Source organism: Cajanus cajan, chromosome 10, assembly GCF_000230855.2.
Source record: "Cajanus cajan strain Asha chromosome 10, NIPB_CcT2T_4, whole genome shotgun sequence".
NCBI classification, from domain to species: Eukaryota; Viridiplantae; Streptophyta; class Magnoliopsida; order Fabales; family Fabaceae; genus Cajanus; species Cajanus cajan.
The window spans coordinates 4,166,353-4,238,441 of NC_138526.1; the positions used below are offsets into that span (position 1 = coordinate 4,166,353).

At 36.7% G+C, this 72,089-nt stretch overlaps 4 protein-coding genes across 5 annotated transcripts; 3 read left to right on the forward strand and 1 right to left on the reverse strand.

Moving 5' to 3' along the window:
* Positions 1-510: 510 nt before the first annotated feature.
* On the forward strand, positions 511-5,322 carry LOC109792494 (serine/threonine-protein kinase RHS3). The gene is made up of 4 exons (XM_020351906.3): positions 511-906; positions 1,432-1,509; positions 1,993-2,765; positions 4,170-5,322. The coding sequence occupies exons 2-4, from the start codon at positions 1,465-1,467 to the stop codon at positions 5,050-5,052; spliced, it is 1,701 nt and encodes a 566-aa protein (XP_020207495.1). The 5' UTR covers positions 511-906; positions 1,432-1,464; the 3' UTR covers positions 5,053-5,322.
* Positions 5,323-5,366: 44 nt separating this feature from the next.
* Positions 5,367-10,179, reverse strand: LOC109792495 (isocitrate dehydrogenase [NADP]). 2 transcript variants are annotated; one of them, XM_083065214.1, is made up of 16 exons: positions 10,052-10,179; positions 9,741-9,867; positions 9,316-9,359; positions 9,109-9,218; positions 8,138-8,175; positions 7,932-8,009; positions 7,784-7,837; positions 7,593-7,694; positions 7,332-7,423; positions 7,128-7,231; positions 6,957-7,025; positions 6,764-6,879; positions 6,611-6,645; positions 6,341-6,483; positions 5,717-5,839; positions 5,367-5,614 (listed from the first exon to the last, which is right to left on the reverse strand). In XM_083065214.1, exons 2-16 carry the CDS (start codon positions 9,787-9,789, stop codon positions 5,521-5,523), a joined length of 1,251 nt encoding a protein of 416 aa, XP_082921340.1. In that variant the 5' UTR covers positions 9,790-9,867; positions 10,052-10,179; the 3' UTR covers positions 5,367-5,520. The 2 variants fall into 2 exon arrangements, with proteins under 2 accessions (XP_082921340.1, XP_082921339.1); XM_083065213.1 differs by having other exon boundaries at positions 9,968-10,148.
* A 14,093-nt stretch (positions 10,180-24,272) lies between these two features.
* LOC109792492 (Acid phosphatase/vanadium-dependent haloperoxidase-related protein) lies at positions 24,273-27,951 on the forward strand. Its single transcript, XM_020351904.3, has 5 exons — positions 24,273-24,572; positions 24,737-24,871; positions 25,002-25,039; positions 25,231-25,297; positions 27,536-27,951. Exons 1-5 carry the CDS (start codon positions 24,387-24,389, stop codon positions 27,884-27,886), a joined length of 777 nt encoding a protein of 258 aa, XP_020207493.1. The 5' UTR covers positions 24,273-24,386; the 3' UTR covers positions 27,887-27,951.
* Positions 27,952-28,952: 1,001 nt separating this feature from the next.
* Positions 28,953-29,514, forward strand: LOC109792496 (seed maturation protein). Its single transcript, XM_020351910.3, has one exon. It carries the CDS (start codon positions 29,005-29,007, stop codon positions 29,236-29,238), a length of 234 nt encoding a protein of 77 aa, XP_020207499.1. The 5' UTR covers positions 28,953-29,004; the 3' UTR covers positions 29,239-29,514.
* Positions 29,515-72,089: the final 42,575 nt, after the last annotated feature.

Below are 72,089 nucleotides of genomic sequence, written 5' to 3' on the forward strand. Positions count from 1 at the left end.
TATCTAATGTCTTGAAAACATAAAAATAAAAAAAAATAAATAAATAAAAATCGATACTTATTACTTACTATACAAAGCAAGAGGATTAATAGAGAAATATTTTAGGACAATTTAGAATTATTCGAGTAATAATTTCAATATATAATAATTAAAATTTATTACACCATATAATTTATAAAAAAAAAAAATTCTTTTGATAGCCTATAATTTATAAATGTTCAACAACATTACATGATTTCTTTTATTTTCTAATAATCACCACTTTTCCCAGGTAATATCATAACAGGGCATAGTGATAACAAAATCTTATGAAAAGAAAATAAACATGAAAAATATGATAATGTTACGTGGGAGCTATGCAACGGTGGTGACAACATAATCTTATGTTGATGTCAATTTATGGACACTTTAGGAGAGGTTGGCAGTTAAACCGCCATTTCAATTTCACAGAGAATATAACGCCTATCCATTCTTTTTCATAGCTATGACCATTTCCTCCCACTCTCTCTCTCTCCATCATTCTATTCTTTGAAGCAATCAATTTAATAAAAATCACATTGATTTTCATATAGTTTTTGATTTGCCCATTTTTCTATATATAAATTTTGGTATTTTCCTAATTGTGGTTATATTATTGCTATCTTCTACCTCTTGTTCCACAATTTCCTCCCAAGATATCCTAGTGTTTTTGATGATGGGTGGTGGTCCAATCAAGAACCACCTCATTTTCAATACCCTCATGTCATTTCCTGCCTAAACCAATAACCTTCCCCTTTTCTCCCAATCATTTTTCTCTCTTCTTGAAAGCAAATCTGTTATATTCACTTTTCAATGCTTCTGAAATATTGGTGTTAGCTTTTGATAACCGGAGGAGTTATCAGGATTCATGCCATTTCTGACTTTCAGGTTTGTCCTGTGCATTCCCTGAATTCCCTTTTCTGATGTCACGTCAATCTTCACTATATGTACCATAATGGGTTGTTCATGTGCAATTGTGATCTGTATTAATAATGATGATTTGGTTTCTAATCATTAAAAAATTAAAAATATCATTTTTCCTGCATTCTGACTTTGACCATGTCCTATGGTCTGCATCACATTCCATTACGTGGATACCATGAATTTAGTTCTTGGTTCTTTATGCTCTTGACGTTCATATCATTGCATCGTGCATGTTGTTCAACAATAATGTCCCCCATTTCCCTATTAACTTGTACATATTCTCTCACAAACAATTTGTGGTTACATGATTTCCCATTATTGAGTACTTTTAGTTTCTTATGTTATGGAAAGACCTACTACAACTTCATATATCGAATGTAATTTTGTTTGAATCTTTACATCATGTGGATTTGTCTCTAGTACAATATACATCTCCATATAACTAATTTTCATTTGTGTGTGTTTTGTCCCTCTCTCTCTCTTTTGCAGGAATTCCTCTTGAGGAGTGTTATTGTGTTGCCAATGATGACATCAAAGCCTGACAAGAAGATGCCTGATTTAACTGAGGTAAGAGTTTCTTCATGGCTGTTCATTTCTACAAATCCCCATAATTACCAACCAAAAGCAACCACAATGCATCCAAGGCTCAGTGTTTGGCCTCAAGATGTTTTGGGTTTCTGTGACAAGATGATCGCAATTGTGGTTACATCGGCCATATTTGTCTGGAATTTCTCGCAATATCAACAAATACAGCAAGGTCCCCATAATTTTTAACCACCGTACATCAAAGGTTTCGTAAAACAGTTCATGATTTTGGCCACAATATTAAGAATTTTTAGGTGTCTGTGAAGACACCACAACCGCAATTGTGGTTACATCAGCCACATTTATCTGTAATTTCCCACATTATCAAAGAACACAACTAAATCCAGATCACAACTACAATTTAAAACCTTGAATGCATCCATGATTTCTGGAGAACATAAAAACATGACAAAACTATTCATGACTGAGAATTCACCAAATATTATGTTACATCCATGACCACAGATGAACCACAATTCCTCAGATGAGTCACACCCCACTAGTGCTTACAGCAGCTGTCCAACTTCAGGCAACAACTCACCAACTCATCCCACCAAAAACATGGACCAAGCAGCACCAAAAGAAGGCTTAGGAAGTGAAACTGGACACCTGGACCCGCAGGTTTCCAAGCCTGATGCAAAGTTGGAAGGCAAATCAAGACCCCAGAAGCTAATGCCACCAAACAGGAACATATCTGACTCCAACACTCTGCACCAAAGTCCAAGCACAATGAAGTCAAACTCCAATTTTGACCACCATGCAAAGGGATTGCCTACTCCTACCCGCAGTGCTCCAGGGAGTGGCACAAGCTCTCGCTGTGACAGCTTAGAGAGCACAAGTGCACCAATTAGACCACACACTGGGGGTGATGTGAGGTGGGAAGGCATCAACATGGTTTCAAGGGGTGGCCCTATGAATCTGAGCCACTTCAGGCTCCTAAAACGCATTGGTTATGGAGACATTGGAAGTGTGTACCTTGTGGAACTGAAAGGGACTAGGACCTACTTTGCAATGAAGGTGATGGACAAGGCTGCTCTCATAAGCAGGAATAAGCTGCTGAGGGCACAGACAGAAAGGGAGATTCTTGGACTCCTTGATCACCCCTTCCTCCCCACTTTGTATTCTTACTTTGAAACTGATAAGTTTTACTGTTTGGTCATGGAGTTTTGTAGTGGGGGGGATCTTCATTCTCTTAGACAGAAGCAACCTAACAAGTGTTTCACTGAAGAAGCTGCAAGGTTAGTGCAACCTCATCTAGATTCTATATTTAATTTTCAGATATTATGGGAGTAATATTTTTTACACTCAGCAACCAACAAAAATAACAATTTATTATCAGAAGATGGTGTTTTATATTGTTAATATATTTTAATTAAATTTAAATTCTAATAATAAAAGTTCTATCACTAAAAATGTCACAGAACATTTTTTCTTCAAGTTTTATTTTTAAATTCTTTTAATTTATTATTTTATTTACTTTTCATTTATATATATTTTTTCTGGCCTTTTATATTTTTACTTTTTAAATATTTTATATTTTACAGGATTTTTTAATTTTCAAGCAAAATAGAAATAAGAAATAAGAAATACAAAAAAAATTAAGTGAAAAATATTATTAAATATATATCTTAAATAGAGAAAAATAAAAATATGCATTAATATAATACCCATTGAATACTATATTTTGTCTTAGTTGTAAATATATCCTTATACTTACTAATAGAATTTTTTTTTAATAATATTGTTTTAAATTAATTTTACATGTTTAAATAATAATAGTGTGTAAATTTTGTTTATTGTGGATAATATTAGTATAAAGTCAGTTCAAAGACTTACAAGTTTCAATTAAAAATATTTAAATATTTATTTAGTGGAATTTAGTTTTTTATGTTTTATTAGTTATACATTTAAATTTCTACACTAATCATATTAACAAAGAAAGATATTTTTTTATAAATACATAGGATTTTAAATAGAGACATTGCTTAGTATAATATGAGCTATATTTTCAATTTATTTCCAATAGAAATGTATTATTTCATTGAGTAAAATAATTAAATCTTTATGAAACAATTAAAAAAGTAGTAAAACATTATATGTTTGTCCTCACATTTTCATAACTGAATTTAAATTTACAATCCGGGTGTAACTTAATTTATACAAAGGCAAATGTTCAAGTATTCTACCAGTGTTCTAGAGAGACTTGTTCAAAACTATTAAATGCACCCAATTAATTATTTTAATTACTTAAAAAAATTGTTATAATTTTGTGTTTTGATATAGTAGACACTATCTATTTCATTAAGGACAAAATTAAGGTAGTATTTCTTACAATTGTTGGTGTTGTTTTCTAATCAGAATTGAAGTTTTATCTTAGTATTATGCAAGTAGATTTAATGTAGGTCTCATTAATATACATTTATCATACTATTGAGACAAAACTCCAACTCTGATTAGAGAACAGCATCAATCACACTTAAGAAACTGTACCTAAGTTTTGTCATTTTGTTAAATACTTCTTACTTTTGTTTCTTGACCATGAACTCTCATTGGTATTTGCATGTTTAAACCATTTGATATCACTGCCGATTTCAGTGTGCAGATCAATTTAAGAACTCATATGCTCAATCATCTTGTAATAGGTTTTATGCAACAGAGGTTTTGTTAGCTCTGGAGTATCTGCACATGCTTGGCATTGTATACAGAGACTTAAAGCCAGAGAATCTTTTAGTCAGAGATGAAGGGCACATCATGCTCTCAGATTTTGATTTGTCCCTCCGCTGCTCCGTCTGTCCTACACTAGTCAAGTCTTCATCTGCCCACGCGAGCAACAATGGTGGTAGTGGTGGCAATGATTCTGGAGGTATACTAAACGATGACCAAGCAACGCAGAGCACTGCTCAAGCATCAAGTTTTTTCCCGCGGATTTTGCCTTCAAAGAAGAACCGCAAGGCAAAGTCAGATTTCGGCCTACTGGTCGGCGGGGCACGGCTGCCTGAACTGATGGCAGAGCCTACCAATGTGCGTTCAATGTCATTTGTGGGGACACATGAGTATCTTGCTCCTGAGATCATCAAAGGAGAGGGTCATGGTAGTGCAGTAGACTGGTGGACTTTTGGGATCTTCTTGTATGAACTGTTGCATGGAACAACCCCTTTTAAGGGTGCAGGGTATAAAGCCACACTCTTCAATGTTGTTGGACAGCCACTTAGGTTCCCAGAAACTCCCCAAGTCAGTGCTGTGGCTCGTGACCTTATTAGAGGGTTGTTGGTAAAAGAGCCTCAGAAGAGAATTGCATACAAAAGAGGTGCTACAGAGATAAAACAACACCCATTTTTTGAGGGAGTGAACTGGGCTCTAGTTAGAAGTGCCACCCCTCCCCACATACCAGATGCTATAGACTTCTCCAAGTATGCTAGCAAAGACACACCACCACCAGTGGACAAGAAGATGGCAGACATTGCCAATGATAAAAACAGCAAAAATGCTAATTCTGATTCTTACATGGATTTTGAGTATTTTTAGTAGTAAAAGTCATATATTCGGATAAGAATATACCTTTTTGACAAGAATATATTGTACAAAGTGTCACCTCCACCTCCTCTTTCTCTCAAGAAAACTGAAGATATCTCTGAGAAATATACATTGTAAACATACTTGTAAATTCTTTTTTCCCTATGTTTTTTTTTTGGCGATGTCTTTAATATTGTTGTAAGGGCATCCAAAGTAGCACTGTTGTTTGAAAAATTCAGTGTTTAGAATATGTTTTTTGACAATGAAAAGATGTTTGTGGTACATGACATGAGTTCTTAAAATGTTGGGTTCTAATGGCTGAAGTATAAAATTCAATCAGTGATGCATTAGAATTTTATTGATCTTGGAGGTAATATACTCTAAAAGGTTTAAATGAGAAGCAATAGAATTCCCCTCCATTATAAAAGAAAAATTAAATAGAAGGAACTGGAGAACATTTATTGGGCACATTCATCAACTTTACAGCTTTGACTGTGAAGATAATCTTGTTTGCAGCTCCTCGGCTACAGCATCTATGAACTCTTCAGTATTCAAATACTGGGATCTAGAAACCCTATACGTAAAAAAGAGCAAGCAGTTTTAGTTTTTGATGCATTAAAAGCAAAAGCAATAGCTAGTAGCATTCTGAAAGAAGAATCTCAGTGCCAGAAATTACTTAGGTCCATGAACAAGGAGCGCAAGATCCTTTGTCATCTTTCCCAATTCAACTGTTCTGATGCAAGCTGCTTCCAGTTTCTCTGTGAAGTCCAACAATCTAGCATTTCCATCCAACTTTGCCCTGTAACAATTAGGATGCATTTGGAAAACCTTACTTTTATGATATAGCTTTTCAATTATTTGGATAAGCTTTTAAAACCTTATATGGTGCCTTTCTTTTCAGATCTTTTCTTAAACTTATGTAAAAACTGAAAAACATCACAACAACTTCTTTTAGGTTTTTGTTGGATCTCTTTTTAAAAAATTTATATAACTGTAGAACTTCTAAACCTGTTTTTAATTATAAAGAAGTTTTTTTAATAAAAGCACAAACAAGAGCTCTTTTTCGAAAGCTCCATTTTTAACCAAGAGAGAGTCACTTTGCCTTTGATTCAAAAACCTTATCTAATTATTGTAAATTTTTTAGACATATTTTAATTAGAATAACACTTCTTAAAAAGCACAAACAACTGCCCTTACTTGGCCTTTTTCAGTATCATGAACTAAAATGGAAAAAGATCAATTTCTACAGATTCTAGCATGAAGAAAAATTAATCAGATGACTTTCAATTGCAATATTTACCTATGTGCAAGACCTCGCGACCAGGCAAAAATTGAAGCAATACTGTTTGTGCTGGTTTCACCTCCCTTCTGATGAACCCGATAATGACGGGTAACAGTGCCATGGGCTGCCTCTGCTTCAATGGTTTTCCCATCTGGGCAAACCTGTCACCAAATTTAGCTTCTTGAACATCCATGCTAGAGACGTGACCAAAGGATGAACAAAAAAAACAAATAAAGGGTATGCATGAAGAGAAAAGACAAACACTACAAAAGGCTAGAAAAGCAATACCAGTACTGATGTCATCAAACCGAGAGAACCAAATCCTGTTCAATGGAAACTATTATTATGAATTTCTAGAAACTTTGGCACATCCATGTGCTTAACCAAAGCAACAGAACAATCAATAACTAAAAGCATTGTCATAAGCATATGGATATCCACCTTGAGCTAAGAAGTCACTCTGCACATCGCCATCATAATTTTTGCAGGCCCACACATAACCTCCATCACTTTTAAGAGCATAAGCAACCATATCATCTATAAGACGGTGTTCATACCTAAGAATAAAAAATAGGAATTAGCAATTTTTGCTGTGATAAAGGTTTCAATTAGCATGACAAGCAATTCAACTGACCATATCCCTGCAGCTTTGAACTTTTGACTCCATTGAGTTTCAAAAACCTCTTGGAAAATGTCCTTGAATCTTCACAAAAGCAAAGAGTTAAAAATGTGCTTGAGTTATTTCACTCAGAATTGAAGAGATATTAAATACAAAGAAAGATGAACAACAAATATACCAGCATACCTTCCATCATATTTCTTTAAAATGGTATTTTTAGTGCTAAGATAGAGAGGCCATTCTTTCTGGTATGCAACGTTCATTGAAGCCTCAGCAAAAGCTCGAATGGACTGTTTCCAGACCGAATACAACATAGTTTTATTATTGCCAAAGCAGTTAGAAATTCTTTCTGAGAAGAATAATAAAAGAAAACATCATGAAGATGCAAACCTCATCAGTATTATACATGGACAAAGCTACACCTCCAGCACCAGTAAAGTTATAGACCTCTAGCTCTTTAGTTTCTTCATTTCCACTGGGAGCTGTATACACACAACTGAACATCATAAGATGCTTAAATTATAGATTTCCCTAACTCCGGTCTATTGAAAGCAATCAAAATATCAGTTTTCATTGAGCAACTTTGCAACAGAGATTGTATTTTTAAACTACTTGAGTCATGAGAAAATATTAACAGGAGAGTGAATTTACCAAACACCAATTTTAGCTTTCCTGGGCCTTTTATAACTGTATCTGTTGCCCGATATTGGTCTCCAAAAGCATGTCTTCCAATGCATATTGGCTTTGTCCAGCCTAAACAATAGACAGTGACAGATACTAATCAACACTTGCTATTATAAAGTAAAATTCAAATGTCAAATAAGTTTTAGCATTTCATGAACCTGAAACAAGACGAGGAATGTTTTTACAGATAATTGGCTCCCTAAAAACTGTACCTGTAGAACATAAAGAATGAATTTTCCCCTGGATGTCAGCTAAAATTCAGAACACAAAGCAGGGATAAAAAAAACCATTAGAAAGTTTAGTTACCATTTAAAATGTTCCGGATTGTCCCATTTGGACTTTTCCACATTTGTCTTAGGTTAAACTCCTTGACACGAGCTTCATCTATGAAAAAGAAAACCATTGCATGTGAATTTTATTTATAATGCATGGGCATCAAGTTAGTGCACAACCTTAAGTTAATATGGCATGGAAAAGCATGCAACATTCTAAATTAGAACAATTATGAATACCTGGAGTTATAGTAGCACATTTGATAGCTACATTATACCTGCAATGAGAAAAAGAAAAAAGAAATTCCATGGAATCATCAGGAGGCCTCACTCTGTAAGAAAAGTTTCTCTAAGAATTAATGAACAACAAAAAGGAAAGCTACTCTGTTCCACAGAATTAAAAGGTCAACATAAATTAGTTTGGAGTATTTAAGCATAAACTCAGAAGATAGCATAAACCTCTTGCCAGACTATATAGCATTCTTTTCTTCCTTCTAACCTAGCTTCTTCTGATAATTCAATATTCTATAGTATAGTATTTACAGTACTCAGCATATCAGTTGTTTAGTCTTTATCTCCATTTAAATCATATTTTTTCTCATAAAGTGTAAAGGAAGTTAGGCTACACGACTACCACTGGGATGGAACACTGCAAACTTTTACACCACACATATATCTGGAGAAACCCTCACAGCACCAATTTTCAGGATTGTACAACAGGGCACCTCCACAATGGATTTATCCTGGGAACATAACTATCATAATGTCAAAGGGATGGCAGTCAGACTAATTTCAAGTGAGGTGAATGGTTCATCCACTGTTGAACCAACCGCTTCGTGACATTGAAAACTGAGTTCAGTTATCCTCTACTAAGAACAGAAGCATGAGTGAAAAAACAACATTTCAACTACTTGAGCAACTATACACAGTTCAGACTTCAGAATTTGATCACAATTTTGGCCAATTAAAGATTCTCTAAATTATCTAGATTAATGAAATATCTTAACCAAACCCAAATGAATGAAATATCTTAATCCTATTTTTGGGAGGGTAAATAAAAAAGGATAGGGATGTATTTTCCTTTTAACAGTATTGTAATTTTTATCTAACAATAATCATGGAAGCAACAACTAATATTGAAGAAACCGATAGAAACAACAAAATGATACATAATCTCAAGAGTGAAGATGTGCAAAGATTAGAGCACATACTTGAGTGTAGCTTCAGCACTTTCAATGGTAACTCTATCATTAGTGGCATCCCGATGAGGAAGGCCAAGGTCAAAATACTTAATATCCAGCTCCAAATAAGGGGAAATAAGCTGCAAAAAGTAAAAAAACAAAAGGGGTAAAATACAAAAAATTACATCATAAGCTTACCTGTTTCATAAATAAAAAAACTCCAGAAGATAAAACTACCTTATCTTTAATCAGCTTCCATATCACTCGCGTCATTTCATCCCCTACATATACAGACAATGAAAGATTGGCAATTCAGATCAATAAACCAAAAGGCAACGAAGTTCTAAAAACTATGGAAAAATCATATGATTCATAAGACAACTTCTCACTAATAATGATCAAGTCACATAAAGAAAAAAAATTCATCAAATTTAAGAAACAATGACACTCCATTTGAGGTCAGGTCCCAAAAAGCATAACACAACTTGAAAAGGGGTGATTGTAATTGAGACCCCAGATGAGTCAAAGCACACAAATTTTGCATCTCTGATTGAGAACTAAGCACTCACACACTATTAGTATTCATCATAACCCACAGGTAGAAAGATCATACACATAAACAAGAGAAGAGTGAGAGATGAATAGAGTGATGCATAACATACCATCCATTTCGACGATGGGGTTGTCAACCCTTATCTTCTGAAACCCCATTTTGTTGTTAGTTTCGTTGCGGTGAAACTGAAAGTGGGAATTCAGAGAGGAACAAACAACAATTTCAACACACACAAACTGAAAGAGAGAAAAATGGGTTGTGTTAGTGTTTTTTTGGCTTAAAGAAAATGTGTGGAATCAACCGACACGGGATTATTGATTCCCAATGAACACACACTCTGAGTTTAATGTGCGTTGGAATAGCCGTTCAATCACGTTGAATGAAGGATTCACGTTAGAGAAACAGCAAAAACAAACACACCCTTAGTTATTATCTTGGCATGCACCAACAACCTATAATGCTTGACAAATCATCATCGTTTCTTTCAAAAATCTATAATGCTAGACAAAATTGTAGTGCGCACATTCTCTTCGTTGTCATTTAGGTCATTTTAACTGTATAGCGATCTCAGCACTTTAATCACTTATTTTTAATTATAAAATAATTAATATTTTATCCTATACTAAATATTTATTATATAAAATTAAAATTTTATAATAAATAGTATATAAATAAATATTATATTTAATATTTAAATTATATTTAAAATTTATATAAATATATGTTTTAAATATATAAATTATATTTATTATTTAAAATAAATAATTTATATCATAATACATGATTATTTTAAATTATTGATAATATATATATATAAACTCTCATTATATATATATATATATATATATATATATTATATTTAAAATTTGTATAAATAAATATATAAAATTTATATTTTCAATTTCAAATAGATAATGTATAATGTGGTATAAGATTATTTTTAATTATTCATCATGTATTTTAAAATATTAAATTTTAATTTATAAATAAATATGATAAATAAAAAAATTGAATTAAACAAAAGGTTAAAAGAAACAAAAAATTAAGACATAAAAATAATTTTAAAAACTAATCAATAATTCGCTTCAAAATAATTTAAAATTAATTTATTTTTTAAAATATTACATTTTTTTATTGTACAGTAATCATAAGATAAGAATAAAAATAAAACATATTTAAAATTTATGCTGTTGTATAATAATAAAATAATTATAAAATACATGTTTAGAAAAAATAATAACATTATTTTCATTATTTTATGTATATACAATAATTATAATAAAATGTTTTATGTTGATAACAAAAACAGAAATTATTATATCATAGAGAGAGATAGTTATTTTGTGATAGTTCAATTCTTTTTTAAATTGTTGCTTCTATGTTTAGATCTAATACTAGTATAAAAGTATTAAAACAATATAACATTTTTATATTGTTAATATTATTTTTTGTATAATTTTTCTAATTATTATAGATTTTATTTAAAATAATTTAATAACATTTATGTATATTTAAGTATGACATATTGCTAGATATTACTTTAGACTATGTAAGGTTATATTCAATATGTATTACATTGTGGGGGTTTGTCCCTGTAATATTTCATTAAATACACTAAATTCATTTAACACATTAATATTGTTATTTGAATTTGTAGTGTCAAAAAATACATATTAAATTCATACAAATATTGAAATGTCAATATCTCACTAACATAACGAGATAGTTTCCTGAGCCCGACTCAACTTTTCATGGGAAACTATGAATTTGCGCCTGGGGCAAAGAATTGCGCCCGACGCACTTAGTGCGAACCTCCACTTTGGAATCAGACGATTTTTCACAAAAAATATGTAATCATATAAATCAATCGATAGAAGTCCTCCAAAAAACACCTAGAACATAAATCCATACTCAATTTTACATAAAATATCTTAAATTTTGTCAAAACTCATAGAGCACTCTAATTTATATCAAAACTTATCTAATTTCAAAATTAAACACATATTCACGCATCACATCCAACAAGAAACACAACAGAAAACTCATATATCAAAACAGAAAACATTCATATTTTGCCTGTTCCTAAAAGCATGCATCAGACAAGGAATTGGGGGTCAATCCTGTTATCCAATAATTATTCTCACACTCCTAAGTGAGGTTTCTCACTCCCTCCTTACCTTGATGAGCAAAAGATGAAGCTTGAGCAGAATCCGATTGGTCTCCTTCTCTTGGTTCTCTTTGGTCTTTAGAGAGCGTAGAAAGTCGGAAGCGTAAAATGATTTTTGTAGCCTAAGGTAACTTCCTAACTCCTGATAACTTCTTTATTAATAAATAAATAAATAATAAATTACGTCATTTACCAAAACATCCTTCCTTCCTTTCTCATAAAAATAAATAATAATTAAAATATATTCTCTCTTTAATAATTAACATAAACATAAGTGTACATATTAATAAAATACATTTTATAAAATGTCTCCTGCTTCATTAATTAGAATTGATAATAACAAATCATGTTTCATAAATAAAATAGAGTTCATATAATGAATTAAATAATATTAAAACTCTAAAATAAATATATTTAAATATCAAAATAATTTCTAAAATACCTTAATATAATTTATGAAAATTGGGGTGTTACAAAGTACATATTAAATTCACAAGTATTGAAATGTCAATATCTCAAGTAAGATTGTCATTATCGGAGAAGTAGTTTGAGGTCATAGAACCTAAGATGGAATCCATGTACATTAACTAATTATGACCCTTGTTTGATACACTTTAAGGGGTAAGACCATAGGTAGTAAGTGGGTCTTTAAGAAGAACACTAACATAGATGGTGAGGTTAATACCTTTAAGATGTGATTGGTTACAAAAGATTTCAAGAAAATTCATGGTATAAACTATGATGATGAAGTGAATATTAGACTACAAGAATGGGGGGGAGGGGGGGGAGGGGGGGATGGGGGGTGATTTGTTATCTTCTTTAAAAATAAATTCATCATGAAAATTTGGCCTTTAGAAGGCAAGTCTTCTAAGTATTGGAACTTAGAATATTTATCTGAAAAATAGTTTATAAACTTACTTGTTTGCAAAACAAATTATGTAGCAATGTAATATAGATGCAAGAAGATAAATAAACAACTAGGGAGGAAAGAGAAATTAAATTCAAGATTTATACTGATTCACTACAAAACTAAGTCTAGGTAGACTTATTTCATTCAATAACTCATGTTCTACATCAAATTTCAATGATTCAACCGTTGAATTTAAAGTTCTTAATGTATACACATTAAAAAAAATTTAGAAATGAAAACCATTTGATACTTCGTTTCATTAATTTAAATTGACGGATATGATTATCTGTCAATTTAAATTAATGAACCAAAGTATCAAATAGTTTTTAATTATTTTAAAAATTTACAGACTTGATTTATGTATTAAGAACTTTAAGTTTAACAATTAGATCGTTGAATTTGATATAGAACATGAGTTCTTAAATGAAGTAAGTATAGATAAACTTACTCTTGAAATAAAGGGATCCCTCATCTATGAAGTTTGATATATCTTTTGTTAAGGTTTCAACTTTGAGTTTATGAATTTTGTTTTGATTTTCTACTTGATGAAATAGTTTCATTTCCTTGGTGATCCTTTTAATTGTTCAGACATACTAAAGTGAGTGTCTCTCAGACAAATGTTTCTTTTATTCAAAATTTCATTGTTTAAGGAGAGCTTTTCATTTTCCTTATGAGCAATTAGAAGTTTTTCCTTCAAAGAGGCACACTTATGAGCTAAAATATTTGAATCATTTAGAAAATTATCAAAAGCAATTTCTAGATCCCTATCATTAGAAAGCTCAAGTTCAAGTTCAGATACATGCTCTTTGTCTCAATCTGCCATCAAACATAAGTTTGTTGCTTGATCATCATTTCCATTAGAAGAGGAGCCTTCTAAGTCATCCCAGGTAACCATCATGACTTTCTGCTTTGCTTTCTTATCATCCTTCTTAAGGTGTGAACATTATGATATGTAGTGCCCCCAACTTATTACATTCATAGCATTTAATTTGGGTCTTGGATGTTTCTTCAGTTGGCATTCCCTTTTGAAGGAAGTTCTCCTCATTCTTTTTCTTCTTCTAAGTAGTCTTCGCACTCTTCTAATTAGAGGGGCTAGCTCATCATCATTTGAGACATTAACATCTGGTTCTTTTGATTTTGATTCATCTACAAACTTTAATGTTTTCCCTTTTGATTTCCTTTTAGAGCCACATTTTTTTCCTTGGGTTGTAGTTCTTCTACAACTCTTGTTCATGTACTTTAAAGGATCCTATTAGTCATCCAATTGAAGCATTTTACGATCCCTTGCTTCTTGAATAGTTGTTATCTTTGGTCTCAAAATCTTTGGAAGACTTTTAAGAATCTTCTTAAGTTGTTGATGAGTTGTATACTTTTCTCCCAAGTCATTTAGCTCATTCATTAAAATAATGAATCTATTATAATGTTATCTATGGTTTCTTATTCATGCATTTTAAACATTTCAAACTGGTGAGTTAAAATATATATTCTTTTTGAGCCCTTTACTTAATTTGTTGCATCATGTGCAACTTTCAACTTTTACCAGATTTCTTTTGTTTTGATGTGTTCTCTAACTTTGCCATACTCAATTCTACATAGTGCACAACTAAGACAGAAATTTGTTTTTTTTTTATTCAACAAGCATGTTTCCTTTTCATTAAAATTTCATTATTGTTTTGGCTTAGCTACTATAGCTCTTACATCAAGTGTCCTCTTAGGTATATATGGTTCTTCTTCTACTATTTCTAGTAGATCCACATGGTGTGAGGCTAAGAACAACTTCATTGTATCTCTCTAGTAGTAGTAATATTTTCCATCAAAGCTTGGAGGTTTACTTGTTAAAGCCTTTTCTAGAATAAACATAGTTGGGAGTTTCACAACCATCACTTCTTTAAGATCTTTTCTCCTACATTGTGAAGTGTGTTCAGCTCTAGAAGCCAAGCTTTGATGCCAATTGAAGTGAATATTAGACTACAAGAAGGAGGTTTGTATTGTTCTGTTCTTTAAAAATAAGTTCTTCATGAAAATTTATTCTTCAAAAAACAAGTCTTCTGAGTACTAGAACTTAGAGTATTTATTTGAAAAATAGTTTCTAAGCTCACTTGTTTGCAAAATAGATTATGTAGCAATGTAATAATAGATGCAAGAAGATAAATAAACAAGTAAGGAGATAGGGAAAGAGACATTAAACATAATATCTATACTATTTTACTCCAACTAGGCTATATCTAGTCCCTACACAAATTTTTAGGATTTTCACTAGTCATATCTAACTGTTTTTCACTAAACTTAGCCACTTGGTGATATAAAAACACTACTACACATTCACCTACTATTAGTAGTAAACACTCAGCCACTTGCTAAAATTTCTTTACTCAACCACCTATTGAGAAAACCATCTCACAACCACTTGTTATGATATTACATAACACCTGTTGTGATTCCTTTCAACTTTCTTACACCTTTACACACTCAAATCTAGGTAGGAAAAGTGTTTTACAAAAATAGGTTTTGTGTTTTTGTAAACTACTAAGATTGCAATCAACTCTCCTATGATGGAGCTTCCATTAAGGAAGGATTCACACTTCTTTTTCTATTATAAGATTGATACAAAAATTATGATCATGTAAAATCTCTTGAAGAATGAAAGTATGAAGCAAAGATTGCAACTTCTTAGCTTGTGTTGTTGATTTTTCTTTTAGGTCTTGCTTATTTCAAAATGTGACTTTTGTCTTCCCTCTATTTCCATTAGAAACAGATTCATTGAAGCTTGCTTATTCTTAAAGCAGAGCTAATATCATTGCACTTTGTTTTTTCTGGTTCTATCAAATTTTACTTCAGATGAAGTGTCTTTTAAGTAGGCACCACTTTAGGTCTTCTAAATAAAGTCTTTAATACAAATCTTCTGAGAAGGTGTGTTTGATTGAAGCCTTCTAATACATAGACTAAAGCGATAATATTTTGAACCAAGTCTTCAAGCCATTTCTCTTGTGAAGAAATGTTTAGCTTGAATCTTTTTGAATAGAGACACATGATGCTTATCTTCTTGCTTAGGAAAAATAAGACTTTAGTGTCAATACACAATCCAACCAAATTCATTCAATATAGGAATTTCTTGTGAATCTTCTTGACTACTCAAACTCAAAAAGCCTTTTGATTAGTTATATGTATTTCCAAAACATTTGAACAAAATCATTAGCACATGCATGAGAACTCTTCTATTCTAAAATTGAAACTAAGAATTTGTTATTATTAAAACTTATATTTAGGTAGAACTTAACAAATGAGACCTTCTCTCCAATTGTGATGCTTAAATTCTTCTTGAGTTTGTTTTCTTTATTGCAACTTACCATGAGTATGAAATTTGGCAGATGGATGTCAAGATCATATTCCTTAATAGAAATATTAATAGCAATCCAAAGGTTTTGTTGATCCAAAATAAGTTAGAAAAGTGTGTAATTAAGTTGCAAAAGATCAATTTATGGATTCAAGCAATCTTTCAAAAGTTAGAATCTTTGTTTTATGAGACAATTAGATAGTTCGATTCATCAAGAACGAAGATAAGTCTAGTGTCTACAAGAAGGTTAGTGGGAGAAAAATCCTAATATGTGAAATTTTGTGACTTTGTGTTAAGTGCTAAACTTCTCTTTAAGCATGAGATTCTTTGAACAAAGAATATTATTCTTAAATCATCTGTCGTCAAGTATTATTATTAACTAAGATGATAATAATACATTAAGACTATTGTATGAGTTGACTGGTGACCACATCACACAAGCCATGGATATGACATAACAAGTTAGACATATATACAACTAGAAATATTAGGAGTAATATTTATAATGGATGGACACTTTATGAGAAGGTTCCATAACAAGTTATGTAAATGTCATAAGTGTTGCTTGTGGCAACCATAGTAAAGTAGTCATTCGACTTAAAGTCACTATGTCAATCCTTTATTTATATCATGACTTTGAAAAAGACATTTCAGTTATTATATTAAATTGTTAATGTCAATATTTTAATTAAGCATAATAACATCCTCAAAATAATCAAGTATGTTCAAAAATATATCAGGTGTGATTAATTGTAATTTGAATAGAGAACATTATTCTAAAGCATCTAAAGTTGAGTATTATTCTAAACTAGGATGAAAATAATACATTAACAGTGTTTTATGATTTGAGTAATGACCACATCTCACAAGTCATGGATATGGAGATATCAAGTCAGACATACAGGTATAAAATATTGGAGGTAGATATTTATACTGGATTAGCTTACGATGAGAAGACTTCAAAACAAGTTATGTCAATGTCATAAGCCCTTCTCATGACAACCATAGTAGAGTAGTCCTTTGACTTGAAGTCAATACGATTCTTGTATGTAAGAGTTGTGGTTGTGATGCTATCAAACGTTATCCAAAACAAGGTTATTATAAAGGTGGTTAATTGGGTCTACAATGAATTATGTGAGGGATGTAAGTGATGTAGAGAGGATTTGTCCCTTCTGCATAGCAAAAAATGTGCCTTGAGCCTATCGATAGAGTGAGATGTGAATACATATTACTTTACGATAATTTTGGTTGTAGAAGGTTAAAATTGGATCACTGATTTTTCTTATTAATTGGGTTGCAATGATACATTGCTATATGTCAATCCTTGTTTATAATATTCAATATTATGGTATTTAATTATTATTGTCAATTAAGTGAGAACCTATAGAGTCACATACATAGAGCAAATATTTGGAGCAAAATCATTAAATTAAATGCAATTTAGTTTAAGGATAAATTAATTATATATAATTTAATTAATTGACAAGAGATTTAATAAAATGAGATTTAATTAAATTGTACAAGATATTAAGCTTACATTTTACAAACCCAACAAGGAAGCATATTAGGTCAACAACAGTTTATTAATAAGTAGGTTAACTTGACCTTGTTAGGTGAATCCACCTAAGAGAAAAACTAGAGAGACTCTTAGGGTTTTGTGTCATCTCACAAAACCTAATCATGTCAACCTCATGGTTAGCATTAATCCTCAACCCCATCATTACAAACTCTTAAGGTTTTGTTTCATCTCACAAAACCTAATCATGTCAACTCATGGCTAGCATCAATCCTCAACTCCATCATTACTTGCATGGATTGGATAGAGGTATCATACCCTTTGGTGCTTGGTGATAAAAAGAGAGAGCATGTTCAATCATCAACCAAGGAAAGAACCTTTCCAAGAACAACGTAAAGAATGCTTCAAAGATAAAATCCTAAACTATTTGTGTTATTCTTGGTAATATATGATTCATAAGCAAGGGGTTGTTCCACTCATAGGATTCTCTTAAACTTTCTTTTTAACTTAATAACCCATGAAACCTCAACAAGAACAAGAGCACTTGCACAAGCGCATGAGCCATAAAGTGTGACTCCTTTTTAGGCACCAAGAAAGACCCATTCTTGTTAAGTGTGAGAACCACAAAGGCCATGATGTATTTAGACATTAAGAAAGATCAAGTTTCACAATGCAAGAGAACCACTACAAGCAACAGGTGTTTTGATGTAAAGCATGATGATTCATAGTGAGCATTAGTTTTTTAGGGAGCAACTCTTGCTCTCTATACTCTTGACACCAAGCAAGGAAGATTGGGCGCTAAGTGTGATTTCCCTAAAGAACTAAGACATGTTTTAACATTGGATTTGTTAAACTAACCTTTATATGAAATTCTTGAAAATTGAGAATAAGATATACTTAAGACAATTTGAGAATTATGAATTAGGAGGACCTATTCTAGAGGAATAGGTCCACCATGAGATTTGAGAAGACATATTCTAGAATAATAGAATTTTCCATGAGGACACATGACGTGTTATGAGTACATTTGTGAATCTTGAGATAGTATGATATAATCTTTGTTTGATACATACATCATAAGCATGAAAAATAAGTTTTTGGAGTACGTGTTAAAAGCTAAGTCAGGGAGGTCGTTAAGGATCTTGACCTTAGGGATGTTCTTAGTTTGGGATCTTTGTACACCCTATGCTAATCTCATAAGGTCAAAGTACCCTTGCAAGACTTTTTATTCTTGGTTAGCCATTGATAGATTTCATTCTAGTTGAGAGTGCTTGTGGCGAACACCTATCGTGTGGTGTTTCATCGGCTATCATGTTCTCCTATGCTATTCTATATTGAGATATGAGACTTTGAATTTGGCGCCAAATGCATAAGTGCATTAGAATCTAGAATGGCATTTCATAGCATGAAATGTATCATCTTGTTTTGGATTTACCTTTTTTTATAGGACATGAAAACAAGGCTCTTTTTTATGTTTGAAGTTTTATATGTTTCTATATTTTAATAGTTTGGTTTAAGCTCATGCATGACCTTTAGAGGACCAAATACAAGTTTATTGTTTATGGTCTTTTGGTTTTAAAGTTTAAACTTGAAGTTATTTGAACGCATGATTCTTTTATTTGTTTGGAGATTTTTTTTTTAATTTCACATTCATTTTCATTTTAATTTTTTGCAACAAGTATGATAATAAATGCATGAGGGTAGACAACGTTAAATGTTTTTTCCTATTAGCAACATAACGTGAGTTTTTGTTTTTGTTTTTTTAGTATAATGTTTTTCTCTTTCATCGAGCATAATATTTTTCAAAACAACTTGAGATTCAAACATGGATTGGAATGGTGATTCAAGTTTGTTAAGGAATTTCACAACATCACTTGTACCTAATGGAAGTCTATATTATATGGTGAGATTGGTTAGTAGTGATGAATACATAAAATATTAAGGATTTTTAGAATTGGTACAAGTAAAGCTGGTTGATTTTGGGAAGAAAAAAAAAACTATGAACATTGATAGTTAAGTTGTTTGGTTTCAATTTGATAGGAAACAAACAAGATTAAGACTTGCTAACAAAACAATAACAAAATTGTGGATTGAGAAATAATGTGTAAAATGTGTGAATTTGAACATTATTTGTAGTCAATTTGTGCAATAGGAGTATTTTTAAATGATAAATCAAACAATAATATTTTGATGACAAACAATAATAATATTTGTATGGAAAAAATGGATACAAATAATAATATATATGTTGCTAATCTCTAAAATATCTCAACATCAAAACTCTTTCCTCATTTTACATCATTGTCTAATGGCTACCCCTATTTTTCCTTTCTCAATCTCAATATTCTCTCCTATCATCTCCGAAACATACATCTTTATCCCTCAAATCTCTTCTCTCTTTCAAACTCAACCCAACCCTTTCTCCAAATCACACCTCTTCAGACATACAAAGAGAGCACGGTGAGACAATGATAACTGCAAGGTGACCTTTAATGAGGTTATAGTGTTTTCAATTAAAGAGAAAGTGTGAACTTCACTATTTTTTAAGACATTCCACCTCTTTGCAAACCAAAATGGGATTCAATGCTTCTTTGCCACAAAATAAGTATCTTTAACACAAATTGAGTAGGGGTATTAATCCATGATCGGATTTTTGAAAAATTTTAAATTAAATTGAACTGATTCATTTTATAAAAGTGAATTGGTTAATTGGTTTTTTTTTTAATAAAATAGACTAGTTTAATTTTTAAAATATGAATCAGATTTTTTAAAATTGGATCACATCAATTCGGTGTGGTTATTCATTTTTTAATCATATATAGATTATTTAAAAAAAAAATGAATTGATCCACTCCATAAAAATGAATTAGATAACTAAACCAGTTTTACAAAATAAATCAATTTAAATTTTTTACTCTAAATGAATCATATTTTTTTAATATACATTAAATTGGTTATGGATCCATTTGGATTTTTTATACACCGCTAAAATTAAATTCCTTTAGTGCACATCAAGTCTCTTAGTGCAAATTGTTTTTTCCTTGCCATAGATTAAGCCTTTGAATGCAAATTACCTTTGAATATTTTACTTCGAGCGTGATTTTTTATTTTTTATGTTTGCATACTTAAGTTGTAGTAAGATGTGGAACATGATTGATTTTTAGTTTGGATTGTGAATTTGGGAGCCTAAAATTTGTAGTTTTAATTTTGAATCGGATAATCTATTTTGTTTTTAACTAGTGAATCTTCTTCTATCTCAAGCTTTAATTGGTACATTTTCTTTTATCTTGCATACATTGATAGATGCAATAAAATAATTTTTTTTATTTATAACCATCATATAAAAAGAAAACTTATTTTTATATTTTGTTTTAGGGAGTGGAGGAATCGAAAGGAATGGAGGAATAAATGATAAATGATTTGATAAGAAAATAAATAAATAAAAATATAGTGAAATTTGTAGTTATTTGATCCATGCTTAAGTAAGGTCAGAGATTCGAATCCTGTCTTGTGTATGCAACTGCGTTAAATCTTGGGGCCAGCTATCTCACCCTTTGAGGTGCCTCCAACGTAGCAAGGAGATTAGTCACTGCTGTCGGCGGTGGATACTCCAGGAACGAACAAAAAAAAAAGGTAAGAAATAAAAGAAAATTGACATTTCAAAATTATATTTTATATAGTTATAATTTTATATGTAAAAATAAATTTACAATTACTATTTTATCCATATCTCTGTTCACATATAATATGTTTTTTTTAAAAAAATTTATACAATTTGGAAGCAAAATTAATTATTCTAGTTGACATAACTGATATGCTACATTATATTGGCCTCTTCGTACTAGTTGCATAATTGATTATGACGATAGTTGATTACAGTGAACTCCACATACACAAATAACATGCTACACAATGCATTAGAATCCTATCATAGAATCCTATCATAGTTGACTATGATGACTTCTAATATACAAACCTATAATAGGACTATAATAAAGTGTGATTTCGTCATAGTTAATTATAGGACATTCGATACACAAATAACATAATACATAATGTATTAGGATCCTACAATAGTTGATTACGATAATCTCCTTTACACAAATAATGTATAACTGCTACTATAATGGATTATGATCCAACATATTTGATTATAAGAGAAAATTAGATGTATTCAAAACTAAACCAACCTAATTGAAAAATAGAAAATCAATATTAAAAATCAAAAACCAATAAAAAAATTTGAAAAGTAGTGATTTTTTATGTTTTTATTTTACTAAACCGTGCCATTCAATTTAGTTTGCAATTTGGAATGTAAGTTTGATCCAAAACAAAAGGAAACACACCTAATATGCATTTTTTTTTAAAATATTAATCATTTATAATGTTTGAAAATAATTTTATTTTAAGTGACAAACTATATATGAGAAACAAATATTTTATATGATAACAAAAATTGTATCAAAGAAATATTTTCACAAAAATAATAAGATAAAGTCTTGATGTTAAATATATTGAATGACCATAAATTTTTAATATTTATATACTTTTAATTTTATTTTCTATTTACAAATTTTAAATAATTAACATAATATTATATGTTTTAAGTTCATTTAATTTTTAAATAATAAATTTTTAAAATCACAAAATCTAAACCAAATCTATCAACAAAAAATTAATTTTATTGATCATATTTCATATTACTTTCAAATAAATCAAACTGAACCACATTTATTTATTTATTTTGGTTTGAATAACTTTTAAACTAAAAATCAAAATCAAACTTTATTGTAAACATTTCTAGAAGAAATAACATATAACTAGTGTTAAATTAGTTTCATTATTCAACTCTCAATTATTATACTTCTGCCTAAATCATAAATCATCACACATTAGAGGGCAAGAATTAGCCTGTAAAACCTATATAAAATTTATTACAGTCCTTGACAAAAAAAATTTTCCCAAACACAATTTTTTTTTTAAATTGATGCTAACCCCTCTCCCTCTTCTCAATTTCCTATCAATCACCCCAACAAAATCAGTGTTAAGAATTTTAATGGAGAAAATCAAGTACAAGAAGATACTTGCCATAGAGATGCTCTTGTAACTTTTCAAATACCTCCAAAATCAAACTGAAAAATGTCACGAACAAGCCAAGACAAAAATCGTTAGGAAAGATATCGTGTGAAGAAAAACAGTTGAAATACTTACCAATAGAAGTATTACAGACGTCACAAATGAACCTGTATAAGGGATAATGAGGAGTGCACGATATAAATTAATGAATAGTGATAAACTATATTTATGCTTATTATAAAGGAATATTCAATTTTTGTGTAAATAATTTTTGGATTATTTTGTCAATATATTTTTAAATAATAAAAAATGATAAAAATTAATTAAATTCAAAATGTTGAGAAAGATTAAATATAATATCAATTAATTTAATAAATATTAATAATTTTTAAATATCTTTAAATAAATATAGAGACACAAAATATATTTATTTATTAATAATAATAATAATGATAATGATAGTAATATAATAAATATACCTTAACGGATTTGTTTTTAGTAGATAGAACATTCAGATGTGTGATAGATGACAAATTTACTTAGTGTTTTTAGAGCTTCCTTCCTAAATAATAAAGAACTTTATTCGGTAGAAAATTTCTTAAAATATTTTTAAATTTGTACACAAATAAGTTCTAATTATTTTTTTTATTTTAATCATATTTTTTATTATATTTTTTATATTAATAATTTTTTTAATAACTTATATGTAATTTTTATTAGAAACAATTTAATTTGAACCTAAAAAACAATAAAATATTTGCTTCTAGTAATTAAAATTTAAATTCAAAATTATTAATTAAATTAAAATAATTATGTGTCTCGTTAGTCTACTCGTTTGATAGTATGTTAATGAACAAATTTAAGTCTGTGTAAAGATTTTTTTTTTAATTTTTATTAAAGAAATTTAATATTCAGGGTGAAAAGGGGAAAAAAAATACCAAGGGCTTTTATTATTTTACATCTATTTATTTTTGAACAAGTAAAAGTTCGTTTCTCTCCTATTCTTAAAATAAAATAATTTTCACAGACATTTATACTATTGTATATTATTTTTTTTCATATATAAAAGAAAATTAATTATTTACTCTATTAATAACAATTACCTCTTATTTTGTAATCACTTTTAATCTATTTTTTTTTAATTTAGGGTCTAGCATTTAGAGCAATCTCTATTATTTGTATTTTTTAAAATTTAAATATTTTTTTTAGTCATTTAAATTTAAAGTAAATTTATTTTTAATACTTCAAATTTAAAATTAATTTTTTTAATTATGTAATTTTTAAAAACTTTATTTTAATTTTTTACTCAAAATTTGTTAGAAAATTTGTCAAATATTATCATATAAAATATATTTATTAATTTTTTTGTCATATCACATTAAATATATGTAATAGTATATGAAAGAATTTCAGACATATTATTAATGATCTAAGGAGTTAAAATGATATTTTTTTAAAAATTAGAAAAAATAATAATAATAATTTTAAATTTGAGAGAGTGAAATAAATTCATCTTAGATTTATAAAAAAACTAAAAAAATACTTAAACGTATGTTTATTATTTTTAAACAAAATAGAGTCTAGACACCACTACTTATACAAAGAAAGGACATAGCGATTGATTAACATTAGTGGCAATTAGAGTGACTAACACTAGTGAGTAACTAATGCTAGTGGCACTTTAATAGAATAGAACACGTTTCATGGTTGACTCAGTGGCGCAGAACAAGATAGATAACCAATAGTAATACCATGGTGTTGTCGCAGCATTCCATGTTCTGTGCCATTCCTCCCTCTCTCTTCACCCCATCACTGAAACAAAGGAACCCTTTTCTTCACCATCTCCCTTGTCCCAGAAAGCCCAAAGCCTCCACCTTCAGAGTTTCTTCTCTTGCCGCTGGTTTCTTAGACAACGTCCTTCAAATTACTCACAACAAGGTACCCCATTTCGAAATTCTATGTTTAGATGCCTGACAAATTCTGGGTTTCTTTCAAGTTTTGATTTTTCCCTTCCTGAATTTTAGCAAGCTCAGTCTTTGTTTTGCTGTTTCATGTGCTGAATTGGCGCGTGTTTTCTCTTTCTTTGATCTTCTTCTGCTAAGGTTCTGATTGCAGCTGGTGTTTCTGTGGCGATTGGTCAGCTTTCTAAGCCATTCACTTCTGTTTTTCTTTATGGCAAAGAGTTTGATGTCAGGGCAGTTGTTCAAGCTGGAGGGTTCCCATCATCACACTCTTCTGTATGGCCTTGCAACCCTTAATCAGTTAATCCTATTTTCATGATGCCACTTGAATTGCTGATTTTTCCACCCAGTGGGTTTTCACTGTCAATCTCAGTATCTCATCAAGTTTGGATTTTTCTGTGCACAGGCGACAGTGGCTAGTGCAACATTATTTGGCCTTGAGAGGTAAGGAAGATTACTCATCTTGGTGTTTGGTTCATAAGAACAATAAATATATTCCATTAGATAATATTTGAATGGTCAAGATTAAAAGATAATGCACGTGACTTTTATAAGAATTCTGGCTTGATACATGTGTGTGTATGTATATGCATGATTCCTTATGATATATGTAATTTTACAATTTCCAAATGCAGAGGCTTCTCCGATCCTATTTTTGGTCTGACAGTTGTGTATGCTGGTCTCATTATGTATGATGCTCAGGTATGATATTCTTCTAGCAAGATGTTTCTAATTCTATCTAGCATTTTATGTTATTTACTTTTCTTAATATATTTGTATCACGAGGATGCCTTTTGCAACGTCCTTTTAACCATTTTAGATTTGAACTGCACGTAGAATATACCCACAATTTGTGAGGTCTATTTTATAATTAAACGCCGTGATGCTCCATAGGCTATTTCAAACTTAATGGAGTAGACTTGAGCAGAATTAAATTAAGATCTACTAAGATGTTGAATATCGTTGTGTGATTATCTCTGATCTCTAATGATGATCAAACTATTTGTGGAATTCTTACCATGGTTGTATTGGTAAATAATATATTTGAAAATTTAGTCCTTAATCAAGCCGAATGATGACGTGTAATTCTTGTAGCCGACCTCACTTAGTGGAATAAGGCTTTTGTTGTGTGTTTTTGTTGTAGTATTGGTAGACAGGAACAAATTTGATTCAAATTTTGGCTTACAGCTTCTTGCTTTATATGAGATGTTATATTTCTGGAACTACTTATGTTGGCAAAACATATGAAATAAGCCCAATTTATTGTGGTTCAGTCTACTGTGAACTGTCCAATCCATGGGCCAAATAGAGAGAAAATTCACTATGATCAAGGAAGATTTCAACCCTAAACCCTTTAATACCTTTTGTTATCTGTTTCTATTTCAGTAATACATTGTAAATCCACCCATGGGTACTGATAGTACACTGATATCAGTATCAGCAGAAGAAAAATACAGAGGGTTTACTAAAAGTTTTTACACGTTAGCGGTGAAGTTTAAACCTATGACCAGATGCAAGCTACCCAAGTTCCTCACCAGTAGCCCTCCTAGTGGCTTGGTTTGTATCACATTGCAAGGAACTTGGTAAAAATTTAGGCAGACAATGCTTGTCTTTGGTAATTTGGTTTTTGTTTCATACTCAGATTTAGATTGCAGCAGAGACTTCTTTTGCTCTCCTCTTTATAGGCTTCACTGTACAAAAAAAATTAAATAAATAAATAGGTTTCCCCTGCTTTGACCTTGACACTTCATTAACTATTTAACTGACAGAAAGTGAAAGGAAGTTTAATGGATGCATAAGGAAAGTTAAAAATGAATGGTTGTAATTGGGAGAGAAACTGACAAGAAAGTTCTTGCCAGTCTGAACCTGAAAAAAAAAAATTGTCAAATGTTCTTTTAGTTTATGTTTTCAGGTGTCAATCCTTTGGCATGCCTGAAACATCCTCAGGGTATACTCATCATATTCTACTCACGTGCCACATACTTGGTGCATGTTTGATTCAACTTATTTTAGAGAAATGATCACATTTTTTACAACTTTGTTAGAGTTTTTGACAAAAACATTATTTGCCCCAACATAATCTCAAGTGATCAATCAAACATGCATTTATTGGAGGAGCCAAACATTGTAATGTTCATCCCATCCACTATAATTTACTTATTTCTTGTGAAGCTTTATAAATCTTTTTTTATCTTTTTCATTTCTCCTAGTAATTATCTTGGCCAAGACAAAAAATTGGCTAAAGTCAGTTGCATAGGTCCAGCAGAAAGAACGTTTCTACAAGCTAATTGTCGTCACAAGTGGAAAACTTACCATTCCATCCGTGGATGTGTTAATATTTATCTACAAACCCTTTTCATTTTACAACTTTGGTAATATCAACCTTCAAGTTGATTTTAAGGGATCACAAGTAAAAAGTTTTTATTAGGAAAGAAAGGAAATAAATTGCCTTTTTATTTCTGATATAATAAATGCTTTCTTTTTCAATAGAAATTTTCTACTTTGAGAAATGCTAGCAACAACATTTCTAACACTCTTTTGGACGCACTCTTCCTTATTAAGTGAAATTCATGTGGGTCTCATTTTCCATTTGGTAGGTTTCATTCCCAAATTAGTAGAGACTGAGGTGAATTTCAAACAATAGGTGAAAAGTCTGGTAGAAAGTGTATTACTAGTACTACTCTTCTTCAAAATCTTATTTTTAACTTGTGTATAAGTTAGTTTTAGCTTATGAAGATACTTATTTTAATTTTCTTTCTTATTGTTTTTCTTTTAGAAGTGCCTCCGGAGAAGTTATCTACACAGTTCTTAGTTTCTTAATATTAGGCCAAGAAAAACTTTTGTACATTATATCATTTATCCTTTTAATTTGGTTGTTTTTTTTACATCAATGTGACCTGTTTAGCCAACAATTGAGAGTGTGGCTTGTGTGATTTGCAGGGTGTAAGAAGAGAAGTAGGGATTCATGCTAGGACGCTGAACAAACTACTGATTCATATGCAAGCCAACACTTTAAGTTCCAAAGATAGAGATAATTTGATCAACTCTCAACCAGGACTATCAAAGCCACAAAAAGTAGAAGCCACTTCTTTGGAACCACAACAAGCAAATGCAAGCCTATTGGTTAAACCAGGAAGCAAAATAAGGCAGATAGAAGCAGAAGAAATCTCAAATTCGGCTATTGATAGTATACCCCCATTAAAAGAATCTATTGGCCATACTGAGATTGAAGTCATAGCTGGTGCTTTACTAGGCTTTTTGGTGGCTCTAGCTGTGAATAATGTGATGTAAAATCATGTTTTTTGATGAATGATTTAATAGTATATCTTACATCAAGTAGATTATTAAATTGAAAATCAGTGAGTTGGAAAGGAATCAAGTTGGTAAAGGATTTAGGTTATCTTTGACAAAACTGCCAAAACATACCAGGTTTGGATATCTCCAAACTGAGCATGACATCAATAAAAATAAACATTAGGACCTGTCTAATGACGAGGACTAGAATAATGGGCATAAACATTTAACTCTCGATGTCGTCTTTCTAATTTTTATGGATAAAAGAAATATTAATAAAGAAAAAATCTGTTCAAATAGAATTATAAATCAATTTCTATTTATTTATATTTATATATAAGGGGTTTTTTTGTATATTATTTTTTGATAATTTTAATCTTTTAAATTAAAAAAATTGGTAAATAAAAGTTATTAAAGGTTAGAAAGGTCTTGTCCTTAGACATATGTGTATTCAATACCTCTAATATGTTTATAATATAAATTTGAAACGCAAATTAATTAACGGAGTTCGAATTTTAATAGTTTGGATAAATCTGATAAAAAAAATCAAATTAATGTAGAGTTAGTTTGTTTAAAATTAAAATAAATGTTTTAAAAAGGGTGTTTTTCAATTTTTTTCTTATAAAAATAGATAAGAGTTCCTTTTAAAAAAATGTCATTATTTAATAAAAGAACGTGTAATTAAGAATTAAAATGAAAAAAATTTGATAATAACAAAAACAAATGAAATTTTCTAAGAGGATAAAATAAATATAATTAAAAAGACATTAGAATTGGTCTAGTAACCAGAGTTAGAATAAAATGTACATAATTTTAAGCTTAAATTTGGATATTGTCATTGAAATTCCGTTGGATAAAAAAAATAAGAATTAAAAATTTGCCTAACACCGCCTTACTCATTTCACAGACAGTGTTTCTAGGAACTGAAAAGGCAGAAAACGTGGCAGAAAAGAAGGGTGGAAGTGGCATGTGGGTGGTACAAGGTTAGCACACGTGTAACTCCATGGCATGTTAGCATTATCTATACTTTGTGAGGTTGTTGATATAAATAGGTTATAGGTAGATGACATTGATGAAGCATAGAGAAAGATTGTGTTATAACTTACAGTCAAAGGATGTCGGGGGCACAAGGGGCACAGCCAAAAGAGTCAAAGACAGCAACAACGTACGAGTCAAAAGGAGGAGAGAACCGTACAAGGACTGAGTTGCGTTCATGGGAGGATCAAGGCTGCATTCAGGTTGAAAAACAGCAGGAGAAGGTCCATGATCCTGCTGGCAAAGGTGGTCCTGTCTTTGGTGCTGGCAAAGATGACAACAAACAAGACCTTGGAGTTACTGGCACGGGCTAGCTAACCTATTGTTCAAGTACTTAAATATCGGTTTAAAATTATGTTCAAAAAACATATACACGTTGTAATCTAAAAACGTTCTTTTGCATGTGTTCCTAAACTAGTCTCTTGTCATCATGCTAGTGTTTTGTGATGAGAGTTTATGGGAGTGAAACTGTTTGCTTCAGTTATCTTCCTTACCATGTATGTATGCACTTTGTGTTCAATCCAATAAAGTGGAAGAAGAAAGTTGTTAATGTACAATGTTCTTCATCACTTGCATTTTTTTCATCTTCATATTTTGCTGTCACTTAACAAGGCCATAGTCGAGTGAATTTGGGTGTAGTTTTATAAATGCAAGTTTAGATTATTTTAATTCTAAACTACGGTTGAGAGGAGTTTCTAGATAGGGGTGTTCATAGATCCATTTTTTGAAAAATTTTATAAAAGTGGATCCTGGATTGGTTTGGTCTTTTTAAAATATGGATCGGTTTTTTTAAATTGATTGGTTCAATGCAGTATATTTATTTATTTTTTATTTATATATGAGTCGGTTTTTTTAAAAAATCGAACTAAACCAATTTATTTTGTAAAAATGGATTGGATATTTGAGTCGATTTTATAAAGTAGATCAGTTCGAATTTTTTTTCAAAATGGATCAAGTTTTTTAATGCAGATCGGATCAGTTATAGATCGGTTCGGATTAATTTGAATTTTTTTCACACTTTCAATTCTATATATCTATATAATCTAGTATATACAAGTTCTACATAATAGATTTGTAAAAAAATTCAGATGGATTCTAATCAATCATGTAATTTAACTAATCTACATTAAAAAAAAAGTTTGATCTGTTTTTATACTGAGGAATCAAATATCCCTTTGACCAGTGCATAACCTGAAAGAGTATTCGATTACAATGAAAGCCGGATACTCGTCACCATCGAAATCACGTCACCCTAAGCTGAGCAACCATCTAGTCATGAAGGTTGAAGGTCAAGTACTAGTTCAACTAAGGTATAACCTGAAAGGGTATTTAGCCATAAGATAAGCCGAATACTCCTTATTACAGAAATCACATTACACTAATTTTTGGTTAGTTAATAGAGGTTCACGTTAGCTCATATTAAGGTATGAAACTCAAGATTATTAATCTCTTAATCAAAAAAGTCTATCAAGTCCAAATAAGTCACTATAAATACAATATTGATAGGACAGAAATGGAGGTACGATTATTTAATACTACAATATTTATTGCTTTTTACCGAGTGCTAACTTGAGCGTCGGAGTATCTTTGTAGGTACTCTCTCCCTTGTCAGGACAAGGATTCAAGAAGTTATCACCTCAGCTTGGAAGAAGATCAAGTGTCAGAGAGCATCAACATAAGAGTGTTTCCTAGTAGGAACATTTTGGCGCCCACTGTGGGATTGAAACTAGAACGATTTCTGACCCTGAATTGAGATGATAGCAACTAGAAGTCAACAAGAAAACTCAATTGTCCATAACCTTGGGATGCCCCAAGAACCCAGATAGCAACAAATCAAACTGAAGGAGAAGCAATGGAGGAGTCATACGAGGACCGTCCACAACTGGCCAACCTGTCATTAGCCATAGAACAGCTAAAGGCCGAGATGTTGGAGTTGAGGAGACTTCGGCAAAGAGACGCTCGCGAGATCGCGAGCTATCCATTTTAAGAAAAGAGAACGTGAAACTTAGGGGCGACAACCACTCATCCATCGCAAACCATCCTGAATATGGGCCTACACATGATCAAGAGGAATCCTCAAGATAGTATAAGGAAACAAGAATCCCCAACCAACCTGCTGGAGCGACGACAATGCTCGATCAGTAAAGATGACAAGGGAGGACGCCATTCACTCCTGAGGTCACCAGCGCGCGACTGCCTGATAACTAGAAAAAATTTGGCTGTAGAACGATATGATGGAACTATCAATCCGAAGGAACACCTAGACACCTTTATCACTCAGGTTAGTTTATTCATGGAGGAGGATGCCATCATGTGCAAAGTATTTCCTACATCATTGAAAGGACCCGCTTTAAGCTGGTTCACAAGACTCACTCCAGGATTGATAGATTCCTTCGCTACTTTATCGTCCTGTTTCAGTATCCAGTTTGCCACAAGTCGACCTCATCGACTTACCTCCCTTGTCTTAGTCAACATTTGCCAAGAAAAAAGGGAACCTTCGAGGGCTTTCATAGAATGATTCAGGAAAATGACTAGCCATTCGGGATTTGGACTCGACAGTAGCCATGCACTACCTCATTACGACACTACGACTTGGGCCCTTTGTCAATAGTTTGTGTAAGAAGCCACCTATAGACCTCGACGATCTATGACAAAGAGCGACCAAATACATGCAAATGTAAGAGTTGGCAGAATTCAGAAATCAGTCATGACAAGATTTTAATAAGAAAGAAAGGGACCGAGAACACCCGGTAAAACCCTGCCCACCAAACATCGCGGATCGCGAAAGGACTGCAGGGGGACCAAGGTATGCGCAATACACACCCCTAAATGCCAGTAGAGCTAAGGTATTGGAGCAAGCTCTGGCCAGCAAAGTCCTAATAGTGCCCCGACGTGCTATAACTCCACCCTATGCAGACATGACGAAAACGTGCCAATTTCACAGAAATAGGGGACACACCACGGAGGAGTGTACAACTATCTGAGATCGCATTGAAGATCTCATGAAAGAAGGAACCTCCGAAGCTTCGTACAATCCTCAAACAAGAGGCAGGATAGTCACTCCAATCAAAGAGTCGCAAGAGAGAGGGCCAAGATAGGGCGCCTCCAAGATATAGACACAGGGAACGCAACAAGTCACATGAACGGACTGATTAATAGCAAGAAAGGAATCTCTCGAGAAGTGTGATCAATATAATCGCCGGAGGATTCGTAGGAGGTGGAGGCACCTCTTCAGCTCGTAAAAGACACTTAAGGAAGATTCGGTCGATAAATACGGTAACACAAGCAAGTTTAGTCCCTATGCCACCGATCACCTTCACTAACAGGGATTTCCAGGGGGTCGATGTGACACCCTTTACCCCAACATTTAATACACAATAAATGTAAATAATAAATTTTTTTTCTTTTGAGTAAATAAAATCTTTCATAGTTGACAACATCTTTCATGGATAAAACAATTGTCTCAAATATCATAAGGTAAAAGATTCACATTCGTAACTCATAAATCATAAAAAATCAACATGTAAGTATCAAAACTCAAGAAATTATATAAAGGAAAATATAGATTAATTCCAGCAAAGGTGGCAGTGACTCCTAGTTAGGAATTAATTTATAACTTCCAAATCATGTAATAAAATAATATGAAAAAGATGCACATTTTGGTCTTTCATCAAGAACGTTCAAACTTACAAAAGAAAAGAAAACTAAGGCTTTTAAAATAATAACATCCTAAACTAAGCCTAGCTATGCCCGATGTGACATCTTATCAGAGCATGCCTAACTGAAGCCTTAAGCCTCATCACCAACATCCTCATGATGATGATCACCTGCAACATAATTTAAACATATACATGAACAACAAGGGAGTGAGAAACATCTCACTCAGTTTCAGGTGCAAAATTAAAGGTTAGATAGCACACACAACAATCATAAGTCATAAACACTAATCACATATAAACAATACCCATACATGATCAGTATTACATGTACACTCATTTATCATGTATGATGTCATGGACTTGACCCATAAATGCATGCATGTGGCGCCATACGGAAGTTTCACATTTCATCACTAGTGACCCTAAGGTACACTTGGTTACATCACTTGTGACCCTAAGGTACACCTGGTTACATCACTGGTGTCCTTATGGTACACCTGGTTTGATGTGAATCAATCGATTATAAGGAAGGTGCCATAAATACGATTATTTGATAAGCCAAGAAAGATCGCCACAAGAATTGGAGAATTCTTGATAAGATCAGTTGATGCAAGGAAGAACCCTAGTAGAGCTAAAACTCACAAAAAAAATATAATCTGAATAGTCTGTCTCTTTTCTCAATTCCCAAAATGTTTAATACAACTTTAGTTTGAGTTTGCCTCATTTGGAAGTAAATAAAGAAAATTAAAATACTAATATCCCAACAGAAGCTAATATGCCTAAGTGATTTGATGAAGACATTATAAGCTTAAGGTCTTGGGTTCAAATCCTGAAATGTAGTATTTTATTATTTTTATTTTTAATACTGCCTTTTACAAAATAAAACTAACACAACTTTAAAACTTAAGACATAAAAAGATAATAATAATAAAATAAAAACTAAATCTTCCAGTTGGCCTCCTAGCTCTCCAAGCAAGCTATGCATGTAATAAGTCTAGCCTCCTCCATGTGTTGAGTCGATTGTTGGGTCTCTAGCAAATGGGCCACTTTGTGCTGCAATGTCTCTTGGGTTTTTTTAAGCATCCCTCTAGTCATAGGCCCACCTAAGATTTGAATTGGATCTTGATTTTTATCCTCTTCGTCGTGGACTTGGGCCTTCTATGGGCCTCTTGAGTTTGGGCTTTTATGTCCACATCATTCTCTCCTTCTTGGGCAGCATTTATTCTCAAAGCTATGAATTCATCTCCTGCATCAAAATGAGTCAAATCAGCAACATTAAAAGAAGAACTTACACCATACTCACCTGGTAGATCGATCTTGTAAGCATTATCATTGATCTTTTCTAGGACTTGGAAAGGTCCATCTCTTCTAGGTTGAAGTTTGAACTTTCTTTGTTCAGGGAACCTCTCTTTTCTCATATGTACCCAAACCCAATCACCAGGTTCAAAAATAACTTTCTTTCTGCCCTTGTTGGCTTTCTTGGCATAACTCTCAATTTTCTTTTCAGTTTGAGCTTTCACTTGCTCATGCAACTTCTTCACATATTCAGCCTTAGCCTGTGCATCTTTATGTTTAAATTCAGAAATGTTAGGCATAGGTAACAAGTCAAGTGGTGTTAGAGGATTAAATTCATACACAATTTCAAAATGGTGAACATTTAGTTGTGCTATGGACAACCCTATTATATGCAAACTCTACATAAGGCAAATGTTCTTCCCAAAATTTAATATTTTTCTTTAAAACAGTCCTAAGAAAAGTGCCTAAAGTTCTATTCACTACCTCAGTTTGTCCATCGGTTTGTGGGTGACAAGTAGTAGAGAAAAGTAATTTGGTACCCAACTTACCCCACAACTTCTCCAAAAATGACTTAGGAACTTGGTGTCCCTATCACTTACAATGCTCCTAGGTAGCCCATGGAGTCGTACAACTTCCCTGAAAAATAAGTCAGCTACATGGCAAGCATCATTAACCTTTTTACATGGTATAAAATGTGCCATTTTTGAAAACCTGTCAACAACAACAACAATAAAATCTTTTCCATTCTTTGTTCTAGGCAACCCCAAAACAAAGTCCATAGATATATCAATCCAAGGAAAATCAAGAACAGGCAAAAAGGTATACAATTCATGAGGCTTAACTTTAGATTTAGCCTTTTTACAAATAATACAATGATCACAAAATTTATGTACATCACGCTTCATATGGGGCCAATAGAAATGTTCTTGCAAAATTTCCAAAGTCTTTTGAACCCCAAAATGACCCATCAACCCCCCCTCATGTGATTCACTCACAAGAAGCTCTCTAATGTAACACTTAGGCACACACAATCTATTTGCTTTAAACAATAATCCATTATGCCTATAGTAACCATTTTCAAAAAAAATTTCACATGCAGCAAAAATTTCAGCAAAGTCCACATCATGCATATACATGTCTTTCAAAGATTCAAGACCAAAAAGTTTAGTTTCAAGCACAGAGAGCAATGCATGTCTCCTAGACAAAGCATCAACCACTACATCCCCTTTTCCTTTTTTATGCTTGATGACATATGGAAATTGCTCTAGAAACTCTACCCACTTAGCATGCCTCTTATTAAGCTTACCTTGTCCTTTTAAGTACTTTAAGGATTCATGATCACTATGGATGACAAACTCTTTGGGCGAAAGGTAATGCTGCCAAGTCTTTAAAGCTCTCACCAAGACATACAATTCCTTATCATAAGTGGGATAGTTTAGGGCAGCCCCATTCAACTTCTCACTAAAATAAGTAATTGGATGACCTTCTTGCATCAAAACAGCCCCAATACCCACATTAGATGCATCACATTCAATTTCAAAAGATTTTGCAAAATTTGGTAATGCAAGAATGAGGGCATTAGTTAGTTTGTGCTTAAGTTCAGAAAATGCCTTTTCTTGTTTTTCACCCATTTGAACCCAACATGCTTTTTAACTATTTCATTAAGAGGTGTAGCCAAAGTACTAAAATCCTTAACAAACCTCCTATAGAAACTAGCTAACCCATGAAAACTTCTCACTTCACTCACATTCTTAGGGGTAGGCCACTCTTGGATGGATCTAATCTTTTCCTCATCAACTTGTATCCCTTTAGAACTCACAACAAATCCCGAAAACACAACATGATCAGTGCAAAAGGTACATTTTTCAATATTAGCAAACAATTTTTCCTCTCTAAGCACATTCATGACAGTACTTAAATGTTCAACATGCAAATCAAAGTTAGTGCTATATATCAGAATATCATCAAAGTACACCACAACACATTTGCCTAAAAATTCCTTTAAGACATGGTTCATCAATCTCATAAAAGTGCTTGGGGAATTAGTTAACCCAAAGGGCATCACTAGCCACTCATACAAACCATACTCAGTTTTAAAGGCAGTTTTCCATTCATCCCCTTCCCTAATCCTAATTTGATGGTACCCACTTTTCAAGTCAATTTTTGAAAAAATACAGGCACCATGCAATTCATCCAATAAGTCATCTAACCTAGGAATATGATGCCTATACTTAACTGTGATGTTGTTGATGGCTCTACAATCAGTGCATATCCTCCATGTTCCATCCTTCTTAGGGACTAAAATGACTAGAACTGCACATGGGCTCATGCTCTCTTGTACCTATCCTTTGCTAATCAATTCTTCGACTTGCCTTTGGATCTCTTTGGTTTCTTGGGGATTACTTCTATATGCTGGTCGGTTGGGCAATGACACTCCTGGAATGAGATCAATATGGTGTTCAATTCCCCTCAAAGGTGGCAGTCCCTTTGGTAACTCCTTTGGAAACACATCTTTATATTCCTGCAAAATAAATTCAACACTAGGAGGAATAACAATTTTATTTGAATTGTCAGCAACAAAAATATTATTTTTGCAGTACATCAAGTAAAGTGGTTTGTGAGCAAGAAACATCCTTTTCACCTCACTCTCTTTTGCTAAACAACTCATTTTTCTCTCAAGTGTTTCACTCTTTCCCTCAAGTGTTTCACTCTTCTTCTTTCTACTTTTGATAGATGTTTCACTCTTCTCTCTTTTCTCTTGCATTATTTTTTTCTCATTTTTATTTGATCCTCACACACATCTCTAGGAGATAATGGTTTGAGAATAATTTTTTGGTCATTGTGCATGAAAGAAATCTTGTTGGTGAATCCATCATGTAGTGCTTTTGTGTCATACTGCCATGGCCTCCCTAGGAGGAGATGAGTTGCCTCCATTGGAACCACATCACACAACACCTTATCATTATACCTTCCAATTGAGAAGCACACCTCAACCTGCTGAGTTACTTTCATCTCTCCATCTTCACTAAGCCATTGAAGTTTGTATGGCCTAGGATGTGGTTTGGTTCCTAAATTTAATTTAGATACTAATCTGGAACTAGCCACATTAGTACAACTTCCACCATCAACTATTAAAGAGCATAATTTACCTTTGATGGAACATTTAGTGTGGAAAATATTTTCTCTTTGGGTTTGCTCAAGTGGTTGTATCTGACTTCCCAACAACCTCCTTACCATTAGTATATCACCCTGTAATGCTTCCTCTTCTTTCTCCACTTCTTCTTCATCAGGTTCAGATTCACTAGTGATTTGCCCATCCTCCATCATGATCATAATCCTCTTGGTTGGGCATTCAGAAGCAATATGTCCTCTTCCCAAGCATTTGAATCATTTGATGTTTCTAGTTTCAGTGGGAAAAACAGATGCATTTGGCTTTGTTGGTGATTTACCTTGTGGAGGAGTCACTGCTGAACTAGATAAATTTTCTCCTTCCTTCTTAAATCTATCCCTCCAGTTTGGATTATAAGAACTGGAAGAATTCTTCCTTGCTATACCTTTCCTCTTGAGTTGTTGTTCAACCTGTACAACCTTGTGCAACAAATCTTCCATCTCCACATATCCCTACAATTCCACAACATCCCTAATATCAATGTTTAGGCCATTCAGAAAACGAACCATTGTTGCTTCATTTTCTTCCTCTATACAGGCTCTCATCAATGCTATCTCCATCTCCTTATAGTATACTTCAACAGTCATGCTACCTTGAGTTAATTTTTGAAGTTTTAAACGCAAAGTTCTACTATAACTAGTTGGCACGTATCTCTTCCTCATGACTCTCCTCATTTCAGCCCATGTATCTATTTCCCGTTCCTCATCTCTTTGCATTTCCTTTTGATATTTGTTCCACCAAATGAGGGCATAGTCTGAGAATTCAGCTAATGCCAATTTGACCTTTTGTGCTTCAGTATAGTCATTGCATGAAAACACATGTTCAATCTTCATCTCCCACTCTAGATAGGCATCTGGATCACTCCTACCTTTGAATGGGGGAACATTCAACTTCACTCCTTCAAGTCTGTTTTGTCTAGGACCTCCATTACCACCTTTACCTCCCTTATTTCTGTTAGGACCTCCGACATCTTGATTTAGTTGATTCTCAATTCTTTCAATCCTCTCATAGAGCTCTTGATTATTTTGTGTCATCAATCTTTGCATTTGTGCAGTCATAGCTTCAAGTAACAATCTTTGAGCTCCTTCTAAATGAGGACCACCACCACCTTCTCCTGCCATAGTTCAACTAAAAAAAAATAGAAAACAAAAGAATGTGAAGTAATAGGACCTTACCACTCTTTTCACGTGTTTGCACTTAAAGATGTACCACTCGTGTTTATTCTCAACTTGGCTTTTGTGTAAATATTCACTCTTGCCTTTTTCCGCTCATTCTCTGACTTAAGGTTCTTACAAGAATCAAATAATGTATAATTAAGAATCACCTTCAAGGATAGCAATCATAAGGAATAAAACAGAATTGTAATACCCACAAAGGACAACTAGCAAAGAACAAGGAAGACACTTGACACTTAGGAATTTTATCAAATAGGTAATGTGCACGGAATTTAAGGAAGAACAACTGTTATATATATATATATATATATTTTTTTTTTTTGCTGTAGATTTTTTTTTTCTTTTGCTGCAGATTTTTTTTTGGGCAGAATTTAATGTTTTAAAATGAAAGATAATCACCGAAAGAAATATGTGGATACACAATAACAAGAAGGAATGAAACAGGAAAAAAGAATTAAAATAGAAATTTGAACACTACGCGTGAAACAATACAATGGACAGTGCACGTGAACAGTGTGCATGAACAGTGCCCCCCAAAACCTGGCTCTAAATACCAAATGATGTGAATTAATCGATTATAAGAAAGGCGCCACACATACGATTATTTGATAAGCCAAGAAAGATCGCCACAAGAATTAGAGAATTCTTGATAAGATCAGTTGATGCAAGGAAGAACCCTAGCAGAGCTAAAACTCACACAAAAATATAATCTGAATAGTCGGTCTCTTGTCTCAATTCCCAAAATGTTTAATACAACTTTAGTTTGAGTTTGCTTCATTTGAAAGTAAATAAAGAAAATTAAAATACTAATATCCCAACAGAAGCTAATATGCCCAAGTGGTTTGATGAAGGCATTATAAGCTTAAGGTCTCGGGTTCAAATCCTGAAATGTAGTAGTTTATTATTTTTATTTTTAATACTGCCTTTTACAAAACAAAACTAACACAGCTTTAAAACTTAAGACATAAAAAGATAATAATAATAAAATAAAAACTAAATCTTCCAGTTGGCCTCCTAGCTCTCTAAGCAAGCTATGCATGTAATAAGTCTAGCCTCCTCCATGTGTTGAGTCGATTGTTGGGTCTCTAGCAAATGGGCCACTTTGTGCTGTAATGCCTCTTGGGTTTTTTTAAGCATCCCTCTAGTCATAGGCCCACCTAAGATTTGAATTGGATCTTGATCTTTATCGTCTTCGTCGTGGACTTGGGCCTTCTGATCATGGGCCTCTTGAGTTTGGGCTTTTATGTCCACATCATGGTTACATCACTGGTGACCCTCAGGTACACCTCGTTACATCACAGGCGACCTTAAGGTACACCTTGTTAGCTGGTTACATCACTGGTATGCGGCCTCAACGGCACACTTGGAGTTATATATATGTATATGATGCATGTCATACATTTACAATTTCATTGACTCAATATTTCACTTATCATCGAATTTCATTTATTGTCTGATGTCATTATTTTTCATATTCTCATAGTCATAGCTTATCTTAATAGTCTATTTTCATGTCTCATGTCATTTGTTCATATTTCACATAGTCATGTCATAATTATTCCTCATAAAGTCCGCATAGGAATCCACAGAGAGCACTCTTATTTATATTAAAACTTATTTATTTTTAAAATTAATTACCTATTTATTCATTACTTCCAACAAGGAACACAGTAGAGCAAATAGAAAGTAAAACAGAACACATTCATGTTCCTAGAAACATACATCAGGCAAGGGATTGGGGGCCAATCCGACTACCCAACAATTATTCCCACACCCCGAGCGAGGTTTCTCATTCCCCCCTTACCTCGATAAGCAGGAGCTGAAACTAGAGCAGAACCTTGTTAATCTCCTCCTCTGGATTCCCTCTTTCTTTCTCTCTCTTTCTTTCTCTAAGTTTTTACCTTCTCAGTTATAATTTTTTTTTCACAGCCCATGCCTCCTATTTATAGGCATTTAGGAGTGGCCGGAACGGCCCATTCTCAAACCAGAACGGCCCGTTCTGGACCCCTCCGTTATATGCAAAATTTACAACTGGAATGGCCCGTTCTAAAAATCAGAATGGCCCGTTTTAAAAATCAAAACGACCCTTTCTCAAAATCAGAACGACCCATTCTAGGGTTGATTTTAACACACATTGACCATAATTAGAACGACCCGTTTCTAACTAAATTTTTTAGGCATTTTTAGAATCTTGGAACGACCCGTTTCACTTTGGGAACGACCCGTTCTAGAATAACCAAACTTGGCTTCTTTACTAATTTGGAACGGCCCGTTCCACTTTTGGAACGACCTGTTCTGCTACTTCAAAAATAGTTTACTTTCATCGTTTGGAATGGCTCGTTCCACTTTTTGGAACAACCCGTTCTGGGCCTAAAAAAACAATTTCATATAAAAATTAATTTTTTTATAAATATTTAAATTTTTTAAAAAATCTCTAAAATTTTCTATAAAATTTCATTAAATAAGCTCCATAATATAAAATAATAATAATTACTATGTAAAAGATTCGAGATGTTACAATTCTCCCATCTTTTTAGAAATTTCGTTCCCGAAATTTACCTACAAACAGAAATGGATAAGCTTCTCGTATCTTGCTTTCTAATTCCCATGTAGCACTTTCTTCAATATTTCCCCCCAAACGACCTTAACCAAAGAGATTTCCTTTCCTCTCAGTTGTTTTACCCTCTTGTCATCAATCCTTAAAGGAACTGTTTCATAGGTAAGATTATCCTTCAACTGAATGTTGTCAGACTCAATGATATGGGAAGGATCATGGACATACTTTATGAGTTGGGAAACATGAAAGACACTATGGAGATTTGAAAGAGATGGAGGCAAGGCAATTTGATAGACTACTTCACTGATCCTTTTAAGAACTTGATAAGGACCGGTGAAATGTGGAGTAAGCTTACGAGATTTCAGTGCTCTGCCTACTCTTGTCCAAGGAGTGACTTTAAGGAATACATGATCATCTTCTTTAAACTCAAGGTCTTTTCTCCTCTTGTCATTATAACTCTTTTGCCTACTCTAGGTTGCTCTCATCCTCTCTTGGATCATCTTAACCTGTTTAGTAGTTTGTTGAACTATCTCAGGTCCTAACATGGCATTCTCTCCGGGTTCTGCCCAACATAAAGGTGTTCTACATCTCCTACCATACAAAGCCTCATAGGGTGTCATCCCAATACTAGAATGGTAACTATTATTGTAGGTAAACTCTATCAAAGGTAGGAAACTCCCAACTACCCCCATGTTCTAAGATGCAAGCACACAACAAGTCTTCCAAAGATTGTATGGTTCTCTCAGTTTGGCCATCAGTTTGAGGATGGTAGGCTGAACTCAATCTAAGCTTAGTGCCTAAAGCCTTATGCAAACTCTCCCAAAATCTAGAGGTGAACATAGGATCTCTATCAGACACTAAACTAGTAGGAACTCCATGCAACCTCACTATCTCACTGATGTACAACTTGGTTAACCTCTCCAAAGGGTGCCTAATATTAATGGGAATAAAATGGGCAGACTTAATCAATCTATCCACGATGACCCATATAGCATCTAAGTTCTTCATAGTCTTAGGTAACCCAACTACAAAATCCATAGAGATGTTATCCCATTTCCACACAGGCACATCTAAAGGTGGCATCAGACCTGAAGGTTTTTGGTGTTCTACCTTAGCTTTTTTACATACTAAGCAGGCATACACAAATTCCTCCACTTTCCTCTTCATCTTAGGCCACCAAAACATCTTTTTGAGGTCTTGGTACATCTTAGTGGCTCCTGGATGGATACTAAGGCTACTTTTATGACCTTCTTCTAGGATTGCTCTCTTAAGCTCTGACACACTAAGAATGCACAACCTATCCTTAAATCTCAAGACTCCATCCACTCCAAATCTAAACTCACTCTCCACACCTTGATTCAACTTCTCTACTTGACTCAATAAGAAAAGATTTATCTTCTGACCTTCTCTAATCTCATCTATCAAGCTATTAGTCACTTTCAAATCTCCCAACTTAATACTCTTAGAGGTCAACTCACACCCTAAGCTCATATCCCTAAAGTCCTCAATCATATGCAATTAGAGTCGTCAAAGTGGGCTGGGACTCGTGGGCCAACCCGGCCCACCTTGAAAATGGGCCGGGGCCGGCCAAAAAAAATTAAAGTTTTATAGTAGGTGGGTATATCTCAACCCGGCCCACTTTGACCCGACGAATATTGAAAATTTTTATTTTAGACTTTTATTATGATTTATATTTAATTTTGTATGGTGAGTTATGACATGATTATTAATGATGCTAATTTTATGACTATTATGTTAATTTATAATTAATTTAAAATTTTGAATTTTTTTGATAAATTTTTTTTAATTTTTGGTGGGCTGGTGACTGGCCTGTATAACCCACCAACTCGTGGTGGGCCGGACCGGGCCAAATTCTTTTTAAGAAAATCAAAAGTGGGCCGGGTTGGGTTGACTCGTTTTTAAAGTGGGTCAAGGTAGGCTGGCCCACATGGGCTAAGCTGGCCCGTTTTGACAGCTCTATATGCAATTCCCTAATCATCAAAGAAGACATTCTCAAGGATTTTCTACTCAAAGCATCAACTACAACATTAGCCTTGCTGGGGTGATAATTCAATTGAAAGTCATAATCCTTAAGGAACTCTAACCATCTCCTCTGTCTCAAGGAACTCTAACCATCTCCTCTGCCTCATATTCAATTCCTTTTGGTCAAACAAGTACTTAAAGCTTTTATGGTCACTAAAAACCTCAAATCTAGACCCAAACAAGTAATGTCTCCACAATTTAAGTACAAATACTATTACAGCTAACTAAAGGTCATGGATAGGATAGTTTTGCTCATGAACTTTAAGTTGTCTAGAAGCATAGGCTACTACCTTACCCTCCTGCATAAGCACTCCTCCTAAACCCAATTTAGAAGCATCACAAAATACCTCAAAAGTCTTACTAGGGTCAGGTAACACTAACACATGGGCACTAGTTAATCTCCTCTTAAGCTCTTGAAAGCTTTCCTCACATCTAGAATCTCACATAAAAGGTTGGTCCTTCTTCGTCAGCTTAGTCAAAGGAAGAGCTAGCCTAGAGAAATTCTCTATGAACCTTCTGTAATAACCAGCTAGTCTTAAGAAACTCCTAATCTCAAATATTGTTTTAGGTGTACTCCACTCTAACACAGCTTCTACCTTAGTAGGATCTATAGCTATCCCACCCTTGGATATCACATGTCCTAGAAAGTTCACACTATCCAACCAAAATTCACATTTTGACAATTTAGCATACAATTGCTTCTCCTTAGGGTTTGAAGAACGATCTTAAGGTGCTCAACATGCTCCTCCCTAGTCTTGGAATACACTAGGATATCATCTATGAAGACCATTACAAATCTATCCAAGTAAGGGTGAAATATCCTATTCATGTAGTCCATAAAACACCAGGTGCATTAGTCACACCAAAAGGCATAACTAAATACTCATAGTGCCCATAGCGGGTCCTAAAGGAAGTCTTAGGAACATCCTCAGCTCTCACTCTAATCTGATGGTATCCTAACCTTAAATCTATCTTACTGAACACAAGCTCCAACTAGTTGATCCATAAGGTCATCTATCCTAGGCAAGGGATACTTATTCTTAATGGTCACTTTATTTAGTTGTCTATAGTCTACGCACAACCTCATGCTCCCATCTTTCTTCTTAACCAATAAAACAGGCGCTCCCCAAGGCGAGACACTAGGCCTAATGAATTGTTTCCCTTGCAGTTCCTCTATTTGTTTCTTAAGCTCAACTAACTCTTTAGGGGACATCCTATAAGGTGCTATAGATATGGGTGAGGTACCTGGTACTAAGTCTATGCTAAACTCAATCTCTCTCTCAGGTGGTAAACTAGACATATCCTTAGGGAATACTTCTGGAAATTTTCTCAGTAAGGGAATCTCATCTAGCTTACTATTAGTCTCAAGTGTTAAGGAAGCAAAGATCATGTACACTGTTTCATTTTTTTTAAATGTTTTAATGTCAGCAACACTAAGAAATTTCGTACTCTTACATTCACCAAAGGAAATAGATTTATCAAAGTAGTTTAAAAGGACATGGTGGGAAGATAACCAATCCATACCAAGAATTACATCTAATTGACTAAGAGCCAGACAAATTAAGTCAACTAGAAATTGCTTATCAGAAACTATCAAAGGATATTTCAAACACACTAGGGATGTAGTCACAGGACCATTAGTAAGGGTTTCAACAACTAAATCAAAATCTAACAAAGACACAGGCAAATTCAATTTTTGGACACAAAAGACAGAAATAAAGGAATGAGTTGCACCAGAATCAAATAATACAACAAAAGGAGTCTCAACTATGAAACAAGCACCTTGTATCAAATTTTCTGACCGAGCAGCTTCAGCACCACTAAGAGCAAATACTCTCCCTACAGTCTTTGGACGCTCAATTTGCGAACTCGATCCAATAACACGTGTTCTTGGTGGTTCAGGACATTGGGTGCTGATGTGACCTTTACCATTGCAGTTGAAACAGGTAACTTCCCTGTCACGACACTCAAACTTATTATGACCAGCACGTCCACACTTCCCGCATCTTCCTAAAGGAGTGGACACAGACCCTCTAACACTCCAGTAGCACTAACAGTGGATCCTCTAGTAAATGACTTACTTTTATTAGCAGCAGCTTTACTCCCTTGAAATCTAGTAGGAGCAGAGTAAGGCTTACTCCTACCCGAAGTACTAGAACTCACAGCATGGATATGACCTCCAACTCCTTTATAGAAAGTAGCACGAGCACGGTTGTCACGATCATAAATGTTGCACTTATTGAATAGTGGGAAAGTGATATATCTCCTGATAGTTAATTGTAGTTTTCACTTTAAGACGCAGACCATTTACAAATTTTATGCATTTATCCCTTTCACCACCCTCACCATGGTAGTGTGTACAATAACGAACCAAAGCATCAAATTTGGCAGCATATTCTGCCACTGTTTTGTTCCCTTAAAAAAAACCTTCTTGAAGTTGTCCCAATTCAAGTGCACCCCTCCATCAATCATCCTTCAAAGTGCTCCTTCCCACCAAAAGTGGGCATCAGCAGTCAACATGAAGGTGGCCAACTTCACCTTCTGAGCGAGGGGACAATCCATAACGTTGAAGATCTTCTCGATCTCCGTTAGCCAATTCATAGCAGCATCTGGGTCATATCCTCCTTTAAAGGTAGGTGGGAGATTTCGCTGAAATTTCTCCAACCAGTTAGGACCGACTCCAGCCCTATTGTTATTATTCATAGCTTGTGCTAATGCTTGAAGAGCATCAGCAATCACACGATTATTTCTACCAGCCATAGTCTAAGAAAATAATACAATTAATAAACATAATCAATCATCACACTAGCATACCAACAAGTTCCACAATCAATTCAGTCCATCATTCATCTACCAAATAAGCATAATAAACTCATAACTCACGGTCGATTGGATCGACCTGCTCTGATACCACTAAATGTGACACCCTCTACCCCAACATTTAATACACATAAATGTATATAATAATTTTTTTTTCTTTTGAGTAAATAAAATCTTTCATAGTTGACAACATCTTTCATGGATAAAACAATTGTCTCAAATATCATAAGGAAGAAGATTCACATTCGTAACTCATAAATCATAAAAAGTCAACATGTAAGTATCAAAAATTCAACAAATCATATAAAGGAAAATATAGATTAATTCCAGCAAAGGTGGCAGTGCCTCCTAGTTAGGAATTAATTTATAACTTCCAAATCATGTAATAAAATAAAATGACAAAGATGCACATTTTGGTCTTTTATCATGAACGTTCAAAATTAAAAAAGAAAAGAAACTAAGGCTTTTAGAACAATAACATCCTAAACTAAGCCTAGCTATGCCCGATGTCACATATCAGAGCATGCCCAACTGAAGCCTTAAGCCTCATCACCAACATCCTCATGATGATGATCACCTGCAACATAATTTAAACACGTACAAGAACAACAAGGGAGTGAGAAACATCTCACTCAGTTTCAGGTGTAAAAATAAAGGTTAGATAGCACACACAACAATCATAAGTCATAAACACTAATCACATATAAACAATACCCATACATGATCAGTATCACATGTACACTCATTTATCATGCTATGATGTCATGGACTCGACTCATAAATGCATGCATGTTGCGCCATACAGAAGTTTCACATTTCATCATTGGTGACCCTAAGGTACACCTGGTTACATCACTGGTGACCCTAAGGTACAACTTGTTAGTTTGTTACATCACTAGTGACCCTAAGGTACACCTAGTTACATCACTGGTGACCCTAAGGTACACCTTGTTAGCTTGTTACATCACTGGTGACCCTAAGGTACACCTTGTTAGCTTGTTACATCACTAGTGACCCTAAGGTACACCTGGTTACATCACTGGTGATCCTAAGGTACACCTGGTTACATCACTGGTGACCCTCAGGTACACCTCGTTACATTATTGGTAACCCTAAGGTACACCTTGTTAGCTGGTTACATCATTGGTATGCGGCCTCAACGACACACCTAGAGTTATATATATGTATATGATGCATGTCATACATTTACAATTTCATTGACTCAATATTTCACTTATCACAGAACTTCATTTATTGTCTCTTGTCTTTATTTTTCATATTCTCATAGTCATAGCTTTTCTTAATAGTCCATTTTCATGTCTCATGTCATTTGTTCATATTTCACACAGTTATGTCATAATTGTTCCTCATAAGGTCCGCACAGGAATCCATAGAGAGCACTCTTATTTATATTAAAACTTATTTATTTTTAAAATTAATTACATATTTATTCATTACTTCCAATAAGGAACACAGTAGAGCAAACAGAAAGTAAAACAGAACACATTCATGTTCCCAGAAGCATACATCAGGCAAGGGATTGGGGCCAATCCGACTACCCAACAATTATTCCCACACCCCGAGCGAGGTTTCTCACTCCCCCCTTACCTCGATAAGCAGGAGCTGAAACTAGAGTAGAACCTTGCTAATCTCCTCCTCTGGATTCCCTCTTTCTTTCTCTTTCTCTCTCTTTCTTTCAATTTCTTTCTCTTTCTCTCTCTCTCTCTTTCTCTCTCTTTCTGTCTCTAAGTTTTTACCTTCTCAGTTATAATTTTTTTTCACAGCCCATGCCTCCTATTTATAAGCATTAAGGGGTGGCCGGAACGGCCTGTTCTCAAACCAGAACAGCCCGTTCTGTACCCCTCCGTTATATGCAAAATTTACGATTGGAACGGACCATTCTAAAAATCAGAACGACCCGTTCTCAAAATTAGAACGACCCGTTCTAGGGTTGATTTTAACACACATTGACCATAATTGGAACGACTCATTTCTAACTAAACTTTTTAGGCATTTTTAGAGTCTTGGAATGGCTCGTTTCACTTTGGGAACGACCCGTTCTGGAATAACCAAACTTGGCTTCTTTACTAATTTGGAACGGCCCGTTCCACTTTTGGAACAACCCGTTCTGCTAAAAAAAACATAATTTCATATAAAAATTAATGTTTTTTTATAAATATTTAATTTTTTTTAAAAAATCTCTAAAATTTTCTATAAAATTTCATTAAATAAGCCCTATAATATAAAATAATAATAATTATTGTGTAAAAGATACGGGATGTTACAGTCGACCCAGTACAAGACGACCCTATGGTGATCAACATAAAAATTAACAATTGCCTCGTGAGGAAAACACTAATAGACTAAGGAAGCCCAACTGACATCTTATACTAGAAAACAATCAAACAATTGGTTATTCCTAAACAAGAGCTGACACCCTACAATGAGCCGTTAGTCAAATTCTCAGGGGAAAGAGTAGATACCCGAGGGATCGTTGACTTGTACACTTGCTTCAGGCATGAACAAGAAGGACATCGAGTCAAAGTACGGTATGTGGTGGTACAAGCCAATACCTCATACAATATCTTGCTTGGACGACCCTTAAACAAGCTACGTCCCATCGTGTCAAGCCCGCACTTAGCCATGAAGTTTTCGTGTGAAACTGGCATAGTGATCATGTTACATGTCGATCAGAAAATGGCTCGTGAGTGCTACTATGCTTGCTTGAAGATACACCCGATGCCTAGGTACTCACACGACGTCGATGTTATCGGTGATCACCACCAAATCAAAGGAGATACGTGTCTCGAAATAGACCCCCGTTCAAATGAAGACCATAGAGTGGAGTCGGTCGAGACAACTATCCCTTTGCAACTCAGAAAAAGTAAGGAGTAGGTCACGTACCTAAGTTCCCAATTGACGGCCATCGAAGTCGAGAGTATCAAGAAGGTACTCATTAAGAACTCTAACATATTTGCCTGGACAGCAGTAGACATGCCGGGCATTGACCCCCACTATCACTGCCATCGACTTTCCATATGTCGAGATGCCAAGCCCGTTGCCTAGAAAAAGAGGATGATGGGCAGTGAGAGAGCACAAGCCGTAAAGGAGGAAACTACAAAACTACTCCAAGCTGGGTTCATCAGAGAAGTCAAATATACCACTTGGTTAGCCAACGTGGTGATGGTAAAAAAGGCTAACGGAAAATGGCGAATGTGTACCGATTACACAAATTTGAACAAGGCCTGCCTGAAGGATGCTTATCCTCTACCACATATTGATGCGTTGGTAGACGGGGCAGCAAATCATCAGATACTTATTTCCTCAATGCTTATTCCGGGTACAATCAGATACCCATGTATCCACCGGATGAGGGGAAAACAACATTCATCATGGAGTCGACTAACTTTTGTTACAAAGTATTGCCATTTGGTTTGAAGAATGCGGGGGCAACTTACCAACGACTCATGGAAAAGATCTTCCACCAACAGATTGGAAAGTGTCTAGAAGTGTATGTAGATGACATGGTGGTAAAATATAACTCCACAGACGATCACATTAAAAACCTAAAACAGGTGTTCGATGAGGTAAGAAAGCATTGCATGTGCTTGAATCCGGCAAAGTGCACCTTCGGAGTTACCGGTGGAAAGTTCCTAGGATTTATGCTCTCAAAAAGGAGGATAGAGGCTAATCCGATAAGTGTCAAGCTGTCATCGACATGAGGAGCCCCCGCAACATTAAGGAAGTACAGCGCCTAGTAGGGAGGATAACATCATTGGCACATTTTTTGTCATGCATGGAGGATAAGTCTAGACCAATAATGTCGCTATTAAAGAAAGCACGCAAGTTCTAGTGGACCAAAGAGTGTGAATCATCATTTCAAGAACTGAAAGCGATGCTTGCTGCACCACCACTCTTGGCTAAGCTGGACCCCCAGTCATACCTCATAGTCTACATAGCCATTTCTGAAAAGGTTATCAGCACTGCCTTGGTACAAGAGAGAAAAGAACAAGTTCTAGTGTATTTCATCGGTCGAGTCTTGCAGGAGGCAGAGACCTGATACCAATAACTTGCAAAGACAGTCCTAGCACTGGTACAGATGACCCGGCGCCTGCACCATTACTTCCAAAGCCATAAAATAGTGGTAACAACGGACATCCCAATAGCCAAGGTTTTACGTAAACCTGAGCTAGTAGGCACGATGGTAGCTTGGTCGATCGAACTGTCATAGTACGACATTCGTTTCAAATCAAGGGCCCCTATCAAAGCTCAAAGCATGGATGACTTCTTAAATGAGTTCCATCCCGAAGCCCCTTCAGAAAAAGCTACGTGGACATTACATGTAGACAGATCATCAAACCTATAAGGCAGCAGAGCCAGAATCATACTTGAAGGACCGGACAACATGGTGATAGAATAATCACTACGCTTCAACTTCAAAATTTTCAACAATCAATCCAAGTATGAAGCCCTGTTAGCTGGTTTGCGTCTGGCGATTGATTTGGGGGTGACAAGGGTTAAATGTTGGAGCGACTCTCAAGTAGTCAGAGAGCAGATCAATGGAACATTTCAAATAAAAGAATCAACATTGCTCCAGTATTTCCATACTTTTCAAATGCTTAAGTCTACCTTTGAAGAAGTTCACATAAGCCATACCCCTAGAGAACTCAACATGAGGGCTGACCGATTGGCAAAGCTGGCAAGTTTGTAAGAAAACGAACCAACTCCGTAGCGTGATACAATAAGAACTACAAATTCCAAGAATTATAGAGTCAGAGTGCTTATAAATCCAATAAGGGGATAAAAATTGGATGACCAAAAACATCAATTATCTGTTGATAGGAAAATCACCAACCGACCCCTTGAAGCCCAAAAGATAAGAAAAATAGTCACACGATACACTCTCATATTAGGCGAGCTATACAAAAGAGGTGTCTCATCCCACTCCTGAAATGTCTGATCTCGACCAAGCCTAGTACGTCCTCCACGAAATCCATGAAGGCATATGCGGAACCCACTCAGGAGGATAGACCATGGCAGCCAAAGTTCTCCGTGTCGGGTACTACTGGCCAACTCTTACGGTGGATTGTGCAAAGTTTACTCAACAATGCAAGCCATGCCAACAACATGGACCGCTAGTGCACCAACCTATGGAGGAATTACATTTCATCATAGCACCATGGCCTTTCTCTGTTTGGGGAATGGATATTCTAGTTCTGTTCCCGCCAACGAAAGGACAAGTGAAGTTCCTAATAGTAACGATCGACCACTTCACCAAGTGGATCGAAGTAGAGGTAGTGGCCATCATTACAACCAACAACGTTCAGAAGTTTTTATGAAAAAATGTTATCACCCGCTTTGGAGTCCCATATGTTATGATCATGGATAATGGCCTGCAATTCAAGATCGTTGTGATGGAGGACCATCCTTGGTACTTCATGTGAGACCCATCACATGGTTCATGGCTAGGAGAATGGAGAGATACCATGTATGGATCCATCTCCTAGGCCCAATTTGAGTAGTATAGAATTTTATTGCTTTATTCCAATTTTACCCTTGTACTTTGGGGTATTTTAGTCATAGAATTTATTTTACTTGTATTTCCAATTTTACCCTTGTATTTTGGGGTGTTTAGGACTTAGAATTTATTTTCTCTTGTATTTCCCATTTTACCCTTGTATTATGGGGTGCTCTAGATGATTAGGGTTTTAATTTTGGGCTAGGGTGTTAAATTAGAAGGGTGACGCATTTTTGGTGCTCTTGGATCTATTTTTGGTGTTAGAAAGGCTTAGGCTCAAGTGGAGGGCAAAGGTTGCATGGTCTTATCATGCACCTAGATATAGCCAATCTAAACCCAAAGATTCCATCCTTGGCCACCAAGTTGCATCTAGGGTTCATTTGCATTTCATTTGGAGTACATTTGCCTTATGAAATGCAACCCTAGATACCTCCTGTCGCCACCGGCCCAAACGGGCCTCGGCGGTCGCGAAGACGGTCGAGCTCGCTTTTATTTTGGTTTTGAAAATGTATTGGATTATTAGAACGACTTGTTCTCAAACTGAGACCTTGTCGATCTTATCCAATTTATTTATTAAATGTCTCACCAATCCATATTAATCCCAAGCGGGACCCTCCATGGATTAGTGGTTTTCGCAAAGGAGGGTTCGTGGAGTCGCCACCAATGTTTTACTCAAAACATTGGAAAAAGGGGTAAGGCAATTGATTTTATAAATCAACTTTGGCCATTACAACCAGAGTTGGGTAAGGGAGTCGGTTACGCGTGGGGAAGGTGTTAGCACCCCACAGCGCCCCTTTCGGGTTCCCTATGACAGATTATTTTCTAAAATAGCAGTGTAAAATTACTAAATTACCCCTATTTATTATAAGCGATTATAAATTAACTATCTACATGATGACAGTTTAAATATGCACACAGAAAGCAGTAAAAGGAAGGATTTAAGAAGAAACCTCTTGAAGCGTGCTTTTATATATTGAGTAAAACTGGGAAGCTTTTTGGCGTTCCCTCGCTCTACAAGCTCGCTCGCTCCTTCCTAAAAACTTTTGACTATGGAAATCCGGAGGATTTCCCTTCGACTAGGTTCGAATCTCCAAGCTAAGTGCTCAGAATTCCAGAACTTCGTCGGATCGACTCCCAGAGAGATTTCTAGGGCAGAACACTGCTCAAAAACCCCAGAATACTCAAGGAGGGAGTCAAAACTGAGTGTGAAAGTGTGGAATGACGTCCAATTGACGTCATATTTATAGGGAATAGGCGCAATACGGCCTACAGGGGCAATACGGCCGTATTGAAATTTTTGAACTTCAATACGGTCGTATTGAAGTTCAATACGGTCGTATTGAAATTCAGAAATTTCAATACGCCCGTATTGAGTTCGCTGCGGTTGTATTGAAGTGTCAATACGGTCGTATTGACTTCAGTACGACCGTATTGAAGTGTCAATACGGTCGTATTGACTTTAGTACGGCCGTATTGGGATTTTTCCCTCCACTTCCTTATTTTGAGCTATTCTAAGACCTCTAGACCTACAGAGAACCCTCCTAGGGCCTTCGAGGAGTCCTTCTGGCTGATTATCCTTCAGTCTTCGAGAGTCTTCAAGCTTTATTTCCGACCCGGACAATTTTAGGGGTCTACAGCTGCCCCCCCTTTACTTAGTCGGACGGCCTTTTGGTGTATCGGCTGACAAGTAAAGGAGTTGACCCAATTGTCCGGGTATTGTGCCGACCTTCTGACTTGTAGCGTCTTCCGGTGGAAAAATGTTGAGTAGCCTCCCCAGGTGGGTGCATACCTCGGCGCTTCTGACATCCTCGGTAGCTGAGTTTACCTTCTCCAAGGTCAACTTCACTCGACGCCCGAGCCGGAAGTTGGACATCAACGCGCCTCTGATGACGATGATGGTTGAGTACCGCCTCTCCAGGCTTAGCTTCACTCTTTGTTCGAGCCGGAAGCTAAGTATCCTTGTGACGACGGTGAGCAGTATGAGTTTTGCCTCTCCAGGCCTTGCTTTGCTTGTTGCCCAAGCTGGAAGCTGTAAGTACCGTCTCTCCAGGCTTAGCTTCACTCTTCGTTTGAGCCGGAAGCTAAGTACCTTTGTGACAACGGTAAGTGGTGAGTACCCCTTTTCCAGAGATAGCTTCGCTCATTGCCCGAGCCGGAAGCTGCATACCTCCGTGTTTGTGACGACGGGGGTAGCATGAATATCTCCTTTCCAGGGATTCGTGATGATTTTGTCTCCACAGTCCACGATGCTGCTTCGACGGTTGTTTTTTGATTTTGTGCCACTAAGGGCTGGATAACGCAGGGATCCGTCTAGGGGATGTGCAGTTACTCATAGGTTCTTGTGTCCCAACTTTCCATTGCGTAGTTGGTTCCCACTGGGGAATTTCTGATTCCTTTGGGTGCAGACACAAAGATGCTCTTTCTGATGTGAGCGGTGCCTTATGATTGGCTGACGTCCTTTCGACGTTGGTGGAGTATCCCGGTTATCCTTGTTCGGGTGTCTCTTTTGGTTTTCTGATTTTGCTGCCTCTGTGTAGGCTGTTATCCACTGGGGGATTTTGTCGTTGATTTTGATTAGCCTCTTCTGTTAGGCGTATCAGCTTGAAGTTCAATGATTGACTGAGAGCCAGATTCCACTTGGGGAATGATTATTGATTTTTTTTATTTTTTCTCCTTCTGCAGGGATGCCTCTTGAGTAGGCGACTGGGGATTTGGGGATCTTATGTATCCCAGAGTATTATTTAGGAAGCCTCTACAGGCTTAGCCTCACTCGACACTTGAGTTGGAGAGCTATCTTCACTGAGGAAGTTTAAGTCCTTTGACTTGGATATTCTGCTTGGGTGATCGTACTTCCATTGGGAATGTCGTCGATCTTGCTTTGATAGCTCTTGCTGGGGATTTTGAGTCCAAGAGCGTGAGTTGAGGTTTCTCTGGGGAGTATTATTTCCGCGAGCCTCTCCAGGCTCAATTATTCTTTGATGTGGGGGATGAGGAGTATTGTTTCGGCAAGCCTCTCCAGGCTCAGTTATTCTGTGCAAACTGATTGTTGGGTTTTCTGTATCCTTGCCTTTTTTATTTTTTGGCTTTTTCTGTATTTTGCCTTTTTTTTTTTTTTTATGTTTTTGGCTTTTGCTGTACAGAATTTAAATTGCTAGAGAATTTTGAATTCAAAAGTGGCAAATTTCATTAAAAATGAATTTGTACAAGAAAAATTTGAGAAATGGGGCTAAGCCCAACCAAACTAGTACATGAAAAAGCAATAAAACAGAAGCCAGTCTTCACTCCTCTGCTGGCGGGTCCTGTGGCGAGTCCGGGAAGCGGCGATGCATCCAGACGGAGAGGTTGTCGAACCCCTGCACCAAGGTATCTAGTCGAGCATCGGTACTCTGCTGCCATGTACCGACACTCTGCTGAAAAGCATCGAATCGCGTGTCAATGCTCTGCTGCAGTGTGTCGAAGCGGGCGTCAAAGTATCCCCTGTCCGACCGTGACGTGCTAGCCTCTGGCTGCGGGGTGTCGCCTCCCTCAAAGTCGAGGTTGTTGAGGAGGTCGTCGAAGGTCTCGAGGCCATCTACTCGCACAAACCCCTCTCCTGGCGATCTAGCGATGATCTTCATGTTAATCAGGGTGGAGGCACCAATCAACTTTGGCGCCAATGCCCCTGGCTCTGCACCATCGGGACATCCCCACGTCTCCGCCAGCTGTGAGAGGAGTGGGGCAACCAAGATGTACCCCTGTCTGGACTCTCCTCCCTCTCGTACTCCAAACTTCTTCACGTGCTCAAGGAAGAAATATCCAGGATTGGCCTTCCGGCCGGTGGCCATGCAATATAAGGCCAGCAGATCCGGTCGTGTAATCGACTCCTGACTCTTGGACCTGCCATGAATAGTACTGGTGAGGATCTTGTGACAGATCCTAAGAGCAGTCGGGAGCCGGGAGCCCTTCACCCCTGAATGATAATCCCGTCGGCCAGTGAGCAAACTCCACATCTCAACCGGAGTCCACTGATCAGGCCACTCGCATATGGCATCTCGGAATGCCAGCTGATCAGTGCGGCTGAAAAAACCTGCCTGGACGTTGAACTCGTCCAACGTCAGCGTGCGGTATCCTTCATTCATCCAGAAATCCACCGCGCAAACATCCTCCCCATAGCTGTTAGTCGACTTCGTGACGCCGACTGTAGCCAAGAACTCCTTCGTGGCCGTCAAATATAGCTGGGATGGTGGATTAAGGACAAATCCCCATCCTATGGCGTCGAAGTAGTTCCTGACATCATTCTCCAAGCCCACTGCTTGGAGAAGCTCAAAATCGAGCACTCTTGACGGCTCGATGGTGAACGTCTCTATAAGCTGTAGCCGGTCCCGGTGTCGATCTGTCATTACACGTCTGGCTGGGGCTCTCTGCCTTTTGCGAGAAGATTCTGCCATTTCCGATAATCTCTGTAGGAATGCACTCACAAGCAAGGAATGTGGAGAATGAAGAAAGGTATGCAAAATGAGGGAGGGGAAGTCTTTATTTATAAGCAGAATTCCGCCAATACGGCCCGTATTGGATTCAATACGGCCGTATTGGCCTGTCCGTTGATGTACAAAGTTTACAATCAATACGGACCGTATTGGATTGAATACGACCGTATTGGGGTTTAATACGGGCGTACTGGATCTTAATACGCCCGTATTGGAGTTGAAACGTTGTTCTTAACGTTAACTCCAATACGACCGTATTAATACCAATACGGGCGTATTGGATTTTTCTGGTTTATGATTTTTTTTTTTTTTTTTTTTTTTTTTTTTTTTTTTTAAATAAACAGAGAATAAGTGATCTTCTAGTACACCTATCATCTGTATGCATGTATGCAAATGAGATGCACCTAATTCTATTTGATTCAGTTTTTCAAAAGAATTAATCGATGCGTTCTTTGTTTGGATCTTGCCATTCCTCCAGACAGACTGTGCTTTGCCAATTTCTGTAACCGAGGAACGATGTGTATTTTGATTTTTGGTGTTATCAACCAAATGATTCTCCCTTCCTTTAGAAGATGTGTCAACCCTCCTATTGACCACTATATCTCCATGTTTCCACTAGATTATTCAAAAATCGTTGGGGACAAGAGAGAAAAGAAGGAAAAGGTATATTTTTCAAAAGTTTGTGTTTTAGAGGGGATTGTTTTATTTTTGAAAAATGGATTTTGTAAGAATGGCTGGCCAATGGCAGGCTTATTGTGTTTAGGTTTGTTCGATTAAACATTTATGAAGTTAAGCACATCTTCTTTATTAATGATTGTGCTTTGACAACTTGGATAGCTTTTCTTGAGCTCCTTGTTGAATTCAATTGATGGTACCATCACTGATTTATTTTGTTCCCTTTTTTGACGGCCCTAACTTTTGCCTAAAACACCCATTTGTGATGTCTTAGCGGGCTTTTGTTTTTGTTCATTATTTTGTAACCCTAATTTTTGCCTAGGTCACCCTTTTGTGGGATTCCTAGCGGGTCTTTTGCTCTTATTTTTGCGCAGTCCCCTTTTTGGGTTTTCTGCCGAGCTTATCATCTTTAGGATTTCTTTATCCATGATGGCACTTATTGATGCCAAGAAAAGGTGCTCCAAGATGTCATGCACATTTCCACATAAAAATGATGCGGGTTTATTGATTATTAAGACGATTTTAACCTCACTTATGTTCGTTCAAACAGGGTTAAATAATGTGGTCTAGAACTTTATTGTAAGCAAGAAAAGAATCAATAAGAAATTAATGAAGAATGATTTTATTATAATCATGATGGAAACATGTGCCCTATCGAGGCTCGGGGGTCGGGCTGTCCCCGAGGAGTGATCTCTAATAGTCATTGAATTTACACATCCCTATTAGAAGGAAAAGGACACTTGATGACGACAACTGGCCTTGATGTTTGTGAACCAGCCTTCCTAAAGATCTGGCTTAAAGAACGTTGAGAAGGATCTTGATTCCTTTTCGTTCTTTGATCTTTAACAGGGTTGTATCCTAACCCTTGTTTCCCCGGATTGTCCTTGATAATAGGTAGCTCCGGGATTCCTTGGGAGTACTTGCCCAATCCTTGTCCTGGCAAGTATCCGTTCTTTGTGAGCATATGGGCTACCTTCTTCATTTCTCGGGGAAACGTTTCAACATTGGCAATTTCCAATGCTTGGAAGGCGGTTTCCAAAGCTTCCTCTGCTGCATCCACATAAGGTATGTTGGATGGCTTGCTGATGAGTATGTCATCTTCAGCTTGTACAGTCACCAGTTTGTCACCCACAATGAATTTGACTTTTTGGTGGAGCGTAGAGGGTACAGCTTTCGCATCATGAATCCAAGGTCGGCCTAGGAGACAGCTGTATGCAGGAGTAATATCCATCACTTGGAATTCGACGTTGAAGATGGTAGGTCCAATTTGGATTGGAAGATTGACTTCTCCCACCACTTCTCTTTTAGAACCGTCGAAAGCTCGAACGATCATGTTACTCGGGCGCATTTGGATTCCCTTGATTGCCACTTGATCAAGAGTTCTTTTGGGCATCACATTCAAGGAAGATCCGTTATCCACCAAGACTTTTGCGATGTGGTACTCCTTGCACTTTACAGAGATATGCAAGGGTTTGTTGTGATTAGGTCCCTCGGCGGGGATTTCTTCATCGGTGAAAGTGAGGTGATCATTAGCCGTGATGTGGCTAACAATTCCCTCAAACTTGTCTTGGGAGATGGTATGCGACACATATGCCTCGTTCAAGACCTTCAACAGAGCTTGCCGATGCGGTTCGGAGCTTAGGATCAACGACAACAAAGTGATCTTTGCTGGTGTCTTGTGAAGTTGATCCACGATGGAGTACTCGCTTTGTTTGATGAATTTTAACAACTCATCAGTCTCCTCCTCGGATTCTCTATCTTCCTCGGTTTTCTCCTTTTCTTTTCCTTTACTCTTGGGAGCTTTATCGTGCAGATCTTCGGGAGAGTAGATCCTGCCACTCCTAGTCATGCCCCCAAGTCCAGCGATGTTGGAGATGTCGCTGTCGGCAGAAGAATGGACGTCGTATGTCCATGGCACAGCCTTATTTGTTTTGTAGGGGAAAGGCCTTGGAGCGATGATCCTTAACGGTGTCGGACCTTCCCTTTCGTCTGTCTTGATTACCAACAACGGAGTCGCCGTGTGCTTGCTTGGTGCAGTTGTTGGTTTGCATTTAATGACCAATGGCGTGCGATCCATTCTGAACATACGCATCGATTATTTCTTTCTTTTTATTAATATTTATTATTAAATTACCGGGAGAGATAAATGCAAATGAATGACTATGAAATGCAAAGGCAATAAATCTCAAAAATACTGTTTTATTCATTAAAGAAAGTGTACAACTTTATACAATGCTTTGAAGCAATTTTTTACAATAAGAGAAAAGCCGGTAAAAACCCACAGGCGGGTTCATGTTTCTTTGCCACTCATCTTCGGCTTCCTCGACGTGACGACCCATTGCTTTAATCTGTGTATGGACCGCTTGGCTCATATCGTCACTGATTTTCTGAGCCTCCTTCGCTTTCTGAGTATAGTAGTTGATCATGGCCTGTAGCTCATTAAGCTCGTCTTCGGCTCGATCCTTCTCCTCTCGGAGTCTAGCCATTTGTGCTAGTCCCTCCCTTTCCTTTTTGCGGAAAATGGAAAGGTTTGCGGCTTGTTGTTGAGCAACTTCCCGCCATTGTTGTGCATCGGATCGAGTCAAGAGCAGATCGTCTTGCATGTTCTTGATCAACTGTGCCTGCCTTGCATGTTCGGCTTCAAGGTATGCTATCTTTGCGTTGACTTCTTGGAGTTGACTACTCGGTTCAACCTTTGGCATTTTGGATGCCCGAGTAGTCTCCTCGTTGAGGTTAGCACACTCATCCTTGAGCCGCTCTATCTCGTGGTCTTTTTTCTTGCATTGCCTTTGAAGACCATCAATAGTAAAACTGGATTCTTCATTTTTTTCTTCAAGAAATCTCATTTGAGCTTCCATACTTTCCAGCTTTTTGGTCAAGGCGTCGACTTGTTCTTGCATTAACCTCCTTGTGGTTGTGGTTGCGCAAGGGGTGGATGGTTGAGACACCCCTCTCTCGTTCCTCCATATCTCATAGTCGGTGGAGGCGGATACCCGAGGCTTTCCAAGCTCTCGATCTTCCTCATAGATTGGTTTCTCCCACGCTCTAATGACGGCGTGCATGTCCCTCTGATGTTCGGAATCGAAGAAGAAACACAACCCTCCAAGCTCCTCTTTAGTAGGAACAATTTGAGTCCTCATGAGTTGCCTCATAGCCAATCTAGGTGAATAAGTTATGCAACCTCTGAGGCCCATTAATGGTATGCTTGGATAATTGCCGCATCTTGTCAATACATTGTTTGGACGGAACCAAGGACAAACCCACGTGAAGTGCTCAATACTCCACTGTTCCATCTCTTCCTTCCACTCGGAAGCATACCGGCGGCGTACGGGGATCTTCGAAAAACTTCTCAAAGGATCGGGCAAAGTCCCCATATGACTAGAGGCATAAAAGTGTGTGATGCCCCACACATACAACAAGGAGGTACAGCATCGGATAGTTTTCCCTTGCTTCTGTTGAGATAGGCTGACAGAAAGCAAGGTGTCGGCAAGAATGGCAGGCACGGGACTCTTCATATGTACGTCCCAAGCGAAGAAGGCGTCCATGGCAGCATGGTCCACTGTGTTAGCGTGAAAGGGGAATAGGATCGTCCCAAACACAGCTAACGCAAGAGTCTTGTTGAAAGCTAACCAATCTCCCTCACTAGCCAAGGAAGAAAGGTGGTCTTCGATCATAGCAAGCTTCCAACCCTTGATACTGCCGTTCCCCACTAAAGCAGATAATCGTGGTGGTAGTTTGACCTGAGTGGCTACTCTCTCTACGGCCACATGGTTCCCCTGAAAAAGGTAGACCCCAGCTGATTTAGGCCACCGTAACATGAGCTCGTACTCCTCTAGAGTAGGAACCAGGTCAAACTGGGGGAACTCAAAACAGTGCAGATCGGGACTCCAGAAATGAACCAATGCCCTCAGAAAAGCCGGATTCACACAAATCCTCATCAAATCGAGAACTCGCCCATAAGATTTCTCAAACTCGACGCGAGCCTCTCTTGACATCAAGGTACAGAGGTGATCCAACCTCTCAGCACGGTATAATAGGAAGTCCACTTTCTTTAATGGCCTTTGCACCTCCCTAGACCTCTCCATAATCTACAATATAATGCATGATATGAGATGATGGCGATGAATATGCATGCATAGTGTTTATTTAACTAAGCATTATCATGTTTTTGGGATTTTCCTAATATGATGCATGATATTGCTTGGTTTGGGTAAATATCATTATTTTTTTTGATATTTTGTACCTTTTTGTATTTCTTGTATTTTTGGGTGAAAAGGAAAACTACCTATATGAATGCAATAAAGGTAGATGTTAACACCACGTACTAGAAGATCCTTATTTCTATTTATTTTTATTTTACTAGGGATGTTGTATGTTTAAAGAATGCAAATGTATGCTCATACAATGTCACATAAAAATGCACACACAATTCACTCATCCACGAACAGTCACGAGCAAATTACGAGGTAGGGGTCTCCTGCAGAAAAGTGCATATTCAAGGAGGATCTAACTGTTCTCACCAGTTTAAGGCCCCCAAGGTGCCCCCATTATAGGGACCCAATTCCTCTCGTCGTAGGTCGATGGAAAGCTCCAACGCACCGTCGGACTCAAGTTCATGGTTATCACCTTGAGTGATGTTTTCCGACAACGGTCTACGGGCACCTATAGACCCATTCGACAACCGGCCGTACTAACATCCACTCCCTATGGTTAATCACTCATGCCCCCGGGTATAGAGGGAACTGTTGTGTGCAAAGGTTTGTGTGCAGTTTTTATTTCAAACAATTGCGGAATTTAAACATACAACAGTTATTTAAAGCCATATAATAAAACATATTATAATACAAGCAAGGGGTAATGAAGTAGTTTTAACTATTATTTGTTAAAAATAATCTGTCACTAAATGGGACTGACTCTCGAGGCTTCCCCAGCGGAGTCGCCATCTGTCGCCACCGGCCCAAACGGGCCTCGGCGGTCGCGAAGACGGTCGAGCTCGCTTTTATTTTGGTTTTGAAAATGTATTGGATTATTAGAACGACTTGTTCTCAAACTGAGACCTTGTCGATCTTATCCAATTTATTTATTAAATGTCTCACCAATCCATATTAATCCCAAGCGGGACCCTCCATGGATTAGTGGTTTTCGCAAAGGAGGGTTCGTGGAGTCGCCACCAATGTTTTACTCAAAACATTGGAAAAAGGGGTAAGGCAATTGATTTTATAAATCAACTTTGGCCATTACAACCAGAGTTGGGTAAGGGAGTCGGTTACGCGTGGGGAAGGTGTTAGCACCCCACAGCGCCCCTTTCGGGTTCCCTATGACAGATTATTTTCTAAAATAGCAGTGTAAAATTACTAAATTACCCCTATTTATTATAAGCGATTATAAATTAACTATCTACATGATGACAGTTTAAATATGCACACAGAAAGCAGTAAAAGGAAGGATTTAAGAAGAAACCTCTTGAAGCGTGCTTTTATATATTGAGTAAAACTGGGAAGCTTTTTGGCGTTCCCTCGCTCTACAAGCTCGCTCGCTCCTTCCTAAAAACTTTTGACTATGGAAATCCGGAGGATTTCCCTTCGACTAGGTTCGAATCTCCAAGCTAAGTGCTCAGAATTCCAGAACTTCGTCGGATCGACTCCCAGAGAGATTTCTAGGGCAGAACACTGCTCAAAAACCCCAGAATACTCAAGGAGGGAGTCAAAACTGAGTGTGAAAGTGTGGAATGACGTCCAATTGACGTCATATTTATAGGGAATAGGCGCAATACGGCCTACAGGGGCAATACGGCCGTATTGAAATTTTTGAACTTCAATACGGTCGTATTGAAGTTCAATACGGTCGTATTGAAATTCAGAAATTTCAATACGCCCGTATTGAGTTCGCTGCGGTTGTATTGAAGTGTCAATACGGTCGTATTGACTTCAGTACGACCGTATTGAAGTGTCAATACGGTCGTATTGACTTTAGTACGGCCGTATTGGGCTTTTTCCCTCCACTTCCTTATTTTGAGCTATTCTAAGACCTCTAGACCTACAGAGAACCCTCCTAGGGCCTTCGAGGAGTCCTTCTGGCTGATTATCCTTCAGTCTTCGAGAGTCTTCAAGCTTTATTTCCGACCCGGACAATTTTAGGGGTCTACACCTCCCCTCCTATAAATACCCAATGCACCACACCTTGTAAATACTTTGGATTATATTGATATTGAGTGAGCATTTTATGCCTCAACATCTCTTCCTTAGTCACTAGGTTTGATTCGTCTAACCTCCTCCTATCTCCACCCTTGGAGAGTAGGAAACCTAGAGTGGCCTCCACCTACACTTGGAGTGAGCCAACCTTGAGCAACCCTACACCATAACCCAAACACTTCCGCCACCCTACACCCATTCATGCCTAACACCCCTTTGTCCACCATAAACTTTCCTTTGCCTAACCTTTGGTGAGCCTAGATCATGGGCAAGGTGTCTTCCTTCAACACACCATCATTAACCATGGAAGGAGGGACTCCATCAAGTGGTATCTAGAGCCAAGGTTCATCAAGGGTAAAACTTTTTCTTCCTTGTCTTCTTGCTTGTTTTTCCTATTCGGTCATTTCTCTACTCCTTCTGATTTCTTGTGTGGCCGAATAGTTTAGGGCTCATTCTTTGTTCCTTGTGAGCCTTCCAATATTATAGGTTTCCATTGTTAGGTGTTGCCATGCTTTTCTATTTTTTTAGGTTGAGTCTCATATGAACATGCTTTTGATTTTTTGAATCCACCTAAGTTTTGTCATATTTTATGTTTCCTATATTTTGTCAACAAAAAAATTCCATGTATGTGCCAAACACCTTTGCATGAATACATGAACCAAAAATACCATATTGCATGATATATAGTGGGCGTGACATCTAGCTACCATCTGTAGACCCCTAAAATTGTCCGGGTCGGAAATAAGACTCGAAGACTCTCGAAGACCAAAGGAAAGTCAGCCGGAAGGACTCCTGGAAGACCCTGGAAGACCCTAGGATGATTATTCGTAGGTTTAGAGGTCTTAGAGTAGCAAAAAATAAGAAAGTGGAGGGAATGAAGCCCAATACGGCCTCCCAAAAGTTCAGTACGGCCGTATTGAACATTTTAAACTACAATACGGCCGCACTGAACTCAATACGGCCGTATTGAAGTTTCTGAACTTCAATACGGCTGCACTGAACTCAATACGGCTGCACTGAACTTCAATACGGCTGCACTGAACTCAATACGGCCGTATTGAGGTTTTTTGAACTTCAATACGGCCGTACTGAATTCAATACGGCCGTATTGTAGTTCAAAACTTCAATACGGACCGTATTGACCCCCAGAGGCCGTATTGCGCCTCATCCCTATAAATATGACGTCAATTGGACGTCATTCTACACTTTCACACTAAGTTTTAACCCTCTTCTTGAGTATTCTGGGTTTTTTTTGAGCAGTGCTCTGCCTAGAAATCACTCGGAGAGTTGATCCGACAAAGTTCTCGAGTTCTGAGCTTTTTGCTTGAGTCTCGAACTGAGTCGAAGGGAAATCCTCCGGATTTCCATAGTTAAAATTTTCTAGGAGGGAGCGAGCGGGCTTGTAGAGCGAGGGAACGCCAAAAAGCTTCCCCGTTTTACTTGAATATAAAAGCACGCTTCAAAGGTTTCTTCTTAAGACCTTCCTTTTACTGCTTTCTGTGTGTATATTTAACTGTCATCATGTAGATAGTTAAGTTATAATTGTTTAGAATAAATAGGGGTAATTCAGTAATTTCGCACTATTATTTTTAGAAATAATCTGTCATAGGGAACCCGAAAGGGGCGCTGTGGGGTGCTAACACCTTCCCCACGCGTAACCGACTCCCTTACCCGACTCTGGTTGTCATGGCCGAAGTCGATTTTTGAATCGATTGCCTTAAACTTCTTTTTCCAATGTTTTGAGTAAAACATTGGTGGCGACTCCATGAACCCTTCCTTTTTATGAAAACCGCTAATCCATGGAGGGTCCCGCTTGGGATTAACATGGATTGGTGAGCCTTTTAATAAAATTGCTCGTTTGACAAGGTCTCAGTTTGAGAATAAGTCATTCTAGCAATCCATATTTTTAAACAAATAAAAGAGTCCAACCATCCTTCGCGAATGCCGAAAGCCCATTTCGGGCCGGTGGCGACAGATGGCGACTCCACTGGGGAAGCCTCGAGAGTCAGTCCCATTTAGTGACAGATTATTTTTAACAAATAATAGTTAAAATTACTTTATTACCCCTTGCTTGTATAATAACATGTTTTACCTATTTGGCTTTAAATAACTGTTGTATGTTTAAATTTTTGCAATTGTTTGAAATAAAAACTGCACACAAACCTTTGCACACAACAGTTCCCTCTATACCCGGGGGCATGAGTGGTAAGCCATAGGGAGTGGATGTTAGTACGGCCGGTTGTCGAATGGGTCTATAGGTGCCCGTAGACCGTTGTCGGAAAGCATCAACTCAAGGTGATAACCATGAACTCGAGTCCGACAGTGCGTTGGAGCTTTCCATCGGCTTACGACGAGAGGAATTGGGTCCCTATAATGGGGGCACCTTGGGGGCCTCAGACTGGTGAGAACAGTTAGAACCACCTTGAATATGCACTTTTCTGCAGGATACCCCTACCTCGTGATTCGCTCGTGACTGTTCGTGGATGAGTGAATTGTTTGTGCATTGTTTATGTGACATTGTTTGAGCATACATTGCATTCTTTAAACATACAACATTCCTTTTTAAAAGAATAAATGGGAATAAGAATCTTCCGTTACATGGTGTTAACATCTACCTTCATCACATTCATATAGGTAGTTTCCCTTTTCACCCAAAAATACAAAAAAAAAATATAATAAATAAAAATACCCAAAAAAGAAAAAAGGGTTATTTATCCAAACCAAGCAATATCATGCATCATCTTAGGAACATCCTAAAAACATGATAATGCTTAGTTGAATAAACACAATGCATGCATATTCATCGCCATCATCTCATATCATGCATTCTTATCAAAGATCATGGAGGGATCTAGGTTTGCATTTCATACATCCCTCCTAGTAATTCATTAATAAACATTAATAAAAAGAAAGAATTAATCGATGCGTATGTTCAAAGAATGGATCGCACGCCGTTCGTTATCAAGTGTAAGCCAACAACCGTGCCAAGCGAACACACGTCAACTCCGTTGTTGGTAATCAAGACGAACAAAGGGGAAGGTCCAACACCGTTAAGGATCACTACTCCAAGACCTTTTCCCTACAAATCAAATAAGGCTGTGCCGTGGATATACGACATCCATTCTTCTGTCGACAGCGATATCTCTAACATCGCTGGACTTGGGGGCATGAATAGGAGTGGCAGGATCTACACTCCCGAAAATCTTCATGATAAAGCTCCCAAGAATAAAGAAAAAGAAGAAAAGAAAACCGAGGAAAAAGAATCCGAGGAGACAGACGAGCTGTTAAAGTTTATCCGACAGAGTGAGTACTCCATCGTGGATCAACTTCATAGGACGCCAGCAAAGATTACGCTGTTGTCGTTGATCCTAAGCTCCGAACCGCATCGGCAAGCTCTGTTGAAAGTTTTGAACGAGGCATATGTGTCGCATACCATCTCCCAAGACAAGTTTGAGGGGATTGTTAGTCACATCACGGCTAATGATCACCTCACTTTCACCGATGAAGAGATCCCCGCCGAGGGACCTAATCACAACAAGCCCTTGCACATCTCCGTAAAGTGCAAGGAGTATCACATCGCAAAAGTCTTGGTAGACAACGGATCTTCCTTGAATGTGATGCCCAAAAGAACGCTTGATCAAGTGTCAATCAAGGGAGTCCAAATGCGCCCGAGCAACATGATCGTTCGAGCTTTCGACGGATCTAAAAGAGAAGTAGTGGGAGAAATCAATCTTCCAATCCAAATTGGACCCACTATCTTCAACGTCGAATTTCAAGTGATGGACATTACTCCGGCATACAGCTGTCTCCTTGGCCGACCTTGGATTCATGATGCAAGAGCTATTCCTTCTACGCTCCACCAGAAAGTCAAGTTCATAGTGGGTGACAAACTGGTGACTGTACAAGCTGAAGATGACATACTCATCAGCAAGCCATCCAACATACCTTATGTGGATGCAGCAGAGGAAGCTTTAGAAACCGCCTTCCAAGCATTGGAGATCGCCAATGTTGAGACATTTCCCCGAGAAATGAAGAAGGTAGCCCATATGCTCACTAAGAACGGATACTTGCCAGGACAAGGATTAGGCAAGGACTCCCAAGGAATCCCGGAGCTACCCATTATCAAGGATAATCCGGGGAAACAAGGGTTAGGATACAACCCCATTAAAGATCAAAGAACGAAGAGGAATCAAGATCCTTCTCGACGTTCTTTAAGCCAGATCTTTAGGAAGGCTGGTTCACAAATATCAAGGCCAGCTGTCGTCATCAAGTGTTTTTCTTCTTCCGATAGGGATGTATAAACTCGATGACTGTTAGAGATCACTCCTCGGGGACAGCCCGACCCCCGAGCCTCGATAGGGCACATGTTTTCCACTATGATTATAATAAAATCATTCTTTCTTATTGCTTCTCTTCTTGCTTACAATAAATTTCTAAACCACATTATTTTTAACCCTGTTTGAATAAGCATGAATGAGGTTAAGATTGTCTTAATAACAATAAACCCGCATCATTTTTATGTGGAAGTGTGCGTGACAACTTAGAGTACCTTTCCTTGGCCTCGACAAGTGCCATCATGGATAAAAAGAAAATCCTTTAAAAACAAGAACCATAAAAACAAAAAAGCTCGGCAGGAAACCCAAAAAGGGGGCTGCGCAAAAATAAGAGCAAAAGACCCGCTAGGAATCCCACGAAAGGGTGACCTAGGCAAAAGTTAGGGTTGCAAAAATGAACAAAACAAAAGTCCGCTAAAACGCCACAAAAGGGTGTTTTAGGCAAAAATAAGGACAATCAAAAAGCGAAAAGAAATCCATGATGGTACCATGAACAGAATTCAAAAAGAAAAAGTTCAGGGAAAGCTATCTAAGTTGTCAAATCACAACGTCAATAACAAGATTTGATTAACTTCATAAATGCTTAAACAAACAAGCCTAAACACAATAAGCCTACCTTGGCCAAGCCATTCTTACAAAATCCATTTTTCAAAAAATAAATAATCCCCTCTAAAACACAAACTTTCGAAAAGAATATACCTTTCCTTTCTTTTCTCTCTTGTCCCAAACGATTTTAGGATAATCTAGTGGAAACATGGAGATATAGTGGTCAATAGGAGGGTTGACATATCTTTTAAAGGAAGGGAAGGATCATTTGGTTGATGACACCAAATCTCAATATAACACGCATCATTCCTCGGTTACAGAAATCGGCAGCGCACAGCCCGTCTAGAGGAATGGCAAAAATCCAAACAGAAAAAACGCATCGGTTAATTCTTTTGAAAAATGAATCAAATAGAATTAGGTGCATCATACTGCATACATGCATACAGATGATAGGTGTACTAGAAGATCACTTATTCTCTGTTTATCTTAAAAAAAAAAAAAAAAAAAAAAAAAATTTCAATACGCTCGTATTGGTCCCAATACGGCCGTTTTAAGACGACCGTTGAAGCAACCTTTCAGCTTCAATACGGGCGTATTAAATCCAATACGCCCGTATTGACCTCCAATACGCCCGTATTGAATTCAATACGGGCCGTATTGGTTGCCAAAATTGCCCAATAACGGCTACACCAATACGGCCGTATTGAATCAATACGGGACGTATTGGCGAAAATTTGTCTATAAATAAGCGTTTTCCTTCTCATTTTTGCATTCCAATCTTCATTCCTCTGCATCCTGCTTGTGAGTGAACCCCAAGAAGAAACCTCAGAAATGGCAGAATCATCTAGAAAGAGGCAGAGGGCCCCAGCTCGACGTGAGATGACAGACAGACATCAGGAACGGCTGCAGCTCATAGAGTCATTCACCTTCGAGCCGTCGAGGGCGCTCGACTTCGACATTCTCCGTACAGTGGGCTTGGAGGATGAAGTCTGAGGCTACTTCGACAGTATAGGATGGGGATTCCTCCTTGATCCCCCTTCTCACCTGTACTTGACGGCGACGACGGAGTTTCTGGCCACTGTCGGCGTTATTGAGTCGACAAACAGTTTTGGGGAGGCTGTCTGCTCAGTTGACTTCTGGATAAACCAGGGGTACCGCTCACTGACGTTGGACGAGTTCAACGTCCAGGCAGGATTTTTCAGCAGGACTGATCAGCTGGCATATCAAGATGCTATATGCGAGTGGCCTGATCAGTGGACCCTGGTCGACATGTGGAGAGCGATCACAGGCCACGAAGACTATCATGCCGGGGTGAAGGGCACCCGGCTCCCGACCGCTCTTCGGATCTGTCACAAGATCCTCACCAGCACCATCCATGGCAGGTGGAAGAGCCCCGAGTCGGTGACACGGCCGGATTTATTAGCATTATACTGCATGGCCACCAGTCGGAGGGCCAACCCCGGATACTTCTTCCTCGAGCACGTTAAGAACTTGGGGGCACGAGAGGGAGGATCTAGGCAGGGATACATCCTGGTTGCCCCACTCCTCTCACGGCTTGCGGAGACTTGGGGATGCCCAGACGGCGTAGAGCTAGGGCCATTGGCACCGAAGCCAATTAATGCCTCCACTTTGATCAGTATGAAGATCATAGCAAGGTCAGGAGGGAGGTATGTACGAGCGGACGGCCCCGATGCCTTCGCCGAGCTCTTCAATGACGTTGATCTTCAGGGCGACGGCAGCCCACAGCCAGAGGCCGGCACCTCACAGTCGGATAGGGCCTACTTTGATGCCCACTTTGACGCTTTACAGCAAAGCATCGATACTCAATTCGATGCTTTTCAGCACAGTATCGGCGCATGGCAGCAGAGCACCGATGCTCGACTGGACACTTTGGTGCAGGGGTTCGACAACCTCTCGGTCTGGATGCACCGCCAGTTCCCCGCTCCTCCACAGGACCCGCCGGAAGAAGAATGAAGACCGGCTTTCTTTTTCCTATTTTTATGTATTTGTTTGAATGGGCTGCGTCCCATCATTTCCCTTGTACAAAATTTCATGTTTATTTAATGAATGAAATTTTTCACTCTTTTAGTCTAAATCTTTTAGCACTTTTATTTCTGTACAACAAAAGCCAAAATCAACAAAAAAGGCAAAATACAGAAAAAGCCAAAATCAAAAAAGGCAAAAATATAGAAAAAGCCAAAATCAAAAAAGGCAAAAACACAGAAAAAGCCAAAATCAACAAAAAGGCAAAATACAGAAAATCCAACAAATTATACAGAATAATTGAGCCTGGAGAGGCTTGCTGAAATAATACTCCCACAGAATAATTAAGCCTGGAGAGGCTTGCCGAAATAATACTCTCCAAAAGACGTTTCAGCTCGTATTCTCGGGCTGAACAAAAAACCAATTCTTCATACAGAATAACTGAGCCTGGAGAGGCTTGCCGAAATAATACTCCTTCAGAATAACTGAGCCTGGAGAGGCTTGCCGAAATAATACTCCTTCAGAATAATTGAGCCTGGAGAGGCTCGCCGAAATAATACTCTCTCAGAATAATTGAGCCTGGAGAGGCTTGCAGAAACAATACTCCCTCTTAGAATAACTGAGCCTGGAGAGGCTTGCCGAAATAATACTCTCTCTCAGAATAACTGAGCCTGGAGAGGCTCGCAGAAATAATACTCCCCAGAGAAACCTCAGCTTAAGCTCATGGAACAAATCCCCAGCGAGAGCTACCAAAGCAAGATCGTCAAAATCCCCAATGGAAGTGCGATCATCCAAAGCAAAATATTCAGTCAAAGGACTTGAAACTTCCTCAGTGGAAGATAGCTCTCCAACTCAAGCGATGAGTGAAGCTAAGCCTGAAGAGGCTTTCTAAATAATACTCTGGGATATATAAACTTTAAATCCCCACTCGCCTACTCAGAGGCACCCCTACAAAAGGAGAAAAATAAAAAAATATATCAATAATCATTCCCCAAGTGGAATCTGGCTCTTAGCCAAACATCAAGCGTCAAGATGATCTGCCTAAACAGAAGAGGCTAATCACAATCAATGACAGAATCTCCCAGCGGATAACAGCCTACACAGAGGCTACAAAAATCAAAAAAATCAAAAGAGACACCCGAATAAGGACAACCGGGATACTCCACCATCGTCGAAAGGACGTCAGCCGATCATAAGGCACCGCTCATCTCAGAAAGAGCATCTTCGTGTCTACACCCTGATAGATTATGGCCAAGGCCAAGGAATCCAAGAGGAGATACATTAAAAGAACCAAGAGGAATGGGATGATTTTGAAGACCTTTTTCATATGTTGTAAATATCTTGTACATAGTTCTCTTGTATAGGCTTATTTTTGCCTTTGTATTTGTGAGGCACTTTAGTTTCTTTTATTAGTCATTACATATTGATTCTAGGGTGGGTTACTTGGAGAGTTTGACTCCATTTAACCTCTTTTATTGATACACTCATTTTCTATTTTTCCAGTAGTAGAAGTGGGGTGGCATTTAGCAATGCTTGAGGGTGTGACTAGTAATTGGGCCAGAATTGGGCCTAGGCAAAATTTTACATATTGGACTCATTTTGCTCCTAATTTTTCATAGATTTGATTTAGCTAGGTCTCATCATCATTGGATGAACCTAACTAAACCAAATCAAACATTTTTGAAATAATCAAAGTGAGCAAAATAGGACCTTGGCCGCCCACCTTTGCCTAGCTCTTTGTCTTGGCCAAATTGCTTATCCTTTCTCAAAGTTGAGAAGCTTGTGCTACAAGCTTCTCCTAGCTTGCTTCCCAAGCAAGCTAAGTGAGAAGCTTGCTCCACAAGCCTCTTAACTAGCTTGGATGGTCAAGCCAACCAAACCATGGTTCACTTGAACCATGGTTAAGGTTAGCTTGCTCCATAAGCTACCTACTTCTATAAATTTGTAAACCTTTCATTTTCCCTCACTTTGGATGAATGAAATCAGAATTTCTAAAAGAATTCTCTCTTCTCAAAGTCTCAAAACCGTGGAGAACAAGTTCTCCCTAGTTCCTTCACAAAGGTTTCCACCTTTGTGCCTTGGAGCCTCCATCTTCTACTTCTTCAAGGAGTAACCGAGCACTCCTTAGTGCTTCTTCACCATTGGAGCTTCTTCAAAGGTGTTTCTTCATCATTGGAGTGTCTAACCTCAAGAGAAGAAAGGGACTTAGCATGGTTCAACTTGAAGAACATCAATCTTCTCCAAGTGGTTCCATCAGTTTTGGTATCTAGAGCCTTGGTGCTCTTGAGGTTATGTGTTCTTAAACTTTTGTATGAATCCGTGTTGTCTCTTCCATATTTTACATGTCTTCTTGTGTTTTCTGTATGGATCTAGGTTTAATACATATTTTGATGGATCCTATATGTCACATGAGAATTGATTGATTCACACTTTGCTTGTTCCGTTAATCTTGAATCAATCCGGTTTTGGTGCTTTAGGCTTCTATGAACTTGTGCGTTTTTTATTTTGTTGAGTCTTCTCTTATTCCTTATGACCTGAATCCGTGATTGGATTATGATAATGAATATCATGTGTTTTTGGTTTATAATCTTGTGTTTTGTCTAGAGTCATGTGTAGTCCTTTACATGTCATTAATTCCTAGACTAGCTTGTTTAACCTTTGTTTTTGTGTTGTTTTTGGTCAATTCTTTTTGTGCAATTTAAATACTCTTTGTACCTGACCTATATGTGCTTT

Coding starts and splice junctions, on each gene's coding strand:
- LOC109792492 (XM_020351904.3), top strand. CDS start 24,387: ATGGTGTTGTCGCAGCATTCCATGTTCTGTGCCATTCCTCCCTCTCTC. Junction 24,573..24,736: donor TTCAAATTACTCACAACAAG/GTACCCCATTTC, acceptor TCTTCTGCTAAG/GTTCTGATTGCAGCTGGTGT. Junction 24,872..25,001: donor TCCCATCATCACACTCTTCT/GTATGGCCTTGC, acceptor TTCTGTGCACAG/GCGACAGTGGCTAGTGCAAC.
- LOC109792495 (XM_083065214.1), bottom strand. CDS start 9,789: ATGGGGTTTCAGAAGATAAGGGTTGACAACCCCATCGTCGAAATGGAT. Junction 7,026..7,127: donor TTAAAGAAATATGATGGAAG/GTATGCTGGTAT, acceptor GCTTTTGTGAAG/ATTCAAGGACATTTTCCAAG. Junction 6,646..6,763: donor GAGTGACTTCTTAGCTCAAG/GTGGATATCCAT, acceptor TCCATTGAACAG/GATTTGGTTCTCTCGGTTTG.
- LOC109792494 (XM_020351906.3), top strand. CDS start 1,465: ATGATGACATCAAAGCCTGACAAGAAGATGCCTGATTTAACTGAG. Junction 1,510..1,992: donor AGATGCCTGATTTAACTGAG/GTAAGAGTTTCT, acceptor CCATGACCACAG/ATGAACCACAATTCCTCAGA. Junction 2,766..4,169: donor TTCACTGAAGAAGCTGCAAG/GTTAGTGCAACC, acceptor ATCTTGTAATAG/GTTTTATGCAACAGAGGTTT.
- LOC109792496 (XM_020351910.3), top strand. CDS start 29,005: ATGTCGGGGGCACAAGGGGCACAGCCAAAAGAGTCAAAGACAGCAACA.